The sequence below is a fragment of the Thermobia domestica genome, chromosome 8 (genome assembly GCF_964235325.1).
Source record: "Thermobia domestica chromosome 8, izTheDome1.hap1.1, whole genome shotgun sequence".
In the NCBI taxonomy this organism is placed as follows: Eukaryota; Metazoa; Arthropoda; class Insecta; order Zygentoma; family Lepismatidae; genus Thermobia; species Thermobia domestica.
Window position 1 is genome coordinate 142,766,730 of NC_137461.1, and position 72,089 is coordinate 142,838,818.

Sequence of the window (72,089 nt, forward strand, 5' to 3'; positions counted from 1 at the left end):
GAGCATTTTTACTATTTCCCACAAATGAAAAACTCAGATACACTTTTATCAGTAACTCGTTTTAACTGTCCCTTCTCAGAGACCATATAATTAAAATATGACATGAATGCCGCATCACACAATCGTTCTTACGGAAGAAACCTTGGTGAAAGAGATCTATAATGTCCGCTGTTGAGCGCACATTATTCAATATGATATGTCGATTATTCTTAAAATATAAGTACAATAGCGATAGTAGATCACTTACAATATCGAGAGACTCAATGTACCCTGCCGATTGCAGATCAACCACATGCTGCCAAGTATGTAAGACACAATCAGCACTATCTAAGCCTCCTAGTCTTCCCTGGAAAATTACTTCATTAACAAAGTTAACGTCTTCCAGGTAAAACTCCATTTCTGTAAAATACAAGACGAAAAGTGCAATCAATATATGTATATAGAATACAATGAATTAAAAACTGAAAACGAACGAAATTTTGAATAATAATAATAATAATAATAATAATAATAATAATAATAATAATAATAACAATACCTACCGAATATTAGTTTATCTCTTGTTTAATTAATGATCCAATTCAAATCCACGTCTTTTGTCGCTCTCTGCTTTCTTCTCGCTTCTATCAGATTCTATTTGCTTCAGCAAGTAAATAAAAAATGCAATTAGTTACCGTATTACGACTTTTCAAATTACAAAAATATAAAATTTAATATTCAAAGTAGCACTAAGGTTCCCTACCATATTGGCTTTGCATGTGAGAAACAAAAATTCGATTCCAGGCACGGATTCTGCTGAGTTCCTGTCCAATGTAAGTTCGTTCTTATACAGTAAAGGTTATACCATTTATAATTACATATAACTAAAAAGTCTACAGTGCAAGCATAAAAGTGATTAGTTTACAGTTTCCACATAAAACATCCCTGCTTCGATTCATGGTAATATCATGTCTCCCTGTTCAATATATCTACTTCTTAACATATACTTTATAAATACCTGTTATACGTCTTACACAATTTATAGTTACATATAAGTAACAGTCTGCTAAAGAAAATGTTTAGTGCACAAAATTTCCATGTCAGTCTCCCGTTCGATTCCTGGTGACTTCCTGTTCAATATAAGGTTGTTCGTACACAGTAAAGTTTATACCATTTATAGTTACATATAAGTAAGAATTTCGCATTGCAAGCAAAAAGTTTACCATACGGTTTTCCAAGTAGGAGAATCCTCGTTCGGGTCCCGGTGCAATTAATAGTCTACATTCCCTATAGCCTCCATATTACATTACACTGTACCATAGTTAATTTATAATTGTACATAAGAACTCCGAATAATATGGCTTTTAATGTCAAAAATCTGCAATCAACTCCCGGTAATAACAAACACTTCCTTTCCCTTATACTCCCGACAATTACGAGTGTTTTACAAGTATTTCGTTTACAATGTGACTTCCCATATAAAAAGGAAAAAGAAAAACAAATATAAAACAAAATAGAAATACTACAAAGTTAGTACCTACCAATAATTTTCCCTTCAAATGCCTTCTACATGTTGATTTTTCTTCTTGTAACACTGTACCTGCGCTTCTTATCTTTTATACGTTTTACGGATGATGCAAATGAGTCGGTATTTATATAACTCTAATAACCTTGAGAGCAATCTCTGAAAATTCTAGAATGTTCTTTCCCCCTTCCAACGACCAACATCCGCAGTCATGCTGAGAAAGCGATGCGAGATGTCATGCATATAAATGAAACAAAAATATATATTAACCTGTTATACGTGTGTGTGTTATTTTATTTCTAAAGGGAATTTATACTCTGTTTATCAAATTAGCATTTCTTAAACATTCTAACAGCGGAAATAATTCATTCTACGTCACATTCTTTTTCCATGTAAAACGTCCGTACGCTTCGTAATTCATAGCTGCATGTATTATCATATTTTTTCTGTCATTTACATATCACATTTATTTAAATGAACAAGATGCTTCATTACTTAAGCGCAAGAAGAAAGCACTATAAAAGGACCGCCCGTGAATATAACTACAACATATTAGAAAATATATAATTAAGAACTGACAAATGGACAGAATCTCCACGGAATATGTAATTCAAAGCTATTAATCACTGTGGAGAAGTTCTATACTCAGGAATATTCATGATTGTGGTGAACTGTCCCAGAATCTACTTAGCTTGCATTGAAGCGTTTGAACGACAATGAAATGCTCAAAACATCAGTTCTGAACTGGCTGCACTCTCAGGCCGCAGATTTTTATACAGAGGGAATATATTAGCTTGTACCAGGCTATCAGAAATGTCTAGGTGTTCGTGTTGATTAGGTAGAAAAATAGACAAAATATGTACTTGTTATTTAATCACAATGAATTTCTTCTATCTTCTTTTTTTAAATATCGGCACTTATTTTACATGCACCTCGTATTTGCAGTGATCGACGTTCTAACGAGCAAGGAGAATAATAACCTGTCAATGTTGTTTGGGAAGGATTAAAATCTACATCGTCAACAAAATAAAAAAGTAGAAAGAAAGATGGAAAAATAAGAACCGTAAAGTGGGAAAGTACAAACGAATGTAATGGAAATGCATAAAAATCACAAAATAATGAAACTAATAAACGCCAAATTGCGAAAAATTTTCCTTTTGCTATCCCTAGAACAAAGAAGATACTTACGTACACACATTTTTTGCTGATGCATTTTCCAGTCACCTGAAAGGAAGTTTTTCTAGGATATTCTTCCCAATGCAGCAAGAAGTTATTATAAATTATAAAATAATAAAGAGTATGAAATGAAGCACTTTTTAGCGTACATATTTCCTAAACAAAATTGTAACTCTCTCTCATCTATATCTTGACCAGAAGGCAGTACACTAAAGACAAACTGAATATCTATTCTTTGCACGAGAGGAATAGTTGTATGCTAAATATTTGAGATGTGTAATGTAACCTCTTTTTCTTCCCCTTAGAATGTGTATTTGAATTGAAATAAAATTATAAAAAGTCAGCCTATATGCTAACTACATTTTAAAGTTCATCTGATACTGTTGAAATGTTTTTCCATAATGGTGAGAGAGACGACGTCGATATCATTTTTACACACTGAGAAAAATATAGAACTTACCCATCCACCTTAGAAGCGAAATTCTCAGAAACGCTAGATAGGCCTATAATTAGAGTGGCATGATCCATTGAAGAAAACAGACATTGGATCAATATACGCAAGTCAAGGAGGTACAGAAGGATATTGGAGTCGGAAGTTGTATGCGTAGCTCAAGTAGGGCTACTCCGATAAGTAAAAAAAAATCATACAATTTTGTTCGTACCTATCAATATGCGGCTATCCACTGTAATTAATCAATTTCAATATATTCTACGTTTTAAGTAAATTATATTGCCTTTTCTCCTTTATTGGCAGATACTTTGGCCTAAACCATGCACCACATATGTTACCATGCCTACGTGGACCCTCACATTTGCTCTTGGGCAAATGCGACGAAGACACATACTTCTACTAAAAGATATTCCAGCATTACTTTTGAAAACTTCTGCAATTCTACCAAGATCGAAAATTATGATATCTTTTATTTCAGAAAACTGCAAATTACAGTGAACTCTTCACCATCGAGCAATACTAAAAACTAACTTTATGGCCTATGGAACCCGGAGGTTCAATGCCGCGTTCACAAAAGCTCTCAACTGACTTCTATCCTTAGCCAATTGAATCCAGTTTCTACTTTGTATTCCTATTTCTGCGAAATCCATCTTAATATTGTCCTCCCACCTGCGCCTGGGCCTTCCTAATGGTCGTTTTCCGGTTGGTCTTCCAGTTAAGATTTTGAAAGCGTTCCTACTTTCTTCCACCCTGGCTACATGACCTGCCCATCTAAGCCTCCTAGACTTGATGACCCTAAGTATGTTGGGTAAACCGTATAAATTATACAGTTCCTCGTTATGAAGTTTTCGTCATTCCCCATTCCCGTTTCTCTTGGGTCCGAATATTGGCCTCAGGATCTTGTTTTAAAATACTTTCAATCTTTGTTCTTCCTTCCGAGTAAGCGACCATGTTTCGCAACCATACAGAACAAAAGACATGATTATCGTTTTGTATATTTTAAGCTTCAAATTCCTCGACAGAATTCGCGACAAGAGATTTTGAACTGAATAATAGCACGAATTCCCTGCTTTTAATCGACATTTAATTTCTTCGTGAATATGGTCTTCGTATGTTAATATTGATCCTAGATATTTGAAAGTATCCACTTTATCAAAAGTATTATTTGATATTTTAACGCATCCATAATTTGCCGTATTTCGATCATCATGGACTTCCACGTATTTAGTTTTCTCTGCTTCATTTACTTCTAAACGCATGTCCCTGCAAGCATTTAATAAAACCTCTGCATTTCTTTCTATTGTTCTTCTATCATCCTCTATTAAATTAACATCATCAGCATATGCCATAACCTGGTGAATACCATTCAACTCTAGACCCTGGTTGTTATCTTTGGTTTTCCTTATAGCGTATTCCAGAACAAAGTTAAATAATAGTGGCGACAACGCATCTCCTAGTTTCAGGCCATTCTCGACGTGAAAGCTCGTGGACAAAATTTTTTCTACCCAGACTTTACTTTGGAATTCATTTAAACATATCTTAATTAATCTAACTAGCTTTCTCGGCATTCCAAATTCTGAAAGAATATTGTACAATGCTTCTCTCCTAACCGGTCGTAAGCCTTTCTAAAATCAACAAATAGTTGATGTACCGGGGTATTATATTCGCACTTCTTTTCGAGTATTTGTCGAATGGTAAATATTTGGTCGACAATTGATCGATTTTGTCGAAATCCGCACTGATAATCTCCAATAGTTTCATCTGCATATGGTGTCAATGTTGCTAATAGAATATTTGAGAGGATTTTATAGGGCGTTGACAGAAGAGAAACGCCTCGATAATTATTACAGTCAGTTTTGTCGCCTTTCTTGTGAATTGAAACAATGATTGATCCTTTCCACTCTTCTGGTAATTCTTTGTTCCAGTTAGGAGAATGAGTTTTTTGTATCTTGTTTCACAGGTTTTCGCCTCCAGCTAAAATTAACTCAGCCGGAATTTCGTCTACACCTGAAGATTTGTGTTTCTGTAATTTCTCTATAGTTATTTCTACTTCCCTTTAGGTTATGTTCTGGGATATACGGTTCTGTGGTGTGTATTTCCTTTTGTCAATGCACATTAATTTTTGGCTGCGTGTTAAACAATTTGCCAAAGAAATCTTTCCATCTATTTAAGATGTTATCTGTGTCAGTGAGAACTATTCCGTCAGCTTTCTTTAATATATAGGCACGAGCTTGATAGCCATTCTTAAATTCGCTGATCCCCTTATACATGCCCCGGATGCTTTTATTTTTACTATTATCTTCAAGTTCCTTAATTTCAGCTTTCAAAAAAAATCGCCTTTCTTTGTTCTAAAAGTTTTGGAAATTTCCCGCTTGATGTCTACGAAATTTTGTGTAGTTATTTCATTCGGGTTTTGTAGCCAACGTAATTTTGCATGTTTTCTCTCTTCCCCTAGTTGAATGCATTCCTGGTTGAACCATGGTTTGTTCCTACGTATTTCCGCGTGTCCTACTTTTTCTTTTGCTGAAATTGTAATGCTATCTCTAATTTCAATCCAAGTATCCTCGACACTAGTGCACTCTTAATCTTCTAAAACCGAGAATTTATTCGAAACTTCAATTTGGTATTCCTCTCTTACCTGGCTCTCTTCTAATTTCTTTAAATTAAATTTTCCATTTTCATACATTGAATATTTCCTTTATTCAACAATAATCTCTCTCTTATTATCGCTGCTACCAGGCAGTGATCAGTGTCACAATCAGCTCCTCTAAACGACCGGACATCAATTATGCTAGATTGTCTTCTTCTATCGAGCAATACAGATAATAATATTGAAGATTTCCCAGAAATTATCAAGACCCTTGGAATTATGTCCGAATATGCAGCAAATGTGAGAGTATCAACTGAAGAAGGTAGATCACTAAAGAATATTACAAGTTTCGAATTCTTATTTTCTGTGCAATTTTTGTACAGGGTTCTCAGTGTTACAGATTCACTTTCCAAAGAACTTCAAAGCAAAATATTATATATATTCTCTTTGTTTCCAAATCTAGAAAGTTTATTTGAGTCTATTCACAAAAAATAAAAACATTTCAAACAAATGAGGTAGGAAACCGAGTAATTATGCAAAGTGATTTAGCACCAAAGGATACAAAGTTGATATTCCATCTCAAAGCAAAACACAACTTTCTCTCTTCTTCTGAAGAGCATTATAAAATGAATATTTATATACTAAGGTGTGGATGTAATTCTTTCTCAAGATTTTCAGGACGTGGCTATTTCAAGATAAAAAAAAGGCGTGTGAATTTCTGCAGAAATATAGTCATCCGTTCAATAAAACTAGTATTAGCTGTTCAAAAGTTTTACAAACTTACCCCCAAGTCTAAGCTTTTAGCTTAGAGTTTGTCGAAACTATGAACAAGTTAATTTTACGTTGAATGGGACAAACCAATCGTCATTGGTGGAACTTGTAGTTCATTTGCTGAGAATCACTTAGATACAGGGTGTCCGAGAAGTCCTTCCCTGATTACAGAAATTGATAACTCTGGCTAGAAATAAGATAGAAATATGAAACTGGTATTGAATTGTTTACAAACTATAAAAGTTTTGGTCACATCAGTACACTTCGACATGAGCACCCTTGGTAGCACGTAGCACATTTAGGCGATATTCAATTTCCATCCACACATTAGCCAACATCACTGGAGAGATCGATGCAACGACTGTGGTTATTCGTTGCTGCAGGGTTTTAAGATCTGGTACACGTGTTCCGTAGACCTAACACAGACAAAAACTTTTATAGTTTGTAAACAATTCAACACTAGTTTGATATTTCTATCTTATTTCTAGCCAGAGTTATCAATTTGTGTAATCAGGGAAGGACTTCTCGGACACCCTGTATTTTTGCTCCGAATGTATTAGTGTTAGTATTAGTGTATGTATTAGTGTTTTAAAGTTGCTTTGTCTTGTCCATTTACCGTCGCAGGCGTTGAACTATACTTCTCGGTCCTTTGACGCTTTAAAACTTACTTGCGAAGTATTATGAGGGAAGGAAGACTTATTGGACTTTCTTGTATGGGCATTGAACAGTAATCAGCTGCCGATTTGATGAACCTGGCGGATTTAGAACGGTGTCGGAAAGATTTGCTCATGTGCTGGAAGAAGAATTCTGCTCCATTGTCTGGAAGAAGACAGAATTCTAACTTGTAACATTATTTTGTAATATATTTTCCTATTTCATGAAGTGTAAATTTTACATTTTGTTTTACTCTGCCTGCTGATACTTAATATATAATTATTTTTTCTTAATATACAATTTCCAGATTTGCATTACATTCTAAGAAAATTTTTCTGTACTCTCCAAATACTAGTTAAAGTTACTATTTTGTCATGAGTCTTCTTTAGAAATAGTGCCTCTGCTCCCGAAATTATCACCCTACACTTATGTTAGTTCTGAATAATATTCACGTTTACTATGTAAGGTGTTCATGCGATATATTTTAGAAAATTTACTTAGAATATTCATACTTTCTTGTGTACTTACACATCTTTACTTAACAAAATATAAAATTGTTCCTACTAATTGAAAGTGATTTGTCTGGGTTTTGGTTTTCTTATACGATTATTGACTGGTGGTGGATAGGGCTTGTAAGGTGCGAAGCGTCCGTAGGCCTCTGGGAGAACTAGAATCATTCGTCCCTGGATATTTGGAATGTAGAAATTGGGTCTGGGTGTTGGCTTCTTTTCCTTTTCAACTTGTTCAGTGACTTTCAGTGTTTCACTTCGTTGAAGCGTTTCCCATTCTTTTAACATTGATTCTGTTGGTGGTTCTCCACGTTTTAATCTTTCCTGAGCCTCTTGATTCAGTTTTCTCTGTTCTTCCACTTGCCTTCTGTACGTTTCCGCTGTGACCTTCATAAATGCTACTTCACTTAATAATGCTTTTACCTTTCTGGTTGTGTCGTTAAATTTTGATTTGTTGATCATGGATTCCAGAGAATCTTTCCGTTCCGTCTTTCTCACTTCGTTGGCTCTTTCCTCAATGGTTTTGGTTATCCGGATGACATTTTCGTGAACGAGTTTCTTTTCTAACAATTCCGTTTCTTTGATACAAAGACGTCTTTCAAGCTGATAAAGTCGTCTTTTTAACGTCTCGTTGTCCTCTTCACGTGCTAATACACCTACCTCTTGATGACGATCCATTGGCTCATCAAATCTTGTCTCTAATTTTTCTTCATTCTCAAGAGTTGTACGAAGTTCTACTGTTAATTCACAGATCTTTCCCTGTAACTTTGGCTTCTCAATGCTACGAGATTGCAGCAGCCTTATTTCTCGTTCTTCATTAGCTTTAACGGTCTTCAGTCTGTCAATTTCTGTCAATCGATTTCTCATTTCCTCTTCTGCTTTTGATAGCATATCATTAAGTTCTTTAAGTTTCTCGGTGAAAATGCAAGTTTCTTCTATTCTGTCTCGCACTTCAAGACCTCGTTCGTTACAAGCTACAACCGTAGCCTCAAATTGACGGATCAGATCCTCTCCACGCTTTTTGATCATATCAATGTCAATGTTTGCCTTAGCTACATGAGATGTCTTTTTGATCAATTCCCTCTGCAATTCGCGTAATGTTTGCTTCTTGGAAATATTTTCCGTTTTCACTATATCTCGTGATGCCTTTGCAGCTGCTACTATCACTTTAATTTTCTCCAGTTGTCTGAAAAAAAAAAGCAAATAAGTGATCAATGAAATTGCTCTCAAATATGTTTTCATGAACAGGTCATACATTATGTGGTATATAAAACAGTTATACAGTTAAAGCTCTTGATTAATTTAAAGAAGTTCTTATAAACCAATATATATATATTTCCTACAGCGTTGGAAGAAGATGAAGTTTTTACACTATTAATGTGAAATTTGTCATTCTTCTTGAAATATGTGTGAATTTTCCAAATTTCAAAAGTAAATAAGACAAAATTACTGTCTAGTCTAGCCCCTCTTTGGGGAGCGTAAACACAAAAGTTCATTTTCCAATGGGAGATTCAATGTTAACTTTTGGAAGCAGTTTTCTCCGATAATTATTGCTAAGGATTTGGGGCCAAATGAGTATTATTTGTTACAAAATACAATAACACTCATCCGCAATGCTCAACTCAAACATAATTTTGGGTAAGGCTCCCTCTTTGGGGACCAAGGGGCGTAAAACAGGTGGTGGGTGGATTATTACCAAAACCCCAAATTTATTTTGAGAACGCAAGTAAGCATCAGATTAATCACAAATGTCACAGAATGAATATTCCGATGCTCTTTGCATGTGTCAGTGACTGATATGGGGCTACAGCCCCCTTGCAAAAATCACATTAAAAATTCACCATAAATACCCTAGTAGGGATAGGTGGGAAGAAACTAGTTTTTATCAATTAATGTGAAATTTGTTGTTATTGTAGTAAAAAGGTATGTGTCTTTGAAACCTAGGATGTTATTTTAGTAACACACTGTCTTAGGAGGGCGCAGGGGGCGTAGCATACGCATTTGAATCTTTATAAAAATACCAAATTTATTCACTGGAAATATCAGTGAGCATAAGATTAATCACAAATTATCACAGAATTAATATTCCGATGTTCCTTGCATGTGCCAGTGTCTTATATGGGGCTATAGCTAGAGGTCTGCGCGGATGCGGATATCCGCGGATATCCGCAGCAAAATGAGTATCTGCGGATATATATTTCTTTTCTGTGCGGATAGCGGATAAAGTTGCGGATATGGTATCCTACATCTTTTCTCTACCTAAAAAAAATCACTATAAAATTTTTGATGATGGAAAGAGCACTAAGAAACGTTTGTTTTGAATTAAACGTTTTAAAACAGGTTGAAAAATAGCTAAAATCAAAATAAGTATGTTTGAAGCTTGTGACTCAGTGACAGCAAAAGGACAAGAAATGACATGAGAGTTGGCCTTTTATTGCTCTTTTCAATATTTTTAGCAGCCGTTTTGTAGGTGAATGACATCTCTGACCTAAAAAGAACGATACGACAGGCCCCTTCGCTACTCCTCGAGTATCGCTATTTACTGTAAAAATGAAAAATAATTGCCGCCAAAGACCCTATGATAAAGCTGAAAATTTTCAGACCATTGGCCTTGAAGATGAAGAAATGTGTTCAAATAAAGTTTCCCCAGCCTGAGAGGTCAGGAACCAAAACCATAATTTAACACACCACATCCCCTTCCGTAAACTGGAAACTGGTGGCAAACTGGAGAAGCGCGTAGGTCACCGAAATAGTAAACAAATCACATCATTCTTCAGCAGCTAAAATCTAGAAAAATACGCTCATCTCTCTCTCTCTTTACTGTTACTTGACTGTTCTTCTTTACTGTTTTCTTTTAAGTATAGCAGATACCGAATGCACATTTGCAATCCCGCAGATTTCTCTTTCGGAGAGGTACCAATGACCTCAATGAAGATCCCGACGGATTGGAGTTTTATATCAGCAATTTCTGTCTCTCTCCTTCTCTTCGTGTGTGTATATATATTCTGGGCCTCTGGTAACTAAAGAAAGAACAACCAATGCGTTGTTTCTCTGACCCTAAGTGTGTCCAACAATAAGTGGAGGCTGCAAAAAAAAAAAAAAAAAAAAAAAAAAAAAAGTAAATTCTAAACTTCCTCTATTGCCTCGTCCCGAAATTAAAGGCATAGACCTCCTATTTGTATTCGAAGTTATTTTTACTTCTAGTTTCAGTAAAAGCGTGGTCGTGAAAGCATGCAGATTGTATTGCGTTGTTAGTTTCGGGACTTTTTTTTATTTAGTGTAATTGCTGGTGCTAGTGTCAGTTTGGGATGGAGGCTACCTCAGCCACTACAATTACTTCCAAATTAAAGCAGGGAGTATATACTATTGTGCAAGAAAATAAACTGAAATCAATAATATGGAAAAGTTTTGGTCATGTGTACGATGGTGATACTAAAGTCAAAGATGTTGTGGCATGTTTCCAATGCAAGAAAGTTTACACTTACAAGGGACATCAGTCAGGTACATCAAATATAGCAAAACACAAATGTGATCTAAAGCAGGCGTCGATGATTAGTTTTTTGAATGTGAAACCACAGAACAAGTGTGTTCCAGTTCCACCGAACTTAAAGCAAAGTGCAACAAAAAGACTTGTGACCTTTGTTTCAAAAGATATTGTTCCTTTCTCTGTTGTTTCTGGGAACGGTTTTGTAGAATTTTCGCAATTTTTGCTTGAAACGGGTGCGAAATATGGACCAATAAACGCGAAAGATCTACTTCCACATCCAACCACGATTTCTAGGGCGTTTACAGAAGAAGCTGCGTCTCTTCGAGATACGGTATCTAGTGAGGTGAAGGAGGTGCTTGATGATATTGGTGGTGCAGTGACTGTTGACTTGTGGAGTGATCGGTATAGAAAAATAAACTATTTAGGGGTCACTTTTCATTACATTCACAAAGGAGCACTGCAAGAACGCGTCTTCTGTACTAGGGGATTGGACTGTGAGATGAAAAAGACTGGTGATAATATAAGAATTGAGATTGTTCGCGTATTTAGAAGTTTTAATATCAAAGAATTTATTGACCAAGTAGTGTTTGTGACTGACAGAGGTCCAAATATCGTTTCTGCTTTGCGGCAATACACAAGGATATCGTGTTCTGCTCACATTTTAAACACAATTGTAGAGAACACTACAACAAATTCAAACACAGAAGTGGATGATATTTCGTATTTGATTGGTTCTTGCCGTGGTCTTACGACATTCTTTAAAAGATCCGGACTGCAAAATCGTCTCGATAAAACCCTGAAGGGCGATATTGACACTCGCTGGAATAGTAAATTAATTATGTTTGAAAGCATCGAAACACAGTGGGAGAACATTTTATCCATTCTGAAGGAAGCGAACAAAGAAGACTTATTGGATGATTTAAACAGGGATTTGTTAAGAAAATTGATACTTTTCTTATCACCCTTTAAAGCAGCTTCCGATGAGCTTGAAGCTTCAAAAAGGCCTACGTTATTTCTTGCTGTATTATGGAAAGAGAAACTTCAAAGTATGTTGAGAACACAAACAACACAAGACTGTTTGTTTCTTCAGAACTTGAAGAAAAAGGCGCTTGCACTTATCAGTGAAAAGTGGGACATAACAATGATCCATAAATTGGCAGTTTTTCTTCATCCTAAATACAAAAGTATGAAGTTTCTCTCAGAGGGTGAGCGAGAAGAAGTTAAAAACAATGCTAGAGAGATGGTAGCGAAGAGGATGAAAAGCTCTATCCGAGAAGAACGACTATCTCCACCAATAAAGAAGCAAAAGGTCAGTGTTGGCACCTTTCATGAATTTGAAGATTCTTCTGATGATGAAGCCACAGGAAGTCCATCAAGCCGGAAAGATGAAGTTACAAGCTATGTACATGGGAAGTTTCACTTCGAGGAGGATTTTGACCTCATTGCCTGGTGGTTTCAACAAAAAGAAGAGTATCCCTTTCTGAGCAAACTAGCATTGTTTGTCCACTCTGTGCCCGCTACAAGTGCTCCATCCGAAAGAAGTTTTTCAACTGCAGGTCATACTTTGCAGGATCGACGCACTAGTCTGAATCCAAGTTAAGTCGATGATATAATTTTTCTCAACAGCAACTTACCTTAACTCCAAAATTTGCAACATGTATAAAAAAAAGTGTGCTGTCTCTGTAGCAAATAATAACTAGAACATTATGTTTCGTTTGATTTTTTCTTCTTTTGCGTTAAAACCTCTACCATAAATATGAAGTGTTTTTAATGTGAATTGTGATGTGTGATTGTATGTGAATTTGTTTGCGGTGCTGCGATTAATTTTTAATTCTTAATAACGATTATTTCTATTTCACCTTTGTGTTTTGAGCAAATGTTCCTTTTTTATGAGTAATGATGTTTAAAAACTTAGTGACGTGGTCCAAAATTACTCGATAGAGGGGATATCACCTACGTGGCATTATTTTGGTCCGATACCTGCATTTGAAGATCTTGGGTAAGTACATAGATCGTTCATTAATTTCTAATTTGTATCTGCACAGTTTATATTACATTTTATTTAGCGTAGTTGATATTTGATCACGAGAAAACTGATATAATATATTGTTTCGTTTGATTAAGAAAACTACAAGGGATAGCTATTTAAAATGTGTTTAAAAATATTTTCGAAATCATGACTATTATAGAATATGTAAGTTGTATATATTTGCTACCTCATTATCTGCGGATGTGGATGCGGGTGCGGATAGAGATGTTGCGGATGCGGTTGCGGATGCGGATAGAGATGCTGCGGATGCGGTACGGATGCGGATGCCATATTTTATATCCGCGCAGACCTCTAACTATAGCCCCCTTCTAAAATTCACATTAAAAATTCACCATAAATATCCTTAGCAAGGACATATGGGAAGAAACTATTTTTTTTTTATCAATTCTACATTAATTGATTGGCGATATTGTAGTGAAGAGGTATGTGTTTTTAATATGTAGTGTTCTTTTGGTAACGCGCCGCTTTATGCGGACACAGGAGTCGAAGTTTAAGATGGTGGATCTTTATAAAAATTCCAAATTTTATTCTGAAAGTGCCAGTGAGAATCAGATTAATCACAGATGTCTCAGAATCAATATTTCGGTGCTCCTTGGGCACATGCACGGAGCATCGGAATATTAATTCTGTGGCATTTGTGATTAATCTGATGCTTACTTGCGTTCTCAAAATAAGATTTGGGATTTTGGTAATTAGTGACGAGCGCAAGAGTCTTGATCTTGCAGTTTTTGAAAGAGTCTTGCATGCAAGACCAAGACCAAGATCGAGAATTCCGATGCAAGACCAAGACCAAGACCATACCTGCAAGACCAAGACCAAGACGAGGACTCTTGCGCAAGAGTCTTGCACAAGTACCGGCACTATTTGATTTTTTTTATAGAATGTAAAAAAAAAAATGAATTTCTTGGCTTCAGTAAAAATGCTGCTGGAGTGGATATGTTCCCAGTAGTTTATGCAATCCATGTGAGTCGATCTGTCCCTGTAACATATAGCTACAGTATGTCGTTTTCTGAATTGGTTGTTCGCGTTTTCTGTAGATATTGCTCGTTTTCATGCCACACAGGTGTTACCTTGCGCCATGTGAGCTATTTTGTTGGACAAACACTGTGTGTGTGAATTTTCTCGACGTTTTTCTATTTCCTCCTACTTTCTTCATTCCACCATTTCAGTCATTTCAAATCATTACGGTCTCCCTTAGCCTTGGTTAATAACATGGGACGTTAAACTAGATACTTCATTTCATTTCAAAGCACATTATAGTCCAGAAGATATAAGGTCGTTGGCTCCCCACGCTTGGACCTGCTAGTCACTGGGGATGTGGTAAGAGGGTAGCGAATCACCACCAACCGTCTACTGCGCTCTGCGAACCACGAATAACTAAGCTGGCCAGTCCTCATAAACGTCACTACAACTTTTCGCGGGAAGCTAACGAAGTTATACCTTCCGTACTATAGTGTTGTTCTTCTTCCAAAATTGAAGAGAAATGTAGTATTGAACATCGGTAATACCGTACACCATAGGTGTCGACTACATGGGTATGGCCTTGGCTCCGAGACTCAAGCATCCGTTGGAAATTTTTAATGTGTGCTCATAAAATTAATATCAAAATAACATTTTCATGACATTGACAAAAACTTAGTGCATGTGAACTTAGTTTGATTTCATGGGAGGATGAATAATGGTTTATTAATATAACTTTTAGCCTCCTTAGATATACGGCACATCCAGGATTGAACGATATAACCAGACCCGCAACCAAAGGGGGCTAGGGGTATCTGTCCCCCGAAACTTTTCTTGACCCCTCCAGACATCAATACAAAAATCACAATTAAGATATTTTTAAGGAAATTTTTAATGACTTTTCCCCCCTAACATATTCCTGCCCCCCAAACCTCTGTGACTGGTTTCGGGCATGGATATAACATTATACTATTTATATTATAAAATTGAAAGTGACTATTTTTGTGACTCCTAATCTCTTGAACCACCCGCTCAATCTCGATCAAATTTTCAACATAGATGAGGTTTGGGCCTGGAAGTGTTTTCATCATTTCACTTTACGGTAAAACTTAGGGGAATAGATAAGGGGGAGTTATAAAATAATAAATAAAACTTAATAACTCTTGAACCAAATGACCAATCTTGATCAAATTTTTAACATAGATAAGGTTCAAGCCTGAAATGTCATCTATCAGTTCACTTTGACGCAGCAACGTAAGGATAGAGGAGGAGGGGGAGGTATGTATAAAATAAATAAAACTTAATAACTTTTGAAACACCTGACCGATCTTGATCAAATTTTCAAGATAGATGAAATTCAGGCCTGCAGCGATTTTTATAATTTTACTTTGACGGCGCAACGTAGGGGAGGGGGGAGATATATGTAAAAAAAATTTAAAAAATATAAATGACTGTCTTTGTGATTTCATCACTCTTAAAACCAGCCGATCGATCTCAATCAAATTCTCAACATAGATGAGGTTCGGACTTGGGGTGGTTTTTATCAAATCACTTTCACGGTAGAACTTAGGGAGGGGGAGGGATGGAAAATGAACAAGAATAAATAAAATTTAATAACTCTTGAACCACCCGACCGAACTCGATCTCATTTTCAACATAGATGAGGATCGGACCTGAGATGGTTTCTGTCATATCACTTTGACGGTCCAGTTTAGGGGAGGGGAAATATATTTTAAAATGATCGAAAATGACCGATATCAAAATGGAATCTATAGTTTTTGTGGTCGCTGAGATAAACAGTGACACTTCCGATGCTGTTTAAATCCAAATTCAGCCCCGGAGCTTGGCGGAGGGAAGGGAAGAGATAAAAAATGATCGAAAATGACATAATAATGATCAAAAATGACCAAATATGAGTGTCGAATCCATAGTTTTCGGCGTCGCTAAGGTGAGCAGTGATACTTCCGATCCCGTTTAAATGCAAGTTCAGCACCGCAACTTGGGGAAGGAACGAGATATATAAAAATTATCAATAATGACCATTGTCAATGTCGAACTCGTGGTTTTCGATGTCATTGAGGTGAAAAATGATACTTCCAATGCCGTGCCTCGCAACATGGAGGAGGAGGAGATATATAAGTTTATTGAAAATGACCTATATGAGCGTTGAATCCATAGTTTTCGGGGTCTCTGTGACGAGGAGTGACACTTCTGATCCCGTTTAAATCGAAATTCAGTCCTGCAACTTGGGGAGGAGGAGAGGAGAGAAATATAAAAATAATCGAAAATGACCGATATCAGAGAGCGCTTTACTAATAGTAAAAAGTGACTGAGTAACGAAATATATTATTATTATTATTATTATTATTATTATTATTATTATTATTATTATTATTATTATTATTATTATTATTATTATTATTATTATTATTATTTTAACCCAACGAAGTCGGTAATTGATGCTAGTAATCCATATTCATAAGTAAGACTTCAAATAACTTGGAGTATGACGTTATTTTGTATTTCTAATGCAGATCAAAAGTATTTATATAAATTGAATTTACAAAAGACATAGCCAGTTGAGTCGTTTTCAGTTTTCACTCAAATTATTCTAAAATATTAAGAGGTTTAATAATAATAATTATTTTTATTTTCTCTCTTTCTCTCTCTCTATTTTTGGTCAATATTGCTAAACATAACATCATCATTAGAATAGCTATTCTGCCATTATTGACATGTTACTTGCTGCAACTGAGAAGGTTTGGCGGTCCTCAGCTAGTCTCTTCATCTTGACTTAGCAATTTTGTTTTAATATCTTCCTTCAAGTAGTCTCCTTTGCTCCCTCCCTCTCTTTCCTTTCACAATATTCTCTAGCACCCTTCATAATACAGCTCCTCCTCAGCCAATATCCTAATAAGTTCCTCTTCCTCCTCAGCCAATATCCTAACCAGTTCCCCTTCTTCCTCTTAACAATATCTAAAATTATTCTTTTTTTCCCCTACTGCTAAATTTCTAACACCTTCTCATTCGTTTTCCGTTCAACACAGCTAATTCTATCCTTTTTCTCCATGCCCATGTTTCGAAAGCCTGTAACTTTTTCATCGCTTTTCCGTAATGTCAATGTTTCTGACCTATAGAGTACATATTGGAATCAGTAGAACGAAATCTCAATATTTAATTGGAAGTTTGTTTAATACATGGATTAGCTAATCGTGGTTGAAAAAAAAGATCTGACGCCTTTAGAGTGTAAAAATAATTTTGCAATTCATGGTATTTAAGTAATCTGTGCCGTCTTGATTTTTTTCATGCGTCTTAGGGGTCGCCTCCTCAATCTGGGAACCACTGGTGTGTTGGCTCTGTTAAAAAATATAGAAAGATTACGAAAGGTCGTGATTTATCTTATAATTAGTCAAGCGTGGGCACCCATTAAAAAAATAAAGGTCATCACCTATGTTGTACACTATCATCACACTTACACGAAGTTGAACTATACATTGTATTAGAAACATAAATTGTATTTCCACTACTATTGGCGCATTTTAGAGTTTATTATCCCATATATCCATAGTAAAATTCACCTATGAAAAGCTTGAGATTTCTTAAATGCAAGACTTGCAAGACCCTTGCATGCAAGACCAAGACCAAGGGTACCTGTGCAAGACCAAGGTCGGTCTTGGTCTTGGTCTTGAATTTGCTCATCACTATTGGTATACCCTAATAATCCACCCACCACCTTTTTCACCCCCCTTGCCTCCCAAAGGGGGAGCCTTACCCAAAATTATGTTTGAGATGACAGTACTAGCATTGCGGATCAATGTTATTGCATTTTGTAACAAATAATACTCATTTGGTCCAAAATTCTTAGCAATAATTATTGGAGTAAACTGCTTCCAAAATTTAACATTGAATCTCCCATAAAGAAAATGGACTTTTGTGTTTACGCCCCTGAAAGAGGGGTTAAACATTTATTTTGGATTATTTACTTTTGAAATTTCGAAAATTTAGACATTTTTAAATAAGAATGCCAAATTTCACATTAATAGTGTGAAAACTTGATCTTCTTTCAGCGCTGTAGAAAATTACAGGAATTATGGAGCAGTCTGTATTTGAACAAAAACACCAGAAGTGCAAAAAGTGCAGCCAAGTTCGTCAGCATCAAAAAGTGTTGAGATGAGGGTGGATGAGCCAAATTCCTTGGCCACTGCATGCTAGCCACTAGACCAGCGAAGAGTATTTCTTCTATTAAATATCTGTCAGAGAGTTATTACAAACGAGATTCTAATTCATTTACCCGAGCTACAAAATCATGATCACTAATGTCTTTATTATTATTATTATTATTATTATTATTATTATTATTATTATTATTATTATTATTATTATTATTATTATTATTATTATTATTATTATTATTATTATTTAAATCTACATACGAAGAGTATCAATAGAGCCCCAAAACCCTTCATGTTGATACTCTTTGCTACATCAGGTGGTGTTTCAATATATTTAGTTGTTCTCTACCTTCCCACACTACGAAATTACGGAGTTCATTACATGACGCGCACGTTGCGCAGTTTCATACTGCCTTGGGTTTTCCTTTCAAATAGCTTGTAAACTTAATTGTATTTGCCACCAACATATCCTAACTATATATAAAACTACATGAACTGACATAAATTAAAGAGGTACTTCCGGTTGACGTGGAAAGTTGAAATTATGAAGGGTGGATGAAGAATTTCCCCATGTTATTTAACCTTTTTAAGATCTTATGGTATATACAATTTGTACTATACGGGTGTTTTATGGTACTTTGCGTAATAACTCTCCTACCTTGTATTTGAGCTTTTTCGTCCCGGATTTTTGTTTTTTCAAGTCTAGAGGCATTGTAGAACACGTTTCGTATGGCTTCATGCCTTCCTGCGTCGAGACATAGGAGGTGATGACGTCATAACTTTAAAAATATTTTTCCGTGTGTTAGGCCTATTTTCATTATTTTTTGGCGGGCTTACTTTTGGCGGACTTACCTAGAAGATGAAATTTTGCGCAAACATTCAGTCCGTCGAGTAGTATTTATCAGATTTTTCAGATCTTTGCGTTAGTACAGGGAGACCCAGAGGGGAAAAGGTTAAAAAAATCTCTTCGTTAAAACAGGGGGTCCAGAGGGACAGAAAGTTTTAAAAAGGGATATTTTAACCAAATAAATTCCTTTCTTCGCGATATTCCCGCCTCAGATACACGATGGAGACACGTGAATGGTACCATTTGAAAGTCAGTTCTATTCTGAAGAGAATAATGGGCGAATCATGATTTTAGGATGAATATGGATGTCTCAGGATTTTTTTTTTACCTGAGATCAGGGTCTTTTGCGGTAATCTGGGGCATTGTGGGGATTATTGATAAATATTTTCCCGCCCTTACTATTCAAGATAGAAGCTTGAAATTTAGTACACACATTTAGTCTATCGAGTAGTATTTTTGAGATTTTTTTTTTAGAGATCTCTATGTTCACACAAGTCGGTTCCAGAGGGGCCCAAACTGTAACAAAAAATTTTCCCGAAAATATCCCCTTTCCCCTCAATTTTTCCCTCTCCTGGCATATGGTATGGACATGTAAGTGGAACCATTTGAAAGCCTGCTCTATTCTGAAGAGAATGAGATGTGAACTTTAATTTTTTTTTTTTACCTATAATCTCATGTGATTGGAATAAAAACTTGAAATTCGATGTGCTTGTATGTTTTCGTTAGCATTACCTAAGTAAATCAGTAAAAATAAAAATTTCCAACTTTAGAGTGGTTTTATGGGGAACCGAAAAACCTTTCCCTTATATGAGACGTCTTCTACACCCCAAAATGTTTAGGCACTTCCGGCAGGATTAGAATTATGAAATGTGGCATGATTGTAGTCTTCCGGGACTAACCTACACGAAAATTGCCGAAAGTGAATATTTTTAATTTTTAAGGAGTCTAAAGGGGGAGGAAGAAATCTTCATGTTATTTAAATAGCGTTTTCCTGGGATACAAAATCTTACCTTTTAGATAGTTGAAATAGGAAAAGAATCTTGAAATTCGGTAGAATTGTGGGCTTACAAGGTGAGTGGCCGAAACCCCCAGCTGGGCAAATTCAGGAAATATGAAGAGCGAATGCACGAAATTCACTGTTGATGAAAAGGTAGATACGTAAGAGATTCGCACACTGTTCACAGATATAGACACGAAGCATCAAGAACATTTTTACATAACGACTGTGGTGATCATAATATAACTCGTGGTACCAATATATTTACGAAATCGGTTAAATTTTGTAGCCTCACATAAATTCGAACAATTGGATTTCTCATTTCTTCGAAAACTTCATTAATTCTAAATATCCTCACCTCTACATTCTCTTATCAAATTAATTTCAATATTTATTTAATACCAATAACTGCAATAAAGGAAAAATATTCACCGAAAAAAGAAAAAAAGTATTGGCTTTCCTTGTCTGGTTTCCAATCAGGAAATTTAGGGCAGTATGCAGAGGTACGTGTCTTAGCCCACGTTTTTTAAAAGTTAACTGATTCACCGAACGTGTCTCATTAACTTGCTTAACTACTTGTTTTACTCACACACTGAGAAAAAATGTATGTGTCGTACGTAAAAACGTAGGTTGCATGTGCAAATCCTGTAGTTTTTGGACTTTACGTATACTAAACGTATAACTGAAAAAGTATATTTTATACATACTTTCCGCATAAGTGTTCCGAATAAACGTTCTTTCCGCACGAACAAAATAACTCTATATAGGCGGTCAGGATCTCATATACAAATGGACGTATGTAACTTATAGCTGAATTACGAAACGTACGTATAGGGGTCTACGTATGTAATGTACGAAAGCCTGTTAGATATCAGACATTCTGCAACGACATGGTGTAACATCTAAGCGGGAAAAAGGAGAGTACGTATGTAGCATATGAATAACGTACGAGTATCCTAAATATTGATTTCTGTAGTAAACATAAGGATCCCGTATATTTGTACAATATACCGCTGTCCGGATAACGGATTTTTCTCAGTGAGCTTAGCTGTTTTTTTTTTCATTAACCTAGAACGATAGGGACACGAACACAGAAACATCAAGGAGAGTTAAGATTCCCAAGGCTCTTTCACCGGAAATCGAACTCGGGACCCCGTACCCAAAGCCGCACGTGATAGCCAATAGACCAGCTAGAAGAGCACCCACTTGACCACTCGGACCATTTACAACGTTATCACTATGCACATGTGTTGAATAACGGAATCGTTCCCGATTTCAGATTGTAAGGGCAGTTTTGTGCCAATGAAAAATTTTCCATAGCAAATTCCTCAAATTTCATACTCAAGCCGTTGTAGGGTACCTTCATGGAGAGTTTCACATCTTTATCTAATTAAGAAGTACCTAATGACTATGGACAGTTTTTCGCCCATAAAAATTCCCATAGTACATTCCTTAAATTTGGAACCTTTTGCATACTCAAGTTATTATGTAAGGTAGGTACCATTATGCAGAGTTTCAAATCTCTATCTCATTAGAAAACACCTAATCAATGATGAGTGAGTGAATTAACCGATCTCTGTTTGGGTAAGGACAATTTTTCGCCCATAAAAAATTCCATAGCACATTCCTTAAATTTCGGACATTTTTTTATATTCAAGCCATTATAAGGTACCTTTATGTATACATTCACATCTTTATCTCATTGGGAAGTACCGAATCAATGTGATGAGTGAATGAATGAACCGATTTCTGCTTGGCTAAGGACAGTTTTCACCCATAAAATATTTCCCTTAGCACATTCCTCAAATTTTGGACCTCTTCCATACTCAAGTCATTATAAGCATGGGCGGCGATTAGGGGGGCAAAGGGGGGCAGTTGCCCCCCCACTTTTTTGAAGCAACAAATTAGTGTATATACCCTATAGTTTCATTTAGAAATGTAAAGTTTTTGTATGTATTATTGGTTCATAGAAAAAAGTGGTGTCATATAATGTGTGTGTCGTTGCGTTAGTATGTATTGGTTGTCTTCCTATCGAGTTAAGAAAGCTACAAGAATTGCTACAGGAAACTAACTCAGAGAACATTTCGCAAAAAAAAAAAAAAAAAAAAAAAGTCTTTCACAAGTAATTCTTCAATTGCATAAAAATTGACAGTTCAAACTGATCAAACGCCCCTACAGCGGGCGGAAGATATACCAGGCCTTTGGTGAGGGTGTCGCGACTACGCGGACCTGCAGCGGTGATTTAACAAGTTTAATGACAGACACGAATCACTAGAAGATACACCATGTGCCAGAATACCAACACATGTACAAAATGAAGATCTTCAGGCAGCAATTGAGACGAACAGTGGCCAGACATGTGATGAACTGGGACTACAATTCAGTGAGAGTAGAGAAACCGTTCGGTAGCTCCTCCATGAACTTGGGGAGCACTACAAGTTGGGTCGATGGGTCCCACATGATTCCGGGCCAGAAGGCAACGCGAGCAGACACTTGTGTTTTTTCCCTGTCTCGTCTGAGGAAGGAGCCATTTCTGGACAGTGTTGACATGTGATGAGAAGAGGGTCCTGAATGAAGCTCCGCGGTGCCGTCATCATTGGTAAGCATCGAATGAGCCGGTTGCAAAATAGCCGAAATTATCATTGCACCTGAAGAAGGTCCTCCTGTATGTTTGGTGGACTGCTCGCGGCATCGTGCATCCGGAATTGCTGCCAGCTGGTCAGAACATCAATGCAACAGTGTACTGTCAACACTTGAGCCGTGTTCAAGAAAAACTCAAAACTCTGAAGCCAGCACTTCTGAATCGCAAAGTTGTCCTGTTATAGGACAACGCTAAGTCCCGGATGAGCCGAGACACTATTCTATACCTTGGATGGGAATCACTATTGCTTCCACCATACTCTCCGGACATTGCACCGTCCGATTATCAGCTGTTCCATTCCTTGGACAATCACCTTATAGGACGCCAGTTCAAATCCCTATTAGAGGTGTAAAATGCACCTTCTTCGCTTCACGGCCCACCAAATTCTACCGCGACGGAATCCATGGCCTTCAAGAACTTTGGCAGAATGTCGTCGATGCTGATAGGGACTATTTTTTATTTTCCAGGTACGTCTTAGGTTACATATCAATGTTCGAATGTGTGGGGTGAAAAAGTGACAGAACTTTCTTTGTTACTTTTATAACATTAAGGAATATCAATAAAAAGAGAGTAATAAGGAACAACTTCTCCTTTTCCATTGTGTTGCAGTGTAATATACGAGTGATGTGGTATGTTTAATCGTGTACGAGTGTATATACAATTAAATTTAGCGAATTCAACATAATTCTAGGCTTTAGGATTATATTGTATAACCGGAGTGTCTAGTGAGTGTAAGTGTTGTGTTTTGATGTGTTCCAAGAAAGTGAAAACCACCCAATGGCAACGAACATGTTGCAGAAAGCTGCAAAAGCAAGTATTTCTTTAAATGTCGTAGCATATGTTTGTATTTACTGTCTTTTATTTTCTAAGAGAAATAATATATATTTAATAGCATATGTAGGATTAAAAATTAAGTTCTTCATCAATCCCCAGTTTCAATATAACTTCTATAACACAAACCTCATTATTCATTGCCATAATTATTACTCTTTCTATTTATTTGTTTTGCTATTAAATTGTCTGATTACACAGTTTTCTGAGACAGATTTTTAAGATGTTCATGTGCAATGAATCAAATCTCTTCTTACAGCTTAGTTGTTTAAGAGTACAAAAGGCTATCGTATCTACATCTAATACAAAGGGCTAGAGCTTACTTTCTTTGTTCTTGTCAATTTACTTAGTAAAATATGAAGTACGATACGGTATTTTAACCGAAAAAGATAGTATCCTATTAGTGATACAACCTTTCATCAAACAAAGTGTTAGAAACAACCAGGGAAACTAAGATTGATATACAAATATCCAGATCATGTCTTGCCCCCCACTTTCAACGTCCAATCGCCGCCACTGATTATAAGGTACCAATTTACAGAGTTTCACGTCTCTATCTCATTAAGAATGCTTAATCAATGTGACGAGTGAGTGAATAAACCTATTTCTGCTTAGCTTAAAACAGTTTTTCGACCATAAAAAATTCCCCGCATTTCCTCATTCCTCGCATTTCGGAATTTGTTCACATTCAAGCCATTATAAGGTACCTTTATGCAGAGTTTCACGTCTTATCTCATTGCAAACTAGCAAATCAATGTGATAACTGAGTGAATGCATCGATTTCTGTTTTGCTAAGGACAGTTTTTCACCCATGAAAAATTTCCCATAGCACATTCCTCACATTTCGGAATTTGTTCGCACTTAAGTCATTATAAGGTACATTTATGCAACGTTTCACGGCTCTACCTCATTGGAAAGTACAGGTACCTATTCAATGTTGATGAGTGAGAGAATAAACCGATTTCTGTTTGGCTAAGAACAGTTTTCCGCCCAAACAAAATTTCCCGTAGCACATTCTTCACATTTCGGACTTTTTCCATGCTCAAGCCGTTATAAGGTACCTTATGCAGAGTTTCACGACTCTATCTCATTGGGAAGTACCTAATCAATTTGATGAGTGAATCAGTGAGTCAGTGAGCCTGAAAACTGCATATTTAAGGGGTCCAGTACTCGAATATAATTGAAGGTAGGAATATGAGATTTGGTATATGAGCACATCTCTCTGATGTCTTCATAATTCTAAATCTTATGTTTCTACCCTTAATAATATCGTTTTTACAGAACCTCGAAATCGGCGATTTTACCCAAAACTCTTGTTCGTGTATAACATGCTGACGGCAGTGCAGGCCAGTTTTCATTTTCTTCGAGGAACTTGCCTTCCATGAATAGTGGCCCAAAAGTACGTATACAGTGATCAGCTCATTGTATTTTATATCATTTGTTATTGTTATTCATCCGGTAGAGTTAGTTTCTTTATTATGTGTTCTTAATGTGTTTCTACTTATATCTTAAGCTCGGAAGAGCTGAATCAAATAAACCCATAAACTAGAATGCTATACTTAATCAATGCAGGAATGCATACCTACTTTTGGGCCTCCCTGTATATATATATATATATATATATATATATATATATATATATATATATATATATATATATATATATATATATATATATATATATATATATATATATATATATAATGAAACCTGTCCTTAATGCGAAACCTGTCCTCCTGGTAGAAAGAATATCTTTTCCGCACGAATAGGTAAATATTTCAAGAAACAAAAGTGTGTGTTTCTACAACTACAAAAAGTTGAGAAGCGAAATGTTTCATAAGCTATTAGCATTTTAGCTAATATAAAAATGCTTTTTTCAGTTTGACAATACAAAATAAAAATTATTTTTCCCATTTTCTGTCTTCATACCATTCGAAAAAATCTAGAGGGGAGAAAAGTATTTCTGACAGGGTTGAAACTGTTGTTTTCCAGTGGAAGATAAATTTTTGTCCGGAAGGAAGTCTCTAGCTTCGCCCCCTCATTTCCCTCATTGGATTCATAGTCAACCTCGGAACGTTATGAGTACTTATGTGTAATGGATCAAAAAATCTTAATCTTAATTTATTGACATTATAGCTACGCCAATTTCTTGTTGCCACTCGGACAAATACTTTCCCTCTATCTATTCCCCTAAGAAATGAAATTGTTTTCTAAATACGAAAAGTTTTACCTTGCTTTCTGTTCTTTCATTGCTTCGTGGTTCTTTTTCTCATTGGCTACAACGTGAACTTTCTCTCCCCACTCTAAAGCCTTCTGCTTCGTTAACAGCACCTGTCGCAATACTCTACTTCTATCTTCGCGCATTAATTCATATTCTCTCTCCCAGTGTTGCAGGAGTCGTTCTGCGTTTATATACTTCCGTGTAGTTTCCTCCATTCTATTATTAATAATATTTATCTCAGTTTCGAGTTGACTAAGCTGCTTTGTATATGTCATTACTTGTTCTTTTAAGTTCTGCCGCTCTTTCATTCGATTTGCAGCCAACATGATCATATCTTCAAGTTCGTTATGTATTTCTCTCTCAAAGTCTAATGCATCCTTGTATTCCGCCAACAGTTTATCAGTTAAGTTTCTGCTAATGGCCGTTACAGCCCTTTCACGAAGCAATTTTCTCTGTAACTGAGTTACTTCATTGGATAATTCATCTCGACGAGCAACCATCCTCTGCTCATTACGTGGAAATTCTCTTAAAACTAACATCAGCTTTTGGTATTGCATTGTCAACTGTTTTTTCTTCTCGTTGAGAGAGGAAATTTGTTCGTGTACTAATTTAATTCTGTTGAGACACCTATCGATCTCCTTTTCCATACTAACAGACATATCTTGTACTTGGTTTCTATTGGCTTCAGCTTCAAGTATTTTATTGCCAACTTCTGAAATGCTAGCCAGGATAGATGTAATCTTCTCTTCATGCTCGGTAAGTGTTCTTTCTGCAGTCTGGATTTCTAGGTTTTTACTGACAATTTTGTTCTCTTCTCGTAATATATTGACTTTACCTTGAGCTTCCATTGCTTGACCTTTCTCAATTTGAGCTTCAGACTGTGCTTTTCGGCGTTCTAAAACTGAAATTTCCTTTTCTTGTTGAAGTATTTTCTCGTTTACTTCCTCAATGTTGTTCCTCAATAATTCTCCTCTTTTTACAGCTTGAAGTAGTTCTGTTTCTTTTTCTCCAACACTGGTCTGAAAGAAAAAAATAAATAAAATGGAAGCGGTTTTATCTAGTTTGTTATATATACACTATATGATCAAAATAGTGCGTACACCACTAACAAAGAGAGTTCTTAGGAGTTCTTACGCATAGTTATATACAACCTACGAGACTATGGTAGATAGCAGAATTGGCTATCCTGTGAGGCTCATGAACTTTTAAAATTGTCAGATGATAGAATGTCACAGTTGTATCATCGGTGAGAAAGATTTCAGCCCTCCTAAGCATTTCGAGGTCAACTGTTTGGTGGAAACGTGAGGGATACGGAACATTCACAATCAAAAACAACCGGGCCGATCACATATTCTCACCTCGAGAGACTGCTGAACATTTAAGAGTATCATTCGGAGAAACTGGCAATCATCTGTCACCACCGTCACCGAGGAATTCTATATGCCACCGTCACCGAGGCATCAGGACCAACTCCTAGCACTACGGGTGTTTGGCGCATGGTGCGGAAACTTCGCTGCACATCACAGCAACAAATTGTACGCGCTATCTCACACCATCCAGTATGAAGCTACGCCACTAGGATAGGAATAGGCGGAAGACGTTGTTTGGATCATGGTATAGCATGTGTTTGATAGAATAGTGTGGGTTTGCAGAATGCCTGGTAAAAGGTATACATATATCAACCTGTATTATGCTAACAGTAGAAATTGGAGTTGGGGACTAAAGAGCAAGATCCTGTTTCTTGTGGAGAGGTTTTGAATCTTGTGTTGTTTTATATGGAAATGCCCAACCAGAAGGTTACGAGAATATTCTAACACTTCACTTGCTGCTTATCATTAGGAGGAGTATTGTATATCAAAACAACAGAGTACTCGTCCATATTAGACGGTCTCTAGGGATGTAGTTTCACAGCATCAACGTACGAATAATAGACTGGCTTATTCAGTGCTCTCACTTGAGCCCCATAGAACATTTGAAGAGTCCAGGGGAAAGGGGGGATGTCCATTTTTACTAATTTTTCAGGAAACGATTTTTAAAGTGCAAAACCTTTTTTTTCCTAAACGAATCGTGGAAAATGCTTCAAATTTGGTTTACAAGTTCGTTATTATATTGAAAACTAGCCTGCAAAATATTATGCTCAACGTGCATGATTGTAAGGAAAAGAATGGAAAAATTCCGACATGAGTTGGTTTGTACTGCGGAAAAAGGGGTCTATTGCAGGCAAAACACTGAAAAAAGAGGCGATTTTTTAAAATTATAAACAATGTTATTAAAAATAACTTGTTTTCTTCATTTGTTGTTTTTGTTCTCCTTTACTCCGCTAATTCCGTTTTTATTCTCGGGTAGTTCCATATACGTAGAAGGTTTGAGCATCTGGGCTGCATAAGACCTTCAAAGTTTGCAGATCCTGCCATTTTTTTTTTCCGAGACAGGCCACTTTCCTTTAAAATAAGGGAAAAGTTCTTGTAAATCACATCAATAATGATCGTGTTGATCATAGCATCCTATTCAAACTGTTCTCACCCGTTTCTAGTACTTGATTGTACAACGAAACTTTTGGAAATGTGCCTTTACCCTCGAATCAGTATCAAGTATGGGAGAGTGGGGGCAAGGAGAACAAGTGGGGTACTAAATTTCATTGACTTTGTTGACCTGATAGTCAACGTCGTATAAACGACTATCTGACTTTACTTACGGAAAGGTGCAGTTGCTGAAGCAAGTTTGGCGCTATTAGAATGTTTAAAATTTGGTTTTCATATCACTTGTATCGTGGCGGACATAAGTCTTTGACCAGGTAATGGCTACTGCTTTGAAACAAATGCAGAGTATGAGAATTAAATCTGTTATATCTGTAGTTTCGTGTGGAGAAGAAACAAATTTGTGAACCAAAGGTTTAAAAACAACTCAAATTATTAATATAAACTTTGCCGAAGATTATTCACTTATATCATGACAAAAGAAATAAGAAAAGACGTTTTGAATCGAAGCAATATAACATAAAAATTTGCAAGCAGAGGCAAAGAAACCTAAGGGTGGGGACATGCCGAAGATACCTTGCGTTCGAGGTCGAGGTTTAAGTCACGGTCGCTACCTCGATAGATGAAGGGCGCACATAGCAAGGAGGTCGCACCCTCGCTGTTAAGTTCTCACTTTAAGGAGAAACATTGGTGTGACGCATGTAAAATTATTCCGTCAGTGCATAAAAGTCACTGCGAAAACACATTTTGAAATTGAAAGGACCGAACAATTTATAAATAGGGATGGACGCGAGACGAGATATGAGAAATACCAAAGTCTCGTCTCTCGTTTCGCAAAAATATTTGAGTCTCATCTTTTGTTCATCTCTATCAATATTGTAAATCAAAGATTTTTACCTTTAATTTGATTTGCTGTGAAGAAATGCCCTCTTTCAGCACTTAGGCGAGACAGTGTTTTCCAGTAAAATTTAATAAATAAATAAATCAGGTATGTCTTCAGGTATCGAGGTGGAGGGGGTATTAACTGCAGCAAATGAAATTTCGTTATTGCAATTCTCTTATTCGACGTTTCCTCCCTATGGATACGTGCCTGTCTTTACAGGTATTTCTTTACCTTATATCAAAAACTAATTTAGAAGAAACCCATTTTATTAGTCTCGGAATGGGGGGGGGCGGAGACTTTAAGCATAGATACGATTAACAGTGACTTCTTTTCATCTTTAAAAATTCTACAATTTACGGACTTCAGCCCGAAAGCCCCCTCCCTGTAACCGCCACTGCCTTATATAATAAACTACAGTATAATTCTCAAATAAATAACATATCTGACGTTCCCATTTCAGCTGCTATTATCTTCCATTCTCTGTTTAAAACGTGCCTATTATAATGTTATTTGAGTTTTTTTTTTTACTCCATATTGCTGGAACATTCCTCATTACTTCTATTAATATGTCTTTCTTAATCAAATATAATAGTGCAACAAAACCTCTCAGGAATAGAAACCTCTGCAGACGAAATTCTAAACAAATGACTTTATTCAGTGCAGCGCTTCAGGAAGAGCCAATGAGAACACGAGCCACAGCGATGCTTTCGCTGAACATCGATGTGAAAACAAACTCGGTTGTTTATCATCGCGACTACTAATTCACCCTCGCGGTCGACCCTTAGGTCGCGATGTAGCGTGCATCTTCAGCATGCGCTTACTCATTTGAATGCATGGGTTTGTGCCAGTATCGAGGGTGCGACCACGACTTAAACCTCGACCTCGATCGCGAGGTCTCTTAGGCATGTTCGTACCATACTGTAACCAGACTAAAGACGAATCGTTTATAGCGTAGTGTTCGCGGCTCAGTGGTCAAGGCGCTTGATCAGTAATCTGCGGGTTCTTGGTTCGAATCCAAGTCGGGCAATTCTTCTGTCTTTTTTAACTTTATGATTTTTGATGGCGATTGATCGGCGATGACATACGTTTTATTAAATTCAGATATTCGAATATTCGGATGTTTCAATACTTGAACTATCAAATCTTCAGGAATAATAATAGTAATAATAATAAACTAATAATAATTATTATTATCTCGTAGAAGATTAAAAGCTAGGAGCTAATTATCGCCTAGGTCATACCATTACAAGCAGAAACGTAACATTTGGAAAGAATATTTCGGTTTTGTTTAATGTTGCCCACGAGAAGAGAAATTTCTCATCTCGATTCTAAAACAAACCAAACAAAATCGGGATGAGACTTAACATTTTACATTCGAGACGGCACAAGCCTAACTCAAATTATCGTCTCGCTTTGGAGATGAGAATCGAGACGAGACAAAAAAGACCGTAAACATTTCTCGTCTTGTCTCGATTCTCGAAATAGTGTATGTCCATTCTTTAAGTAACAATTGCTCTGTGAACTGAATCTTAATACATTATTTTGTTACTTTGTATTTCAGAGCTCATTGAATTATGTTCTGTGTAGGTATTTTTGTAGCTAACCTTTTTTTACTTACCTCTGCATATCCTAAAAATTAGTTTATTATATGCCTTACTGTTGCGTGATATTCAGTTATTTTTATTACACTTATTTTCCTTAAAACATACAGTAGAATATTTTCTACATGAACCTTTAGTGAAATGCTTTAGTTTAAAATTTGGGTAGTTGCAGAGGTGTGTCTTGAAGGTACGGAACCCCTTCCCCGAAATCTCTATTTTTAAGTAAGTTTAGCCAAATTTTATGTCAACTTTAAAACTTTTAATATCACTATTATTATTATTATTATTATTATTATTATTATTATTATTATTATTATTATTATTATTATTATTATTATTATTATTATTATTATTATTATTATTATTATTATTATTGAAGTTTTGTCAATTAAATTGTTCACCCTGTTCCACCCAGCTTCTGCCTAGGTGGCATTTTCCTCACAGTTTCTTTATTCCAATTTTTTTTTTCATTCCCATCATCGATGTCTTCTGTAGCTTAGCCTGCATAACCATCACTTAAAAACAAATTTTCTTAGAGCTCTTGTGAGTTTAGTAGCTCTACTTTCTACATGAAATTTTTCCTGGAAATATTCTGTTTAACATTTAGCTAATTGTAGGGACGTATGCAGCGGGTATGTCCTGATGCTCAAGACACTTCTCTCCAATCCCGACAATTTTGTAACTTTTGCCTAATGCTAAGGGCGATTTTACAGATTTTAATACAATCTGTCCTCATACGGAATTTACCCTCTATATTAATAATAATAATAATAATAATAATAATAATAATAATAATAATAATAATAATAATAATAATAATAATAATAATAATAAATATTTGAGAACTCAATATTACGTCCTAGTAAGATGGAAATAAACATATTGCAGTTAAGGAAAACGAAAATAAATTTTTTGACCGCTATAAGGATGAATTGCCTTATAAGAGATACTTTAGAAGGAAAAGAAGGGGAAAAAGCTGTCAGCTCCTGGAGAATACGACAATGGAACCTTCGGATGCCTTAACAGAAACTAAGTAATATTTGTCTTTATCACGATATATATTAACGCATTTTCTTTGGGTAAAAGACTTTAGATTATCCTCCTGACTTCCAGAAGAAATCGTGTACATGAAGCAGGAGGAATCTTAACTGCTGCCCAATTGCACAACATAAAGCGCTTCTGATATTGTTTGCCTGTCGAAGCAAAATTTGAAGTGTAGAAATTACCCTACAAAAAGTTTCAACTCAGCAAAGCTCGAGATATCCGCAGAAACGAACGGGCAAATGTCGTTTGTTTTACATAGCCGGGTATCTAGAGGTTAAGTATGCGTTATATTGATATTTTAATAAAATATGCGTGTAAATATAAAAAAGATTAGTTCCTGTTTACAAATTTTGGTTGAACAGATATATGGAGCGTGTTGGAAGTGGCAAACAAAAATATTATTATTACTTCTACTAAGAGTGGAAGAACTTAGAAATAATTCCACAATGAAACAATAACGTTTCAGACACATTTATTACTCATACTTTATGTATTCATGAATTGTTTGCTAAATACGCTAACTTTCCGGAGAGTACGAATCGAGATTGTAGACTGTGACTATTTCCCATGTGAAAGGAGTCGTTTCAGCTCTATCTTGTAAGAACGAGAGAAAGTGACTATTTTTCATGTTAGTATACGTCAGAAATATCAACTGTATCAACTGTACTGTCAGAATTATCAATTGTAAATGATAATTTTTTCTTAATTTCCTCACAGGGAATCGATTCGTGGACCCCTAAGTTACGAATCGAATGCCCAAGAAACTGCCCTAAGACTGCTGTGTTAAGTAAGAGTCAAGAAACACTCGTCTATGTAGCAAATTGCACACGTTTAGGATTCCAGTATTTTATTAACGGGGAAACACTGATTCGGTCATGATAAAATACGATAGTTCAGAGAATTCAAATATAAATTTAAAAAAGATAGAAACATGCAAGAACATGAAGGAGAAAGTGGTCTTTAGAGTAATTCGAATCCTTAACCTGGAGCCTCAGACCACTCTTTTTTCTGATTCACCGAAAGTATCTCCGTAACTTATGTCTATTATATTCGATTATTCTCGTTTTGCAGTTATTTCTACTAGCCTTGAACGACAGGTACATGAACACAGATACATCGAGGACACTTAATATTTCAAAGGCTCTCCCACCGGGAATCGAAACTGCCTATTAAACTATCTGATGAGTGGGGTATCTGGTTCGTTCCCGAGGCAAGTAAGCTTGAGATGGACAACATCGTGCTCGTGGGTTTTCTCGGGAAACCCCCGTAAATTTGTATGAAACTTATGCCATAGTTTTGGAGCTATGGGCCTCTTAAAGTTCATTTTTTCTAGTTTTCGGCAGGCTATAACTCCGAAAGGAAGCATTTGTGCACCCAGATTGGTCTATACTTTTTGTGTTATATTGATGTCAGGAATCACCCCCAAACGTTCCTTGTTGTTTTGAAACACCCTATCTATATCTATATCTATCTATCTATCTATCTATCTATATATATATATATATATATATATATATATATATATATATATATATATATATATATATATATATATATATATAGGTTGTCAATGAACTATATCGACAAATTCTAAGAGGTGATTCCTCACATCAAAATGAGAGAAAAAAATCATATGGACCTATGGGAGAAAAGTACATAGTTTCAGAGCTAAAAAGCTAAATTTCAATAGGCCCTATTTCGAATTCCAAAAGCTGTTGATGGTGGTCCTTATCGGCGTAAAGGAAGTCACGCATACACAATCCAAAAATGGATATTACTTCAATTTTCAATTAGTGTAAAGAGTATTCCGTGTAGGGTATAATTCTCAAATATCCTCTCAGTAGTGTTTCCAGATATACCTTGATACCAAGGAGGGTCCAAAGAAGGCAGGAGGTAAGCCTTGACAACAATCGACATCCAGTGCTTCGGAGGAGAGTCGGAAGTGTTTGGAACCTGCAGCTCCATGTTTTTTGTGTTCCGAATAACGTGTGATGCGATGTATTTCGTCACGGTATATTTCACGTTTTCTCCACTTTTAAACATGAAAGAAAAAAATCGTAGCATGCTTCTTTCCGAGTACGAGAGACCGTGCTGTTGACGATTCATAACACTTCCGACTTGGCTGCAAAGAATTCCATGTTACGGCTGCCAAGGCATATCGTTTGCCTACTTTGGACCAATTATAAAATTAGAGCATATCTCAAAATTGGTTGATGGCATGTCTGGGAATTTCACCTTGCAGTGAATATTCATCACACCCATTGAACATTAATGAAACATACATTTTTGGATTTTGTAGGCATGACTTCCTTTACGCTGGTAAGGATCGCCACTCCACGATTTCTCGAATTCAAAATAGGGCCTCTTAAAATTTGTTTTTTCTCGATTTTGGATATCCTTAGCTCTGTAACTGAGCAATTTTTCCTACAGGTCAATAGGAACTTTTTGAATTATTTTGATGTGAGGAATCACCTCTTAAAATTTGTCGGTCTAGTTTATTAACACCCTATATATATATCGGACTATAGGGAAAGAGCGGACTATAGGGGTTTTATCTCCAAATTTGAACTACGTAATGGCAGTTGATTTCACAAGACAATAGTAACATCACCTACAATCTAGGTACTAGACGTGTTCCACCATAGTTGGAGTAGGTCGGTGGATCAAGTGGGTCGAGTTTTCTGATTGGGTCAGTGGGTCGTGGGTTAATAGCATGTGACCCACTATGCCCCACCACACACAGTTACCCACCTCGACCCACCACACACCATGACCCACTGCGACCCACCACCCACCGTGACCCACTGCGATCCACCACCCACCATGATCCACTCTGACCCACTCACCTGCTCTGCTCACTGTATTGTAGACAGCATCTTCTGAACAGCATATATTTCTTCACCCTCGACCCTAGTCATAGAAACTAAAACATGTTTCTGATTGGTTGCAGTTTTCGATTTCCAAACCTTCTGGTGTATATATTGTGTATTATAGTAGTAATAGAAGAAAATTGTTACTTTGTTGGAATTGAAGAAAAACATTGAAGAAGCAGTTGAGGTTAAATTTATATCATTGCAGTCAAGGTGGAACGAAACGATCCCCGCAGGGCTTCTAACCCATTCCTTCTACTACTCCTACTACTCATACTACTACTACTACTACTTATACAGTGGAATCGTATAGCAAAACTCCACACGTAAGGTAAGTATATCACTTTTTTGAATATTTTTTATAAAAATAAAAAAATCCTTGACCCGGGTTTGAACCCACAATTATTAGTACTCTCGGTTACTAAGACCAACAGGAACAGCCATTTAATTTTTGCCATATTTATAATGCGGGGCGAGAAACTGATAACTCCAACTAAAAAGAACTGCGTATTTAGCTCCTATGAGTAGGGTCAAGTATGATTTAAGAATATGCTTCTAAACACTGGTGAATTTCTCTAGGTTTTACTTTCAGGGCCTCTATTTCCCTTTTTCATTTGTTTCTGTTTACTTAAATTTGATCAGTATCTCAAAGTGCAAAAATTAAACTTGAGGCATTTTTGGATATTGATATTTGTAATTGTAATAAGAGCAATAGGACTTATACTAGTACTTGGCTTTCGAGACACAGCCTGAGAGTTTTTAGAGGCGCTAACTACCGGAAAAAATACATTTTTAAATCACTGCAATCTATAAATTATTATATTAAAAAGTGAATGTAACTATGTGTGTGCCTAATCATCACGTCCAAGTGGCAGCCAAATAAAATGAAGTTTGGTATATAGATAGGCCTTAATCCAAACTGGGATGTTCCATATTGCTTTCATTATAATAATTTCCTAATGGATAGTGGGGATACGAATTTTTACGAAAAAAATTAGTTTCTTACAAGCCGTTCAACTTACGGAGCTTAAATTCAGTATATTAACTCTTTATTGAAAATGAACAGAACGTCTTCCAGCATTTTGTAAATTTCTCCCTTATGGGAGGGGCGGCACTTTGTATATATGGTAAATTGATAGTGTGTTACTTTGTAAATATAATCGAAAACGATCGATATTATTTGTAGTTGAGAAACTAACAATACAGTGCTTTGTATCATATATCCATATATGCTTATCATGCGCATTCTACTATAATAATTGCTGAACCTTGTTTATTATATGGAGCGCTTAGAGTACAGGGAAATCAACCTATAAAGTTATGAGAAAAATAGACATAAAGTTTGTAATGTAAGCTTCTGAATGTTGATTTGGGACTTTAAAAATTTCATCTATTTTTGCACTGAAAAATATCGATAATTCAACAAAGAAATAATTAGATCATGATAGTTTAATTGAAATTCATCGAATTTTACCCATGACAAACATTTTACCATTTTATATTGTAAAGGTCAGATTCATCGTTATTGTACCAGAGCGGTGCTTGAGCGATTGACCGTAGAAATTCAAACTTCGATTAGTTAGAATTTCACAACCTGGTTTCACTATAAGTGTAAACTCTTGAGTCGGTAGAGAAGAGGCCGTGAATCTTCTGTCAGGGTTGATAACGATGTGTTTTGGTGGATCAGTGGTTCATGGTGGGTGGTGAGTCCGAGTGGTTCATGCTGGGTGGTGAGTCAGAGTGGATCACGGTGGGTGATTTAGTAGGCAGTTTCGATTTCCGGTGGGAGAGCCTTTGAAATATTAAATGTCCTTGATGTATCTGTGTTCCTGTCCCTGTCGTTCAACGTTACTGGAAATAACTGTAAAACGAGAATAACTGAATATAATAGACATAAGTTACGGAGATACTTTCGGTGAATTACAAAAAAGAGTGTGATCTGAGACTCCAGGTTAAGGATTCGAATTACTCTAAAGACCACTTTCTCCTTCATGTTCTTGCGTGTTTCTAAGTCTTTTTTAATTTATATTTGAATTCTCTGAACTATCGTATTTTATCATGACCGAATCAGTGTTTCCCCGTTAATAAAATTTTGGAATCCTAAACGTGTGCAATTTGCTACATAGACGAGTGTTTCTTGACTCTTACTTAACATAACAGTCTTACGGTAGGTTCTTGGGCATTCGTTTCGTAACTTTCATCGTCCACGGATCGATTCCCTGTGAGGAATTTAAGAAAAAAATATCATTTACAATGTTGATATTTCTGACGTATACTAACATGGAAAATAGTCACTTTCTCTCGTTCTTACAAGTTAGAGTTGAAACGACTCCTTTCACATGGGAAATAGTGGACATGATGTCACAGTCTACAATCTCGATTCGTACTCTCTGAAAACTTAGCGTGTTTAGCAAACAATTCTTGAATACATAAAGTATGAGTAATAAATGTGTCTGAAACGTTATTGTTTCATTGTGGAATTGTTTCTAAGTTCTTCCACTCTTACTAGAAATAATAATATTTTTTGCCATTTCCAACACGTTCCATATATCTGTTCAACCAAAGTTTGTAAATAGGAACTATCCTTTTTTATATTTGTAAGCATATTTTATTAAAATATCAAATCACGCATACATAACCCAAAGCCTTCTGCCCAAAGAAAAGGCGTTAGTATGTATCGTGATAAAGACAAATTTTACTTTGTTCTAAGACATCCGGAGGTTCCATTCCCGTATTGTCCAGCAGCTGACACCTTTTTCCCCTTCTTTTCTTTCCAAAGTATCTCTTATAAGGCAATTCATCCTTACAGAGGGTCAAAAAATTTATTTTCGTTTTTCTTAACTGCAGTATGCTTCTTTGCATTTTAATAGGACGTAATATTGAGGTCTCCAATATTAATTCTTATTATTATTATTATTATTATTATTATTATTATTATTATTATTATTATTATTATTATTATTATTATTATTAATATAGAGGGTAAATTCCGTATGAGGACAGATTGTATTAAAATCTGTAAAATCGCCCTTAGCATTAGGCAAAAGTTACAAAATTGTCGGGATTGGAGAGAAGTGTCTTGAGCATCAGGACATACCCGCTGCATACGTCCCTACAATTAGCTAAATGTTAAACAGAATATTTCCAGGAAAAAATTCACGTAGAATGTAGGGCTACTGAACTCACAAGAGCTCTAAGAAAATTTGTTTTTAAGTAATGGTTATGCCGGCTAAGCTACAGAAGACGTCGATGATGAGAATGAAAAATTTTGGAATAAAGAAACTGTGAGGAAAATGCCTCCTAGACAGAAGCTGGGTGGAACAGGGTGAACAATTTAATTGACAACACTTCAGTAATAATAATAATAATAATAATAATAATAATAATAATAATAATAATAATAATAATAATAATAATAATAATAATAATAATAATAATAATAGTGGTATTAAAAGTTTTAAAGTTGACATAAAATTTGGCTAAACTTACTTAAAAATAGAGATTTCGGGGAAGAGGTTCCGTACCTTCGAGAGACACCTCTGCAATTAACCAAATTTTAAACTAAAGCATTTCACTAAAGGTTCATGTAGAAAATATTCTACTGTATGTTTTAAGAAAAATAAGTGTAATAAAAATAACTGAATATCACGCAACAGTAAGGCATATAATAAACTAATTTTTAGGATATGCAGAGGTAACTAAAAAAGGTTAGTTACAAAAATAGCTACACAGAACATAATTCAATGAGCTCTTAAATACAAAGTAACAAAATAATGTATAAGATTCAGTTCACAGAGCAATTGTTACTTAAAGAATGGACATACACTATTTCGAGAATCGAGACAAGACGAGAAATGTTTACGGTACTTTTCGTCTCGTCTCGATTCTCATCTCCAAAGCGAGACGATAATTTGAGTTAGGCTTGTGCCGTCTCGAATGTAAAATGTTAAGTCTCATCCCGATTTTGTTTGATTTGTTTTAGAATCGAGATGAGAAATTCCTCTTCTCGTGGGCAACAATAAACAAAACCGAAATATTCTTTCCAAATGTTACGTTTCTGCTTGTAATTTTATGACCTAGGAGATAATTAGCTCCTAGCTTTTAATCTTCTACGAGATAATAATAATTATTATTAGTTTATTATTATTACTATTATTATTCCTGAAGAGTTGATTGTTCAAGTATTGAAACATCCGAGTATTCAAATATCGGAATATAATAAAACGTGTTTCATCGCCGATCAATCGCCATCAAAAATCATAAAGTTAAAAACAGAAAAAACTGTCCGACTTGGATTCGAACCAAGAACTTCCAGATTACTGATCAAGCGCCTTGACCAATGAACCGCGATCACTACGCCGTAAACGATTCATTCTTCTTTATTGTGGTTACGTTAGGTTTCTTTGCCTCCGCTTGCCAAGTTGTATGTTATATTTCTTTGGTTCAAAACGTCTTTCGTATTTCTTTTATCAAGATATAAGTGAATAATCTTCGGTAAAGTTTATATTAATTACTTCAGTTGTTCTTAAACTTTTGGTTCACAAGTTTGTTTCTTCTCCATACGAAACTACAGATATGACAGATTTAATTCTCATACTCTGCATTTGTTTCAAAGCAGTCGCCATTACCTGGTCAAAAAGTTATATCCGCCACGATACAAGTGATATGCGTGTATGTGTAAAAATCGATAATCTAATATAGAACATCCGCAAAGTGTTGCACGCCGACTTCAACGAAATTTTTCATGTGGACAATAGACATAAAATAAAGTGACTCGTATTTTTTCGTTTCTGCGGATAAACGGTTTGCCGGGCCTAAACCCTTCCCGAAGTATTTTCAAAAAGGTCGAAATCTCCAAAAGACACAAACAATTTGCAGGAAAAGTCTTATACACACACTAGATAGAAAATTAAGGAATATGCTCTTTTCTTTTATGTGAGACAACTGTTGCAGGAGGAGCAACGGTCCCTTTGAAATACATATCTCCAAATAATAAGACAAGGGCCAAAATCGACGAAAAGGCAGAAGCGATTGCGTGGAAACTATGCACGCAGACACTAGACGTAAAAGTAAGAAAAACGAATATTTTCATTTCTGCGAATATTTTCGAGAAAGCTCGAAATCTCTAGAAGAACACAAAATTGCAGAAAAATACGTATGGACATACTATATACACAAGTAAGGCATACGTATTTGTTATTTGCTGGGGAAAAACACTTGAAAGGAAGCAACATCCCCACCAAATGGCTCCAAATAGTTTAGAGAGGCAACCATCGACAAAAGATCACAAACAATTCGTATAAAAATATTAATACACTTGTTAGACGTGAAATGAAGAGAACATATTGCAAGTACTATCTACCACTTTATAACGCAGACCAACAGTTTCATAAGCACAATATCTTACACAAGAAATGTGTCACAATAATGATATTCTACAAGGAAACGTAAACAAAGTGATCTATTACACCAACCACAACGAATCACAGCAACTGTCCACAAGTGTCCATGTCCGAATGTGATTCTTGGCAAAAGAGAACTCTAGTGGAGTTTGAAATTTTGCCGGCTTGTCTGTTGTATAGAAAATGTGATAACACGAGTATTTGATGACATCTTTGTATCTTCAAAGAACTGATTATGTGTCAAAGAGTGTAATTTGATTATATTATCCCCAAGATGCAAATTAATTTCAGGCTGTTGCAAGATAAGTGTCCGAAAAGCGGCGCTCTAGCCAAGGACGGAAAAGTTCCTTTGTAAGTTTTTTTCTGATTTTGAGGTGGCAAGATATACGTTTCGGGGCCAAACCAGTGTCGTGTACACATAGGCCAAACTCACCTGTTGGCTTTTTTAGAACAATGAGTAATGGTGCCAGCAAGGCACCATCGGTGGAGATTATCGGTTGTATTTTATAACTGTGTCGGACTCACGGATTTGACAACTGTTTCCGCTTTCTTTATTCTTTGAGCAGCCAAAGTTCGACCGCCATGCATTTCTAGTTGGAAACCACTTTGATCGGAGTTAAACATTACTTGGGCCGAATTGGATAATATTGTGCTTTACATTATCAATAAAGGCATTTACGGTTTTCAATATGTCCTTTTTATCTTCAGACGCATGCGTCGTAGATATAAATTTCGTCGCCTTCCGCGATACGATTTTGTGTGTTGTTTTAAACTACCTCAGCCAGGTGTGCCATGTCTTAAATGATGGAGGGTCAAATCTATTGCTGGCCTGCAAAGCCCATCATCATAGATCAACATCGTATACTGGGAAGTGTGCTTCACGAACGTCGTGGAATTGTCGAAAATCGCATTGAGATACCTGCGATATTCTTATTCTTCCGTGTTGCTCCACCAGTGACTTGCTTTCTCCAGCGTTCTAGCTGCTGCCTTGAGGTTACCTTTCTGAACTTGGCTTGTACGGATAGCGGTCTCAATAGGTGACAACCTTTTGTTTGTACGCGAAGGTGATGTCTCTTTGACCATGTACAGTTGTGCCGTCACCGTACTTTCCTACGCCGTCATCCATAGAAGAATATTTGGCGGTGTCCTTTTTCCTGCTCTTATAGTCCTTCGTAAATGCTAATGTTAATGTTTCTTCTGTGTCCAACGTAACCATATCGTCCATCCAGTCTTCCAGCAAGCATTGCAACATGCGTGCTGTCTCTTTTCTGTGGTGTTATAGGCGACTCTGAATGATGTATCACTTCAAAAACAACAAACAGTGAGCGCACAATGTTGACGGGGTTCATGTCATCTTTGGTTCATGATGAGTGGAACTACGAATTTATGCCATACACATGTGAGTGTGTGTGTTGCAATGTACTTAACTTCACAATTATATATTGCGTACACATGATTATATATTGATATCTCATTTTGCACGTGCGACTCATTTCCTTTAAGTGTTCTTTTTGTGACATTTGTGTATCATTATCACAAATAAACAATGTGTTGCCCATGCCAAAGACCAGTTAATTATAATTGCACATTACCTTGTCAGTTATCGGTAATATGTTTTGCACACATAGGAATAGTTGCTATCGCTCGAACTTATCATATATACAGGCTCAAATACAGGTGAGCAAGACCACCTTGTAGGTAGTGTTACCACGAGACGAGACGAGACGAGACTTCAGGCTGTCTCGTCTCGTCTCGTGCAAAGCATGTCTTGTCTCGTGTCCCGTCTCGAAAAAATGTGCTCGTCCCGTCTCGTGTCTCGTCTCGAGAGGTTCTGTCCCGTCTCGTCTCGTTTCGTTTGTCTCATTTTGTCTCGTCTTGCCTCGTAAAAAATATAGCAGCATACCATGGGAACGAAAGTAAAATGTAGCAGGCTGCACCATGCTAATCAAGATACAACTAAGATACAAGTATTACCCAGAACACACGAGACAAGAAATGTCACGGTAGCTACACCGTGAAGCCTCCACCTCTAGTGTATGTGGTAGTCGGTTCGATCTCGGTTAGTGCCATGTGAGCTTTGTGATGGACAAACATTGAATGTGTGTGGGGACCGCGGTGGCTCAGTGGTAGAGCGTTCACCTCTGGTGCTTGGGGTCTCGGGTTCGATCCCAGCCCCGCCAAGTGAACTTTGTGGTGGACAAACACCGTGTACGTGGGTTTTCTCGGGGTTCTCCCGTTTCCTCTCACTTTCTTCATTCCACCATTTAATTCATTACTCATTACCGGCTTAACCGTGGGACGTAAAACTCAAAGATTTCATTTCATTTTTTGAATGTATGTGTTTTCTCGAAGTTGTCTAGTATCCTACCACTTTCTTCATACCACTAATTTTCCCATCATCATCCATTCGGCCAAAGTTACCTAAAGGTCTTAAAAATAAATTCAAATAAGCTCACAAGGCAAAGACAAATAATTTACAAGATAATGGGTGATATCAATAAAACGGAGAAGTTACTCATTACGCCCAATTTTGAAGTAGTTACTCGCATTGGTATCAATAAAAAGAGAACTGAGCACTAGTCGTCTCGGCTGACCTCGGAGAAGCCCCGCCCTTTTGAAGTAACCACACCTCTATTCTCGAGCCGAGTAACTACTACGCGTTTGATATCAATAAAAATCAAAGACTCCTCTGTGATGCTAGTAACTTCTCCAAATTTGTGGAGCAAGCTAAATAGGTGACTCCGTGCGAAATATGGCAGAGTATATGATTGTTTTACTACGTAGAAAAATTTATAAACTGCATAGAAATGTTGGAAATGGAGATTACAAAAAAACATAGGTTCATGAAAGAAAATGTAAAGTAGTTAGCACAACATTTTTTAGGAGAATCAACGGAAATTTGGGATGGTGCACTACGTAATGGCAAAAAGATGCGGGTTTTTTTGCTTTACGTGAGTGATCCGGGATTCCAGGTCTGAATTGAATGTCAGGGGATTCTGTTGTGGCTCAAAGTATTGTGTCTATGACTACTACAAGTGTAATGGATGCGATTATTGCGAAATCTGAAAATTGATTGTTTCCGGAGGTGTGTGTAATTTTCAAACAGCAAAGGCAGAGTGGCAAGAACAATATACATTTCCGGGTGCTATCGGAGCACTTGACTATAAACACGTGGCAATAAAGAAACCTAGTATTTTGGAGACGAATACGCTAATAGGAAGAGCTCCTTCGTGGCTAAGCGGATAGCGTACATGCCTTTGGCATGAGAGACCCGCGTTCGATTCCCGGCGGGAGTTCATATGGTTCGGATTCCAAGTTACTCAGTGGGTCCCGTCTCATATAGCCTCGCTACTGAAAAGGACATTAAACTCAAAATCAACTCAACTCAACGCTGATAGGAAGGTTGTATACATGAGAATGTATATTTTTTTATATCAAGGTGAAAGGGGACGCGTATGGTGTGGAAAACGCAATCAGATGATTGTGCTTTATGACGTGACTGGCTGGACTATTTAAAAAAGGAAACAAAGGGACCAAGTGTCTGATTTCGTTCTTAAAGCCAAACAATCTACAAAGACCTTGGACAACACGTGATATGCACTTGTCGTGCTAATCTTGATATTGCTGGATTCCAATCAACATCCATCAGTTCCAAGAAGTTCGTTCCCGTGGTTTCAGTATTACTTTCTTGTTTCCCGTTTTCTTTTTCAAATTAGTTTTTTTTTTCTTAATGCTCGCTCGGATATTAAAGATTCTGTTTTGGATTTGTCTCTCATTTGTATATGTATTTGATATTTCGTTGCATTTCACTATAATTGCCTTTTCAAAGCTTCGGCTTTCCTTCGTTTACTTTCTGGTAACTGTGACTTTGAAAGTACCACTGGAATTTTTATAATATCCACAAATGCACTTTAATTGAAACTGTCGTTGCTACTTGTCCCTTCCATGGCGTTTAGGATATTACGCCATAAGTTAAAAACAACGAAATGACCGCGCGACGGATGGGAGAAATGAGTAACTACTTCTTTTATTGATACGACTGAGTGCTACGTGCAGAGGAAGCGCGAGTAAACGTTCATAAATCTGGAGCAGACTAGACCTGAGTAGTGGCTTGTTTTATTGATACGAAATTGAGGAAGGAGATTACTCCAGGTGTAGTTACTCCGATTCCCGAGCAGGACTTCTCAGGAGTAGTTACTTATTTTTATTGATATCACCCAATATATCTCTGCTGTTAGTTGTCTGAGGCTTCTCGCCCCTGGCTTCTTCTTCTTCTTTTTTTTTACATTCTGAAACAACACGAATATACAGCAAATTGCTCATAGGTACGTCGATGAAGACACTAATGTGAAATAATGTTTACACGACAAGCAAAGTTCGATGTAAAGGTGTCACCATTCCTGACACTACCGTATACTATCAGCCCACTTGCTTTATAGTGTCTGTATATATATATATATATATATATATATATATATATATATATATATATATATATATATATATATATATATAGAGAGAGAGAGAGAGAGAGAGAGAGAGAGAGAGAGAGTGAGAGAGAGAGAGAGAGAGAGAGATGGAAAGATATATAGATAAATAGAGAGATAGATGTGTTTGATTTCATATATTTCAGCCTTTAGGTTTCACAGTGTTAACCCATAACAATCCAAAAACTACTTTCCAATTTAGCATGTTTAGATTTGTTGCAATTATTTTTTTTAAAAAAAGCTCGGAACCAAATAATTTTATTGAGTAATGGAAAGTATTTGATTGAAATTTTATATGTTACTGCACAGTAAGCTCTACTTAAAGTGCCATAGTAATGGGAGCTGAACGACACATCGGACGAAAGAATGCTTGGGGCCAGTCTTCACCTCCATGGTTCAAATCTGTTCCCATAACCGCGGGGTGTATGCTACTATGTGGTGGTTGCCCCGTTTGTGTAACAAACTCATGACAGTACACCCAGATTAGCTAGTGGCTAAAAAAATAGTTGATTTTTGGTTGGCCATTTTGGATTAAAGTTTCTTATATTGTCGTGATCTATTCGCAATCATACAACGTACATATTCATACCAAGCCGAGCGGTCTGCGGCAATAGACCATGGCTTGAAGGCCCCGGGTTGAGTGCTGAAAGGGTCAGTGTATGGATTTTAACAGCATTTGTTTTTTCGTATTGTGTCAGCGGGCGAAATCGTACGGGATAAAAGGATTTCAGTCTGAAAAAATTGGAGAGAATATCCTCCCCAGGATACTTTCATGGGAGTAAGGAATTAGTAAAAAATATAGGATATACATTTTATAGCAGGTTTATAAATATGGTTTGGGTATCCTATTTCTTTTCTGTTAATTATGTTCTCCAATGTTCGAATTTTGATCATTCTCATGATATTTTCTGCTTTCAACGGAGTTCCATGAATATTATACCAAATGTTCTTTAAACTTATCAAGTTCGAGAGGTTTTATATGCCTGTAAGAAACAATTTCTGAAGATAATTCAGGTCCTAATGAATATTATTCACTAGGAAAGGGAAGTATTCCCCTCCTCTTAACATGGAAGCAGAGGGCAATTTCGCACTCTGGTCAGATCAAACATTTCTGCGTAACAAAACGAAGGTCCCCCTGTAAAACCTCTTCAACTAAAGTGTTATTGTTAGTATCATAAATTTGCTGAAAGCAAAGAATTTGAAGGGTTCGTCGATAATATATTTGCTTTCTTTGTCCTTCGCCCGCCTTCCAAACGAAGAGATGAATTTTACAACATGACTGCTGTATAATAAGCGAGCGATTGGTAAAATGGTAAAAGTATGTTTTTATGTGTATGTGTGTGTGTGTGTGAGAGAGAGAGAGAGAGAGAGAGAGAGAAGACAAAATTTTAGTTGCAAGATGACATAATTCAATTGCCGTTTTCGGTTCATATAGCAAAAAGAATGTCGCCACCAGAGAATAAAGACAAGCATAGTCTGTTCTGTTCTCTTCCGCCATCTCAGTCAGAACTTTCAACTACAGCCTGTAATGAGTGTAGACCTTACCCAGTTTTTAAATTGAATAGATGGTGGTGGTAGTTCGGTTTCTTGACCTTGTAAAAATCTTCCCTGTCTTTGATTTTGTTTGTCATCATTCCAGCCAGAAATAAAAAAAAATGAGAATTCCTCAGTTTACCGCAAGGGGAATTGGGGACAAGACATTAAGGATGATATTCCTGGAAGCTCATGCATCACGATTGTTACATTCAATAGACAGAGGACACGTTTCTATGAAGGCTTTTCAACATGTTTTCTCACAAAGGGGATTTTTCTTTTGCAATTTATATGACCACTGGCAATTTCAATCTTGGCCATTCCCGCCAGTGTTTTCATTTTCGAGACACGAGACGAGACGAGACATTTCACGAGACGTCCCGTCTCGTCTCGAGTCTCGTCTCGTTTTCGAGATGGGACAAGTAGTCTGTCTCGTCTCGTGTCTCGTCTAAAAGGGTTCTATCCCGTCTCGTGTCTCGTCTCGTTTACGAGACGAGACGAGACGAGACACGAGAAATGTCTCGTCTCGTGGCAACACTACTTGTGGGCTTGCTATTGCAAGATAACATTACACACATTTCATGATACAGTTTGATATCTTCTGCTGCCGGCCACGGGGCAATTACTTTGCAATTATATGCCTTCAACCTTTGGAACGGTTCTTCAAAATACACATCTCTCGCATTGTTTGCTCAGTAAATGAAACTTTAACAGCTTCCTGTGCGTCAGACGCAAGATACTCCTATGTCGTGTCAGAGGTTGCTTCTTTTACGTGTAGTTTCTCTATGACTATTGAACATATACATTGGCCCGTAATATGTAGATAAACCCGTTCCCAGAATGTATGTTAGATATTCCAAGTCCATTCGGGGTACACAATAGCATGTGATTAAGAAGTGTCTATAACGTACATTTAGTTTACCCCTACATTTATTCGCAATAGGAACCTTCTTCCATGCGTACTCCCTCTTTGCCAACATTCCCAAATATGTCGCACATTTTCGTAAACCTTAGGCCCCTTCCACATGCTTTTCCGCAAACTAGAATACATAAATATTTCTTACTTTTACGTCTAGTATCTGTGTGCATAGTTTCCACGGAATCGTTTGTGCTCTTTTGTCTATTTTGACCTTTGTCGTATTCTTTGGATATATTTGAATGGGGGCCGATGCTCCCCCTAAACCTGTGTTCCTTAATTTTACATCTAGTATGTGTATACGTCTTTTCCTGCAATTTGTGTGTGTCCTTTAGGAGATCGAGCTTTTTTGAAAGTACTTCGGAAGGGGCTTAGGCTCTTTGAAACCGTTTTTCCGCAGAAACAAAAAATACGGGTCACTTTATTTTATGTCTATTATCTACCTGCAAAATTTCGTTGAAATCGTCGTGCAACACTGTTGCGGCTGTTCCATGTATGATTACACTTAAACAACACGTAACAATGTAAAGAACATAGACTGTGTATTCCATGTAGACAATACGTAATCAATCTGATTTACCTACCTTTGGTTTTTTAATAGTATAGAATTCTTAATTGGAAAAGAGAAAAAACAGCTTTAATGGTAGAAATTAACATTGGATGCTGTCTGTTTCTAGAGGTGAGATGGAAGAGATTCGTTGTAGCGTGTTAATACGCATATATCTCCGAATAAGTTGGCGTAATATGAAGATAATATAGTGTTGTTTATAGTGTCATGCCGGCTATGTGTCTGTACCATACAATATGATACTGTACAGACACGTACGCAGGAATTTGTTTGCAAAGCTTTTCGGGTGTCCAAATTATAAATTAGTAAAATTATACTCCCATTGGGAATTAAACTCGGACCACGTGTACCGAAGTCTTCACGTTAACCACTAGCTAGATCAAGCGGGGGATTTGTATATGCATCTTAATGAATATTTGGTACTTTTGAGGTTTGGTTACTTCTTTTCATAACTGATACGAATGTCCGACGTGAGAGAAATTTATTTATTTTTTCTTGCTTTAGTTCTATGTGACGAAATTTTTCTTCAAGGTTAGTGTTCTCACCTGCTCGGAAGGCAGGGAGTCTTTTCGGAAGGCAGTAGCAACAGTAGCAAGAGTCTCTTGGTGGAGACAAAAGGAAATCGTTTAACTAAATGATAAGAGTTGAGGAAACGGGAGAACACCTGTGATTTTTTCCAACCCTTCAACTTTAATTCCAAAATAGGTTCTTATGATTCCGGGACCCGCGCCACTTTGATCTTTCTTTCTCGGTAATTAAATCGTATTTTACAGTATATATAGTTGCAAGTAAGAAGATACATAATATGAATTTTGTAATTTTAAATTTTAAAATGCAGTATGATAATTAATTATAAAGTACTAATTTTATTTCATCACTTTCAGCCCAACAAATGAAATCCAAACAATTCGCACCCTGGGTCTTGCTCGTCAATACTGCGTCTTATTCTTTGTCTTGCAATCAAGTCTTGGTCCTGCATTTCGTAGTCTTGGTGGTCTTTCATGCTATACAAGAGCCAAGAATGCTTGCCTCATCGGTACAAATGAAGACCAAGTGTGATTTTGATTATGGTCTTTCATACTATACGGAAAGCAAGAAAATATGTTCATCACTACTTGGTGATCACCAAAAGAAGGCCAAGAGCAAGATTACTATGCACTTCGTCTTGCATATCCAATCATTATCTTGTTCTTGGGCTTTGTGAAATAAAATGAAATATTCAGTTTAAGGTCCCTCGATTCTGCACCGAGGCTAAGGGATATGGTGACCATGAGAAATGAATGAAATGGTGGAATGAAGAAAGTGGGAGGAAACAGGAGAACCCCGAGAAAACCCACTACACGGACTTTCTTCACCACAAAGCCCACTTAGCACAAGCTAGGATCGAACCAGGGACATCATGCACCAGAGATGAATTCTCTACCACTGAGCCACCGCGGCCCTGCTTGAGCTTGGTCGTCCATATCCAATCTTTCTGTTGGCCTTGCTTAAATAACTTCTATTTTTGTTCTAAATCCAGACTCCATATTGGCGTAGATATTAATATTACAGTCGGTTGGTAAAATCAATCTTACACAAGTACAAAAATAAGGATTTACCATAAAAACACTAGCTGCAAGTGTTCAAAATAGATTTATGGTTTCTATAAAATCAATTGAAAATTGCTATTTTTAATTAGGCAGCTGGTGAAAAACAGCAGCTTTCGACTCCAGCCGAGTTTAAGCTCAACCTAAACTCAGTTGACTAAAGTGAACTGACCCGACTGACCCCACCCGACAACCCGACCCGACCCAACCTGGCTGACCCGACCCGAGCTGACCCGATTGACCCGACCCGAATAATCCGACCCGAGCTGACCCGATAACCCAACCCGAGTAGCCTGACCCGACAACCCGATTCGAGCTGACCCGACTGACCCGACTCGACAATCCGACCTGAGTTGACCCGACACCAACTCGTTTGAGAGCACTACCCACGAGACGACCAAGTATTTTGTCTCGAAGATGAGACGAGAATTGTCATTTTTGTAGGCTCGTCTCTAATTTGAACATACACTTCTCATCTCGTTTCCAAGAAACTTCTGTATCGTGGATAACATTACTTTTGAGTTTCTCCAAGTACTGAATTTCTTAGTCACCTTTCATGTCACTTGTTAAATTCAGCTTATTTTTTTTTTAAATATAATTTCTTCCTAATCAGATTTTGTTTTAGTTTTGTCTCGCAAGCGCGAGGACTGTATCTTGTAATACCCCGAAAACATTTTCTTAAATTCAAATAGCTAATAATAACAAGCAGAAGTGGTAAACGCGTTTGATCACCGTACGTCCTGGGTGACTTGGAAAGCGGGTAATAATAATAATAATAATAATAATAATAATAATAATAATAATAATAATAATAATAATAATAATAATAATAATAATAATAATAATAATAATAATAATAATAATAATAATAATAGAGGAATATGAATTTGTCGGAGTACTAGTGATTAACTATATGTTAATCGCCTTTTATTTCCTTGGTATAACAACATTAATTTGAAAAAGGTTCGTCGTGCCTCAGTGGTAGAGCACTCAAGTCTGATTCGATCCCAGCTCTCTCGAAGTGAACTTTGTAGTGTATAAAATCACACCTAAAAAGTGAAAGAAAGCAACATCTGCATGCACGCTAGTAATACATTTAAATGTATTTCTAACTGCCAAATATGCTCTCGAAAGATTTTCGTGCTTCGAGTTTGTTTCTCCTGTAGTTTTAAATGTTTCTAACCTATTATTCTGTTGAAATTTCTATGTCACAAATATAATATTTAAGAATAATATGTTTCTTATTACCATTATCCTTCCGATAATAACAATAAATTCTAGTTCAAGTAAAATTTTAATGGACCCATGTTTTCGTAGTTCAGCATTTTTCACGAAAAAAAAAAGTGTTACAGAGTTGCGTGACACACACAACCAAAGATATATATATATATATATATATATATATATATATATATATATATATATATATATATATATATATATATATATATATATATATATATATATATATATATATCAGGAACATGAATAATTTACATTTTTGAAGTCTGTGTTAACGTTTTCATACATATATTCTGGAAATGGCGGGCTATTAAATGTAACAGAGATTTGAAAACTGACAGTTCGTCTGATTGTTTTTCCAAGCACTTCAAAGTAGAAATTTATATTTATAACAATGTTCCCACATATTTTTTTTTTAAAAAAAGGAAGAAATAAAAACGAATTCTCCACACGAAGGCTCGAACCGTCGCCCTTCGCTTCAGGAATTTCAATCAGCATTACTAAACCTGCTTGGCTACGAAAGCACTTAGAAGGAAATGCGTTATAATATTGATAATTGTATCGCTCCAAGCGCAGGTTGACACTTGAAGTTTTAAATAATCATTTTCGGTCTTTTCCCGTAATTTCTACTTAAGATATTGATTGTTTTTTGATATTGGAACTGTACATGAAGTATGCAATCAATATTAATCTCAGAAATAAATAGTTTGATTTTGTTTTTACATTTTCACATCGCTCGGATGACAGTACGGTTTGCAGATAGTGTCTATATAAAGAACGGAGGGAATATGCAATTCCCTGTGTATAGATCTGCAGGAATTGTGACGGATCTAGGCTCACTTTTTCGGATTTAGTTTCTGAACGAGTTTCCAGCTTTTTGTGAACAGGTGTGTACAATGACTAAGAAGGAACTGTGTCATGAGAGACTTGTAAGAAGGTATGGCGGCAGAAAAGAGAGGGGCGAAGGAGGCTACAATTGATGATGATGTTGAAACAAAATAATCATACGTGAAGACGAAGAGAATAGTTGAAAACCGTGAAGCATGGAAACTTCTCAGTTACGGTAAGTGACCTGCCAATAATGACAGAAAACGAATCCCGCGAATATATGCGAAAATAGGGTCACCAGAAAGAGAATAATCTCCCACAATTTCACTACTATTATTTTTCGTCCTACTCCGTCTCTGTGATCTGAGTATTCCGAACATTCTACAAGAATATACTGAATACTCAATGAGACGATACATTTCCCATTTCTCACAATGCGAGAGTTATGTCATGCACGATAAGTCATAAGTTCACGTTTCACATTGCCTCGGTGCAGAAAAGAATGCTTAACTCTAATTCAAGTAATAAGTTGTATGTGAGATGAGAATGTTCGCTACGTAAATGAACGAGGATCACTTCATCTCGACGACTGGTACACGACAACGTCTGCCAATTCCCTTAAACAATATTATAGAATGAGCTTATTTCTTTGTTGGAAAGTATTTATAAAATTATTTTAATTGAATTTATGTATTGATGTTAATACTTATTTATCCTATTGGCCACTCTCTGAAGGACTTCATTTTTGCCATTTACTCAGAGTCTGCGCTGGCATTAGGCTACTCACTGTTATCTAATGAAAATATGACAGCGAACATTTCTCCAATTGGTAAATTCTATCGATATTGATAGGTTTAGCGTCGTTAAATGGAATCAATCTTTTTAAAAATGGTAGTGAAAACTTAAATCATTATATAAAATTGTTTTAAAATGGAAATTTTATTCTTACTTTCAATTCACCTTCTTCTTCCGACTTCTGTTTGAAATGCTGCATTTGTATCTTGTACTCAGTATTTCTTCCTTCTAGGCTAGTGGCTAGTGAAGCTACTGTTTTCTTCAACGTATTTACTTGATTTTGTATTTGTGAAATTTCTTCCTCCTCTTGCATTTGCCTAGTTTTAAATTCTTCCATGTAACCAAGTCTATTCACTTCTGTCTGTAATACCTCTAGTTGTTCCGTGAGTGCATTGCGTACTGTATTTAGTTTCCGAACTTTGATTTCAGAACAATCTATATCGTTTCTAAACCTAAGAAGTTTTCGACGTTCTGCAAAACCATCTTTACCTTTAGGTTTTACTTCTTTTGGAGGCGGTTCTTTTTCAGCATCTTGAAGATTCATAACTGCTTCTGGTTCCTCTTTTAAACCAAGTGAATCTAAGCTATTTTCTAATTTCTTTTGATCTAATAATATAGATTGCATTTCATGCATCTTCACTGTAAGTTCCTCTGTATTCTTTTTCATAGACTGATAAGCCTGGTTCAGTAACAAGAAGGACGTTTGACAGCGATCTTTTTGATCTTCTGTTAAAATACCTTTGCTTAAAGCATTATCTAGGAATAGAATTACTTTCGGAACATCAACTGTATAATCTTCTGTATGAAGTGAAATATCACTAAAATCAGTCTCTAGATTTAAAACGGCATCTGGATCATCTTTTGGCCGTGATTTAGTTTTAGTCTTTTTGCGAACCATTGCCATTTTTCTAGTTCTGAAAATAAATCATTAACACCTTCTCAGTAATTTATTAATTTTATTTTAGATTTTCTCCACTCTTCCTAATTCATAGACTTATTTCCTACTATTGCATTAATTTAAATCCATTAGGTCCAGTCTTAAATTACAGAACGCAAATTATTTCTTAATCTTACGTATTTGATGTAGGTATTTACTTGAAATACGAAAAACATAAAAGTCACAGTCAGAAATCCAACAAGAAAACCAAACATCATACAAATATTAATAATCTTTATGTTTCTTTATTTTTAGAAATTCCTCTTCTTCTTTACCTTCTTCTTCATGAATCACATATGGGACAGTTTAATGTTCTGGGCACTCTTCTCTGAGTACCACCACTCATCTTTTAATGTCAAAGTAATTAAGTTGGTTAAAATAAACTGTATTTATGGATGTCATTTAAGTTTTTTTAAAATCAAATGTGACATTTTTTTTTTATCTTTAAACACATATATACGAAAAGTGTAGTGTTCCTCTTCACCAGCAACAAACCTACAGATCAAGTTTGATAATAAAGTAAGATTGCGAACGGTAGTGCTTGAGTCACGGTCTCGATTTACCCCTGGCAAGAATCTATTATCCCTGGGCCGGGGCAAAGGGCTGATTCAGGGGCAAAGGGCTGTAGATATTTGCCCAGGCTAGGAATTATAGGTGTTGGTTCATCCTCCTCTAAAATGTGATAGGACTGGTGTACGTACCTTGTTTCCTTCGTGTCTAAGCGGTTAGCGTAAGCACCTTTAACGTTGGAGTCTCGGGTTTGATTCCAGGCGGAGCTCATATGGTTCGGATTCCACTTTAATCAGTAGGTCCCGTCTCATAAAGCTTCGCCGCTGAAAGGGACGTTAAATTCAAAATCAACGCAACGAGTTCACCTCTCTGGTACTGTACTTACAGAACACATATGGAACACTTGATAGTCTGCACTGCGTAGGGTTGCCATATCTCAAAAATGAAAATCCGGGACGCTACTAAATTACGAGAATCTTTTAAATGCTTAAAATGAAAAGAAGTGTTATATATAAATTAACTTTCTTCCATTAGATAGTTGTTCAAGTATTACGTAATCACATTTTTAGTCATTTTAGTAGACTTTCTCCTCACTAGTTAAGCAAACGTAAGCAGATTATTTACTCCCTTTCCCCTGGTAAGCAATTTTTTTGTTTGTTTTTGAACGGTTAATTCATTGGCAATATGTTCTGGCGGCATTTATTATCTTCAAAGAACATTGAATTTTTACTTTATTTATGTTATTTTTAACAAACTACTAACTTAATAACTCGCATGTATGCTTACGTCAGCATGACCCCCTCCCCGACTATCAGCAAACGTAAGAAAAACTTGAATTCAATTCCCTCTTAGGCTGCTTACGTAATACTTGAACTGGCCCTAAGTGTATTACACATAAAATAACATACAATTTAGAAAAACAAAATAATCTACTTATTCTACACTGTTTTAAGTCTATTACTCTATTATCATAAATAAAAAAACTTACCTTATTGAGAAGTTCCTACCAAAAATATCGGTCAGGGTTTATTCGTTAAAATATTTCAGAAGGAAGCTGCAGATTGAAAGAGAGTACTAAAGATAACACTATGATTGAGCAGTAAAACCTTCTGTCTCTGGCCCAATGAAACGAATGCTTCGTTCAATGTAAAAGTAGTTAAATCGTGAACTTAAATCCATGTTTTATATATTCAAGTTTTTTTCAACTTTTGAATTGCCATACTCAGAAGTTGGAGAGAATAATTATATACCTAATTCTCTAAATAATAATAATAATAATAATAATAATAATAATAATAATAATAATAATAATAATAATAATAATAATAATAATAATAATAATAATAATAATAATAATAATAATTCATTCCTTTCTTCTTCTCTGAAATCCGGGACATTTAAAGGTCCCGAGAAATATTTTCGGGACACCGGGACGCAGATCTCGATTCCCGGCTTTTCCGGGACGAATGGCAATCCTAAGGTTGCAGAGTTCTCAAACAAGCTCGCAATCTCCCTGCAAGTCCAGGATGTTGGCTACTGTATTCTCAACAAAACAATAAGTGTTCACTGTTTTTGTTGTGAGATATTTAGTACTGCACGTTCCAATAAAACTTTATCAGATCAAAGCGGAAACTGTGACTGGAGGCACATTGGAACTATACTGAAACGTCATGATTTCACTTCCCATAATCACTTAAATTGTTATGAAAGGTGGGTGGAGGCGGAAAAGGAGACTGAGCACTGGTAAAACAATTGACGAAAACCAGAAAATAATTGCCCAAGAAAAAGAACTATGGCAAAATGTTTTTAAACGACTTTTTGCCATAATACAATTTCATGTCCAACACTAAATGGCTTTCCGAGGAACAAATGAAACCCTGTACAAAAAGAGCAATGGAAATTAGTAATGAAAGAATATATATATATATATATATATATATATATATATATATATATATATATATATATATATATACAGGGTGTTAATGAAATATACCGACAAACCTTAAGAGGTGATTCCTCGCATCAAAATAAGAGAAAAAGTTCATATGGACCTATGGCCAGAAGTACATAGTTTCAGAGCTAGGGCCAGAGTGCGAATACCGGGGGGATGAGGGGGATTTTCCCCCTCAATCACATTTTGTTCCCCCCAAAGAAGTCAACTGAAGTATCCCCACCGGGGATGCTCGCTTTCCCCCTCAAACTATGCTTAGTGTAACTCCAAATTTCACTGATTTTTGTTATTTCTCGTAAATTTAATCTTCTAGCTGTATTTCGAAATGATCGATGTAAACTGTTCAGTTTTGGTCATTTCTACTTACCACCTAATTACCCACTATTTTCAACGTTGTTTAGTAGAACTATATTATTATGACTACGGTTGTTACTTGCAACTGTACCTTCGTACCCTTCAGTTCGTTATCGTTTGTGAATTTGAATGTACTAATTGCGTATAACAAAGCCACATATAAATTTATAAATGTTCTTAGCGGTTGGCCAAGAAGAAGTAAACAAATAGCTTCTTCTACCATACTTGGCGAAGTTCGGATATGTCTTATTCAGGTGTCTTCCCGTTGTGCCTACTTCCCGTTATGCCTACAGGCCCTCCAGCACTTTGTAGAAAATATTTTTAATGATCTTATCTGTAGGCAGAACGGTAATTCCCGTTGTGCCTACTTCCCGTTCTGCCTACTCTTTCGAGACGGGGAATTCTGTGCAGGGAGGGATCTTTTCTAGGGATTTTTTCTTTAGTAATTCTAATAGATTCTGTAAGAAGAATAACTATTCCTTTAAATTTCATCATATATTTTAAATGTTATCTTACTTGCTCTTCTCAGAAAAAATGACTAGGTACAGTTTTGTTATTAGCAGCGTTATTCACGTCTACTTTAGTAGAGATGTGTTTTTTTAATACTTACAGAGAAATGGAAAATTAATTGATTCAGTTACAAGAAAATAAACTTATTTCGGTCTAATATCAAGTCATTTCACAACAAAAATTTATTCGGTTTTCCAGTATTTCATCTCCAACGTGCTACGACTCATAGTACGTAAAATGTGCCACAGTTCACATCCTTAAGACATGTTTGATGGCCATATATTAAACAAATAGGGCTAATGCAACAGGATGCATAAGGGGGCCCTTAAGAAAGGGTCTTAGTCTCCTACATTAAAATTACTTTTTCGGCATCACCTTATCAGCTGATTTGTCTTCTATACGTGATTCTATACTATATGCCATAATATCATACATACTTCTATTTTCATATTTATATTGTCAATGTAAATAGCAGGAATACAAAATACAAATATCATAATTGAATGTTTTTGTAGAGTTTCAACTCAAATCAAAAGGTCAGATAATCGGGGAGGGAAAGGGATTTATAAGATTTTGTTTCAGTTTGGTACTCTTGAAGGTGATTGGCTACTGTGTTCACCGGTAGCCAATCAGCGTTCAGAACACCTGACGGCTTCGAAAAGTGAAAGTTCTGAGATCGAGACAGTAATCTGTATAAAATTCAATTCAAATTTTTAATCTGTCACTTTATAAGTATCAATAGGAATAGTAAGCAGCACAGAATGGCAGAATTTGTCAGTTCGAAATACGGGGGGAAAGTGCTCGCGTACGAAGGGTTCTTATACCGGATTAATAGACGTAGTAAAGAAAAGACATATTGGAAATGTACACGTGGGTGCAAAGCGACAGTTGTTGTTTTGGGTGACGATGTTTTATCAAAGAGTGGAGTACACTCTCATGAAACAGAAAGGAGCAAAATTGAAGCAAGATGCTTAATAGACAGGATGAAGTGTAAAGTGTCCGAGAATCCTGTAGATGCAGTTCCAAAAGTTTACAGGTAAGACTAAATTTTCTTTTTAAATGAGTAGTTATTTTATTGGTTAGTTCTATCTTCTAGTTAAAAATTAACTACTTTTTTCTTTCGTTTTTTAACATTACGTTAAGAGACACCAAATAGTTGATCTGGGTAAACTGAAGTCAGTTTCTTGAAGGTAGTGGCCTAGTATCTCGCTAGTCGTGTGATACAAGTTCAAGTTAGCAGTACAAATAATCTCAGTTTACAAGTTTTGACTTCAAGCTTATTGCACTAGTCAGATGAATGTATTTTGCAGGTAAATTTTAACGAAACTATTCATGTATTTTTTTTATTTATTTCATTTGTTTCTATCTTCAGAGAAGTGATTGCAAAGGAAGGGATACAGGAAGAGGTTGCAGCCGCTTTGCCAACATTTGAGGGAATTAAACATACCCTGTATAACTGTAGAAGCGCAGAAAGGCCTGAACTTCCCACAACAAGAAATTGTATTAGGTTAGAGGGCAGGTGGAGACAGACATTAACAGGAGAGGAATTTCTCTTAATTGATGATGGTGTTGATTCTGATCGATTATTGGTAACTGAATTTATTATTATTCAATTTTAATTACAATAACTTTCGTAAAGTACTTAATGTTAGCAGTGTTAAGTTTACAGACATTAATTAATATCATCTAGTTTGAATTTACTTAATAGGATCCTCAAAGTTTAGTTTTGGAGCCAGAGGTGTACTAATACAATTAACTGATTCAAATAAGGGATTTCAATTGTATTATATTCTGGGCACGAGCTTTAGATAACTTTAACATTCAAGTATGCATCCTTAAATTTTTAGCTAGAATTAAGTATGCTGGTCATCACACTTCAAGCTTGCAGCATGTCTGAAAATTCAATATTAAATATATATTTTGTTTGAATTTAATAAGTTTGTTAATATGTTAATTAGCTAATACACTAATAATTATCAATATATTAGGGGAGCTAAATATTAATATTATATTCTGCAGGTCTTTGGGACAACCGGAAATTTACGGAAGCTTTCAACCACAAAGACAGTTTGGATGGATGGTACTTTTAAAGCAGCTCCCCGTATATATCAGCAGCTGTACACCATACATGGGACATATTTGGGGCAGACTTTTCCGTTTCTATTTTGTTTATTGCCTTCTAAGAAAGAGGAAGACTATCGTAGGATGCTGCTTCTCATTAAAGATGCGGCTTCTGCAAATGGTCTTTCCTTTAATCCTACTACAGTGATTATAGACTTTGAAAGAGCGGTAATCAATGCCGTTACTGGTGTTTTTCCGGATGCAGCCATTCGTGGGTGTTTCTTCCATTACACCCAATGTTTATGGAGGAAAGTTCAGTCATTGGGGTTGTCCACTTTTTATGAAGAAGACAAAGAGGTCAGGAAGTGGATAAGACGTGCTGCTGCACTACCACTTGTGCCAGTGGAGCAAGTGGGTGACATGTTCCTGCATCTCCAGGAAAATGCCCCGGAAGTGCAAAACGCAGAGAAGTTTCATGACTATTTAGTCGAAACATGGCTGGACGATGCAGACGCCATTTTCACAAAGTAAGTACGATATAGTAGTTACCTTATTTTCTACGCTATTTCACTATATGTTTTTCGTTTGATTTTTTTTTTCAAATATATGTGGTTTACTGGTTTTCGTTTGGGAAACGAAATCTACGTTAGCAGTGATTAGTATTTCATATATAGGCCTACTCATTCGGTCATTTTAGTCCTTTATGTTTTTCCATTAGTTTCGTTTGTCATTGTTGTATTGCCTATGTGTTCTACAATTGTGAGCTCAGAAGTGTCTGGATATGAAATGGTGCATAGTGTCTTTAATGGAGTGTGGTAAGCGTAATTATTATTCTCATTCCATAAAAAATCATTTCTGAGATCTGCATGCCAATACGAAATTTTAATCTGCTCATACCAGAGATCTGAAATTAACTCTACTAGTGTAATGATTACAAAACTGAATACTTATAAATTTACCGTGTTACTAACAACAAACAACAGACGTTATCCTTAACGTTATCTACGACAGACGTTAACATGCAACTTCCAATCGTTGTTGAATGTCTATTGTCAAGCTTTGATTTGTTTTATGTAATTAATGTTTCTCTCTTTTCCAGAGATATATGGAACCAATATGATAATGTTGAGGGAAGAACAAATAATGTTGTAGAGGGCTGGCACTCTAAATTAAACAGAAAACTGACAAGAGAACATCCAAATATTTTTACATTTGTACAGCTGTTGCAGCAAGAACAGAGTGAGAATGAAGCTTGTATGCTGATGTTGGAGGTAGGAAAAAAGCCGAAGGAACCAAAGCTGAAATATAAGCGAATTGAACAAAAAATAAAATCATTGAAGGCACGTCTGGAATCACATGTAATAGACTTGGTGGCTTACACAGATGCAGTTGCATACTGTTTGCATTTAGAACAGTGATGGTGAGATGTTTTAAATATATTGGCTATATTAACGATATATGGTATTAACATTGACGATATGTAGTATTTACATTGACAATATAAGTATATGTAACATTGCATGTAGTATAGAATCGTGTTAGAAGACAAATTACCTGTTAAGGTAATGCCAAAGAAGGAGCAGTGATGTAAAAGACAAAGGCTCTTTTTTTTCAAAAGGGCCGCCTTATGCATCCTCTTGCATTGTTTGTTTAATGTATGGCCGAACATGTCTTGAGGATGTGAATTGTGGCACTTTTTAGTACTGCAAGCCTTAGTATGCTGGAGATAAACTACTGGAAAACCGATTAAAATTCGGTTGTGAAATGAATTGATATTAGCCCGAAGTAAGTCTGTTTCGTGTTCGTTTCAGATACAATGTCAAACGGGTTACTGGCAACTGAATCAATCAATTCGAGGAAAGAGATATGATGGAGACAAACACTCTTTTTAAAGGCCGCCTTATGCATCCTCTTGCGTTGTTTGTTTAATAGTTGGCCAGACATGTCTTGGGGATGTGAACTGTGGCATTTTTTAGTACTGCAAGTCTTAGCATGCTGGAGGTAAACTACTGGAAACCCAAATAAAATTTTGTTCTGAAATTGCTTGATATTAGATCTTTTTTTTTTTTTTTTTTTTTTTTTTTTTAATGTTTGTTTCACATACAATGTCTAATATTCTTGCAACTGAGTCAACCAATTTTCCATGTATGATGAAACTTGTAGAGGTGGTGGTTGTTTTTACAGAAGCTTTTAGAAATACTAAAGAAATATTCCCTACAAAAATTCCTCCCTGCACATAATTCCCCGTCTCGAAAGAGTAGGCACAACGGGAAGTAGGCACAACGGGAATTACCGTTCTGCCTAGAGATAAGATAATTAAAAATATTTTCTTTAAAGTGCTGGAGGGTCTGTAGGCAGAACGGGAAGTAGGCACAACGGGAATGAACCCTTATTCATCCTCTATATTTGTATCGATTATCATCTTATTTTAATTTTTGTTATAACATGTTATTTCATTTTCCAGTGTACTCTTTGTTAGCACATGGTCTTCATTCCCTAGTAGGTTGTGTGTATGCAACTCAAAAGTTGCATTTAATTTGTGATAATTAGCATAGTAATCACTGCTTTTACAGTTTACGGAAATGAACTTTTTAAACTGTACTCAAAATCTGAGATATAGGTATTCTCTCGTAAGTATATGTTAACGTACACGCTGGGGGATACGCTCCTAGTGAGCAGACATGTTAATGAAGGTGATTTTTAGGTGAATAAGCGAATAATTCAAGATTTCTTTCAGCATTTGTTAATACGACTGGTTCTCCGTGTCATTGTCCGTGTCTGTATAAGCATTTCAACTGGAACGGGTTTTTTTAAAGTTAACCCTTCATTTTTCCATCTTTTCGCTGTACCGTTTGCTGTCCACGCAATTAATGTTGTCTGAAAAACTTCAGTGTAATGTTTTACTTTATTTGAATAACGTAGCCCATAGTGAATCAACTCATCTTCAACCTAACAGTAAAGTAATTTTTAAGTGTTGACTTTCCGTGCCCATCACGGAATCGATATTTGGAGAAAAAAAGTCGTGATGAGCACAGCTTTAGCGGCAAGTAGAAGAACAAGCTCGAAATTTGAATTGAGAGATTTTAAATATTTGGTCTTCGATTTGACCTTGATGTGAGAAATCGGGACCAGCAACAATCCATTTCTTATTTGATAGGCTAATATCTAGATTTTCTTTTTAAAAAAAAATGTCCGGTTTAACTGATAATTTTAGTGGTTTTCACAAGACTGAAGTAGGTTTCTTTTCACAACCTGTATGTATTAATGCAAAGTGGAAGCTTTCAATATGAGTGGAAAAATTAACATATGCTTGTGATCATGGCTATCGCTCGAGTCAAATTATTAACTAAATAAACCTTAGAGAGCTACGGGGACAAGAGTGAGTACAACATTAAAACACGTTCAGAAAGGTTTAGTGGGGTGTGTGTATGTCAGACAATATATATGTGCATAGTTATTGTCGGTAGATTTATTAAATTAATAAATCTCTCATTTATTACAGGTCATACACACACACACACATATATTATATATATATATATATATATATATATATATATATATATATATATATATATATATATATATATATATATATATATATATATATATATATATATATATATATATATATATGGGGTAAGGCATTTATTGTCTCATTTTGAAATTTGAACCTTCAGACTATGTCCTTTGGCCTAATTTTATCCCCCCCAATACAGATTATCTAATTCGCACACTGGCTAGGGCTGTTCAAAATTTCGAAGAAACCAAATTTCAAGAGGCCCTATTTCGAATTCGAGAGACTGAGAATGGTGGTCCTTATCAGCATAAAGGAAGCCACGCACACTCAATCCAAAAGTGCATATTTCATTAACTTTCAATGGGTATACAAATTATACCCTACAGGGTAAAATTCCCACACATGCCATGAACCGAATTTTCAGATACGCTCCGATTTTATGATTGGTCCAAAGTAGGCAAACGATAAGCCTTGATGGCAGTGAACACGGAATCCTTTGGCGAGATGTCGGAAGTGTTAAGGATCATCAGCAGCACGGTTTCTCGTACTCGGGAAAATGCATGGTGCGATGTTTTCTTTCACGCTTATAAGCGAAGAAATCGTGAAATATACCCTGACGAAATACATATTATTACACGTTATTCCGAACACAAAGAAACATAGAGTTGCCGGTTCCTAACACTTCCGACTTCCCTCCGAAGCGTTGGATGTGCATTGTTGTCAAAGTTTACCTCCTACCTCATTTGAACCCTTCATGATATCAGGGTATATCTGAAAACTCTATTGAAAACATATCTGAGAATTATACCCTATAGGGAATACCCTCTACACCTCGACAATTGATGAAATATGCACATATGGATTATCCATGCGTGGCTTCCATTACGCTGATAAGAACCACCATCTACAGTCTGTCGAATTAGAAATAGGGCCTTTTGAAATTTTCGCTTTTTCGCAATTTTGGACAGCCCTAGCTCTGAAAATATGCAATTTTCGCTATAGGTCCATATGAACTTTTTCTCTTATTTTGATGTGAGGAATTACCTCTTACAGTTTGTCGGTATAGTTCATTAACACCCCTGCATATATCGGGCGTTGCAAGTGTTACAACTCCTGCGAGGTGACTCCTGCCACTGAGACAAGAAAAAAGTTACCTTGAACTTTCGGCTATCGGACGTAGTTTCGGATCTAAAAGGTGCCGAAAGCGTGGGAAAATGACATTCGGACGCCAATAGTTCGGAAACTATCCAACGTAAAGAGGGCGGGTAAAAAATTCACTGAAGAAGTCATACCTGTTCTATTGAATTTTGCATGTTTCACAATCCTACCATGTACGCGCAAGGGATTCCCCAAAGGAATGTAGGAAGTCCCGGATAATCTGTCAAATGAAAATTGGTCTAAATGGATATGAATTGATAGGGTTTCTACTAGGTAATAATAATTCGTTTGTATTAAGTCGATATCTGGAACAAATACAAAATGGTGGACATCTTCATGCCCATTGTGTATGGTTGCATAATCGCCAGGTACGGATGCTGACCAACAGTGACGTTCTGAGTTTTAAGTGTAGCGAATTTTCACTCAAATGCTCTAGAAATACATCTGGAGTGTCGGTAGATAACAAGAGATGAAGCAGAGTGATTAACATGTGTGTAAACACCTAACGAAAAATGCCCAGAAATGCACTCATACTAAGTAAACGTGAGTTCAAAGCGTCAGAAATTTAAGGAATACCATCAAGAACATGAAAGCCATTGCCGATTCACCAATACTATTCCATCAATCCGATGCAATATAATGTGCACGGTTTCATACCAATAAGGATGCAACAACTGAGGCCAAGTTGAAATTGTGCAAGGGGACTCACAAAGAAACTGGGTAAACTAAATGAATGTCACTAGTGGGATCGCATGATCGACATTGAAATGTGGCCAATGTGTGTGTTCATATCAACATGTAGCTAATGGACAAGTGTCAACATGTCCCACTACTGCTGGGACACCTTCCCAAGTGCGAAAACTAGGAAAATAACGTTGTACATTCTGCTATTACATCTGGTGTACTTTCTGGTAGATCGTAACTAGAACACAATTGTATCAATGTCCTTCTTTGTTTCGGACATTGTCCCACAGTCGACACATATGAAAAGAAATCTCTTAATCCATGGTTCAAATTCTGATAGAGCGTGAAAATAACAAACTTGTATCATGTCCCACGTCTTCTGGGACATATGACGTACTCGAAATATAGGAAAATACCTCCAGGAATTCGTCTCTTACACACAGTGCACATGCCAAGACAAAGACGAAAATGAACCAATTTGGCACATGTACACTACTTCTGGAACACCATACATATGGAAAATAAAAGGACATGAGAAATAGGAAGAAACGTTTTAAAGCTCTGATTGTTTACAACTGTGCAGTAGGAGTAACAAAATGAAACGCACAAGCATGTCGGGGGCTGTACAAGAGCGTTTGCCAAACAAAGTGGGTACTCCTCAAAGAAATAAATACAGAGAAAGTAAGGCTCCCTCGAAGCCTCAGGGCTAGAGCGCTCGCTTTCGCTCGCATGGTCGAAGTTTCCAATCCTACTGGGAGCCCAAGGCCTCAGATTCAAGACCCGAGTAGTTATTTTCCTATTTTTCGTACGTGGGACGATGTCCCAGCAGTAGTGGGACATGTTGACATTTGTCCATTAGCTACATGTTGATATGAACACACACATTGGCCACATTTCAAAGTCGATCATGCGATACCACTAGTGACATTCATTTAGTTTAACCAGTTTCTTTGTGAGTCTCTTGCACAATTTCAACTTGACCTCAATTGTTGCATCCTTATTGGTGAATCATATTGGTATTGGTATCATATTGCATCGGATTGAGGGAATATTTATTATTGGTGAATTGGCAATGGCTTTCATGTTCTTGACGCTAATCCTTACATTTCCGAGCTTTGAAATCACGTTTACTTAGTATGAGTGCATTTCTGGGCATTTTTCGTTAAGTGTTTCCACACGTTAATCACCCTGCTTCATCTGTTGCTATCTACCGACACTCCAGATGTATTTCTAGAGCATTTGAGTAAAAATTCGCTACACTTAATACTCAGAACGTCACTGTTGGCCAGCATCCGTACCTGGCGATTATGCAACCATACACAATGGGCATGAAGATGTCCACCATTTTGTATTTGTTCCAGATATCGACTTAATACAAACGAATTATTGTTACCTGGTAGAAACCCTATCAATTCATATCCATTTAGACCAATTTTCATTTGGCAGATTATCCGGGACTTCCTACGTTCCTTTGGGGAATCCTTTGCGCGTGCATGGTAGGATTGTGAAACATGCAAAATTCAATAGAACAGGTATGACTTCTTCAGTGATATTTTTACCCGCTCTCTTTACGTTGGATAGTTTCCGAACTATTGGCGTCCGAAGGTCATTTGCCCACGCTTTCGGCACCTTTTAGATCCGAAACTACGTCCGATAGCCGAAAGTTCAAGATAGCTTTTTCCTTGTCTCAGTGGGAGGAGTTACCTTGCAAGAGTTCTAACACTTATTTTGCAACACCCGATATATATATATTAGGATGGTCCATTTTTTTTTTTTTTTTTGCGAATTTAATTGCGCATAGTTGCTAATATTATTCCTTTCCTACAAGTACATTTCACTGCAAAAAATCAACTCAATTGGATAATATTTAGGTGTCGCTCAAGCGACACGAAGTTGTGCCATAGGATGCATATAATTATGTCGTATACGAGACATATTGGAGGTTTAAAAATTTAATCCTTATGAAGTAAATTGTACTTTTTGCCCTACTAAATGAATTATTTATTATTATTACTAAACTTGCAAATAGCTATTACCAAAATTACCATTTCTTGATTTCAAAATAAGTGATATAATTCTAAATATGCAGTTGCTGTTCATTTTAAACAGAAAATATAAGGTTATTAACGAAGTTGGTAATTTTTCAAAGTAGACTTTTTCTTTTACTGTAATGGGCCCACTACTCATTTTTGTTTTATTTACCTTTTGTATGCTGTTTTGTTTATGTAATGTAGTGAACCTGTTTGATGCTTTATTTATAATTTCATGTTCGTATCGTATTTGGAGTGAGAAAATTTTGTCTTAAAGTGGACCCCAAACGAACGACGGGGAACTTCCCTGGGGGCAGTTGCTCCCCTGTCCCCCACAAGTTCCGTCCCTGGATAATGGGGCAAATGTGAAAAGAAAACACTGCGGACTACAAAAAACAAATTTTAGAAAAAAAAAACAAAAGACTTTTTTGTACCATGTGGCTGTCACAGCCTAAACTTGGTACTAAGTGTTGGGAAATAAGTGCTGCAATAAGTACATACATGTCAAAGTGAAAAGTTTTAAAGAAGATAAAAACGAGACTGTATTACGTGGATTGTTCAGATTCAGATTATTTAGTTTTTGCTATAATGTATTGACTGTTTGTTCATGGTTATATATTTTATAAATGTTTTTGTTCAGATCAGCTTTTAGTTGGGATTATAGATTATATTAAAGTAAACATTCATATTTCCTTTTTGGCAATGATTCGTTTAGTGGAATGTCATAAAAAATATATACCTATGTAGTAAATTTATATGTAGTTAAGCCTAACTATTACAGGTAAGCCTAACGTTATAAGTGAGCGATACGACTAAATTTTATAATGCAGCACTCAACACAAACAATTTTTGAAGTGTAACAAATGGCGATCCTACCGACTGCGCCATTTGTTACACTTTAAAAATTGTGTGTTGAGTGCTGCATTATATACTTTAGTCGTATCGTTCACTTATAACATTAGGCTTAATAGTTAGGCCTAACTACATATAAATTTTCCCACATATATAACATTTCACTAAATCAATCATTGCCAAAATGTAAATATGAATGTTTACTTTAATATAATCTATAATTCCAATTAAAAGCTGATCTAAACAAAAACATATTTATAAAATACTAGCAGCGTTCACCCCGCTTCGCTGCGGTCACCCCGGAACGCAATAAACTTTGTTACTTAGATAATTTTTACTTTTTCGCTTTCAAGTGATATGATAAAAACCATAGAAGATTGCAGTAAATGTTAACATTATATCGCCTGTCATTTATGTTAACCCGCCCCGCTTCGCTGCGGTCACCCCCGAACGCAATAAACTTTGTTACTTAGATAATTTTTACTTTTTCGCTTTCAAGTGATATGATAAAAACCATTATAACGCCTGTCATTTATGTTAACCCGCCGAGTGACACGGTCATGCGGGTTGCATATAAATACGTTTATTTTTATACCTATGATGAACTAACAAAGGATTTGTACGTAATGGACACCTGAATGGTCAATTATCTCAAGACACTGGTAATTGAAAATTAAAGTGATATGATAAAAACCATCTAGGGTCCAAATCCTAATAACCCCCCAAAAATAAAAGAAATTGGTTCAGCCGTATTAGCGTGATGAGCGGACAAAGGATTTGTGCGTTCTCTTTTATATATATAGAAGATAAAACCATGAACAAACACTCAATACATGATAGCAAAAACTAAATAATCTGAATTTAAACAATCTACATAATACAGTCTCATTTTTATCTTCTTTAAAACTTTTTCACTTTGACATGTGTGTACTTATCGCAGCACTTATTTCCAGCGGTGCTATTCTAATAACCGGTTTTAGATATAGACCCTACACACAATAATTCTCTTAGGGCCAATCCTACCATCTTCTGATATCTGTCTGATATAAATATCTTCCTGACATCTTTCCGATAAGTGTTCTACAATGTCCTGATAACAATCAGGTGGCTGATAAACCCTATCAGCTGGTTGGTACTTTGACAGGAAGTTCAATTGCCTGTTAACAGCTATCAGCTACTTGTTAGTTGTCGTGTAGTGAATCATGGACGAAATCGAAGAATTGTTGATGTTGTCAGAGGACGATTAGGAGATTGTTCAATATATAGCGAGGCCTAGAAGACCAAACATTATCAGACAACGAATCGATCACTTTGATAAATGGGCTGAAGAAGAGTCTTTTGATCGATTTCGATTGACAAAAGACAGTTGTCGTCAGCTGCATGAGGAAATTGCTCACAAGATAAGAACTCAAACTGATAGATAAGTTTTAGTTCGAATATATGCCAATTTATAACGATAAATAGTACCCGTTGGCTACAAGTGCCCGCATATAAGCGCCATGTAATTTGTGTAGTTAGGAGATGAATAAATATATTCTATATAAAATATAGAGTTTAATTATTGAAATTGAATGATATGTAAAAACATATCTAAATTATTAATCTAATTTACATATGTTTAGAGGTGGAATATCAAATAAATGAATTAATTAAAAGCTCAGATTGTTATCACGTGTAGTATTATAAAATGGAGTGTAATATATAACGAAATTAACGTTATAAATTTTAGTATTGCTTCTTAGGTTGTAAGGACGAACAGCAATATTTCTATGTATATGGTACCAATGCATATGTAAGTGTAGCCTAAAAAAGTGTTTATTACTTAAGTTTGTGTTTGCCTTTACGATAGTGTACCCCTGGACTATAACGTGCATAACAAAAAATACCGGTTCTCATTTCTGTTTTCCATGTTTTCAATAGGATAATTTAAACAAGCACACTGAAAACGCACTTGACGTTTCAATTGTTTTCAGTATGAGCAACAGAAAACCAACCAATCAAATGGTCCGTTAGAACTTGCTTCGGGTTAACTATCTGACAGAATATATATCAGGCACAGTACATTATAGAACGAACCACCGGTTAAAGTAACTGACAACTTCCTGATATCTAATTCTGACTGATGGTAATCAGAAAGAATATCAGGATATTGTAGGACTGACCCTTAGGAAAAAAATACAAGATAGACAAAATCACTTTTTTTTTTTTGTACTGGATACCACGAGTGGCAAATAGCGAATACAGCTCCCTAATACAAGGTGGTGCGACGAAATTACGTACCACTGCAAATATCTTGGAAACGAATTGTCCAAGATATATGGTTGCCGAAAAGTATTAGAAAGACGCATCTAGCCACAGACTAGAATATACAGAGCGCAAACTCAGCCAAAAACTGGAAACTTGGCAACAATAGCACCTCTAACACACGACGACGGAACTAACTAGTCGATCTGGTCACCTACGTGGAAATTTCGAAAGTAACCACAGACTAGATTATTTTTCTTCTTATCTTTCTTCCATTTCGTTACACAAACGTAATATTGGATAGTAGTGTTCAGTTTATTTTAAGGATAAACGGTTTAATTTTACTGCTATATCTGATAACTGGAGGGAATAATCCATTTATATCACATTAAATATACGTGTTGCAGGATGAAATCAGTTATTTCCTCCATTTAGCATGTAAATCTATCACTGTTGTTCTATGGTGTAAACACTACTTTCAAAGGGAACTCTTTTAAAAGGAAGAAGATTCTATTAATACAAAAATAGCTGGAAAGGAACGTCCAGTCCAGAGACAGTACAAGAAAAAGTGAACACTAGCTTGTCTGATCTTTCTGCACTACATCTAACACTGAGATGCGAAGTAGACGAAAACAATCCGCCGGTTACTATGATAACCCATGACGTCGCGTTCGAAGACCGATTGCATCGCCATCCACACACGACGACACAGATCCGGCCCACTGAGAGCGTTGATTGGTTCTTTCCTTGTGCAGACAATCCAAACTGATTTCAGTAGCGCATATAGGAAGTTGCTCGTCTATATGTATTCTAATCTGTGCAACCAGCAATGGATCGACAATTGTTGATAATAATATATATGTACCAGGAAGCAAGCACGTCTCCAGTAAGTCTGAGTTTGCCCTTAATTTTCCTTGATAGACTTAACAAGTGTAAATTTGGAGTCGTATATTAACAGGTGTGTCAATTTAAAGGAATTTTAAAGCTAGCCTTGTATTATGTATTATTGTCAAGTCTGAAACAACTTGCAATTGAGGAACTAGTAAAGTTTGCTATAGCCTTGGTTAAGTCTGCATTTATGTAAATACGAACTTGTGCAAGCACGCAGACTTAGCATTGAAGGCTTGAGTAAGCCTTACACTTCTTAACTAAGATGACCCCAGTTTTCATTCTTGATATCTGATCATTTGAGATTAAGGAATAAACGCTTGTAACATCTTCTGAAAGATCACATGTTTAACCCTGTATGTATAAGAATTCCTGAAAACAAAGGCACTTAAAATAAAATTTACCGTGCACCTACCCTGCCAATAATATTTTGGCATGTACAGAGCATAGCAAGGCTCTTTAAATAGGTCAATTGTTTTTGGGTATGAAAAATGTATATTCAATAAGATCTCCCTTCCAGCTGCGTGTGTGTTGAGTTTATGACTGGGTATAACAAATGGTTCTGTTGGGAGACTCGAATTCGATTCCCGGCTGGAGCTCATGTGGTTCGGATTCCACTTTAATCAGTAGGTCCCGTCTCATATAACCTCGCTGTAGAAAGGGATGTTAAACTCAAAATCAACTCAACAAACGGTTCTGCAAACTCGAAACATTTTAACAACCAGTGCGAACCGGCTGAATAGCACCACTGCTTATTTCCCAACACTAAATGATGTCACAAAAATCTTAGTACCAACAGTTACCCTTTTTGGAACAATTCACGCACGATTGTTTTTTTTTTAAGCTCATCAACAAAACATTGGAGCAAATTAATCCAATGTTCTCGAGATTGCTGCCAGAGTGAGTGTTGCTGTGCTGAGCTTTCGTTACCATACAGCGGCAACATCTTCAGAATAGCCGAACATTGCATACAATACAATCATACGGCCATGTGGGACCAAATTGAAGTTCTAAAGAAAAGCAAACAGTTCTGAGACAGGAAAATACATGAATCTCTGTTCATGCGTACATACAAGCCATCCATCAACAGAGACGAAGGTCATCATCTACCTGACATCTGGATCCAGCTTCTCAGTACGAAAAGAACCATCAACCAATCAGAGAGCAGTTTCCACCAGCAAAATCAGAGCACGCCATTGGCCAACAAAAACAACCAATAGAAACACAGCAATTCCTAAAGACTACAATATAAATTGTACGACCAGCACACTCCAACACATAGCTCTGAAGATGTTGCCGGTGTATGGTAACGAAAGCTCAGCACAGCAACACTCACTCTGGCAGCAATCCCGAGAACATTGGTTTAATAGTAGACACCAGCAAAGCTTCAAGATCATATTGGAGCAAATTGTTAGAGAGTTTGTCACAATCATATCAGACGTCATCACTATTTGAGCCTTCTCTCACGTTGAAAGAACTTTGTGGAACTCGGTGGGAAGCACATGTTGAACCATTCAAAGCAGTAAGATGTCAGATTGTGCAAATCCAACAAGTACTTTGGGTCCTGCACGAGGATGCATCACTTGAAGACATGGTTAGAAGTGAGGCAAATTCTATGTCCGATTTTGGTTTATTAGGTCATTGACTGCATTGTATGATGTCTTACTTTAAATAAACATTGCTCGTAAGATATTCCAATCAAAGTCAACTTATCTTAAGTTGTAACTATTTTGAAGTCCGTTGGTGACTTTTGGATGGACTTTTGCCAAAATGGATTTGTTAGTTGTTTAATGAAAGCCAAAGAGTTGGCTGAAGATTTCCAAATCGAAGGAAAATTCAAAACATCCCGGGTTAGAAGGAAGAAGAAGCAATTTGATTACGACGTTACTGGTGAAACACCGATTGGCCTCCAAGAGCGTTTTAGAGTTGTTTTTTTATAACATTTGTTGAAACTGCCCAAATGGCTGTGCAAGAGAGGTGCGAACAGCTTAAGGCCAAAATGCCAAAACTTGAGTTTCTTTTTAAACTTGATGAATTGTCCACCAGAGAGAACTTGTTTGTTAAGTGTAAAGACTTCCTTTCAAGGCAAAGAAAGACTTCCTTTCAGATGTGGATGGCAGTGACATCAAAGAAACTGATTTATGAGAGGAGCTTATCTCTATCAAGGACCTTTTGCCAAATGTAAGTTTTACTTTTACATTTTAGCAATTCAAATTTTATCATCTTGATTAATTGGTTGTTTTATAATTATACTTGCTATAATTAAAAGGTTTACCTCAAGAGTGCTTTAATGT

General features: G+C 36.3%; 1 protein-coding gene across 1 annotated transcript; it reads right to left on the reverse strand.

Moving 5' to 3' along the window:
• Window positions 1–7,073: 7,073 nt before the first annotated feature.
• LOC145693257 (coiled-coil domain-containing protein 146-like) lies at window positions 7,074–53,254 on the reverse strand. The gene is made up of 3 exons (XM_081769092.1): window positions 52,248–53,254; window positions 25,871–26,880; window positions 7,074–8,841 (listed from the first exon to the last, which is right to left on the reverse strand). Exons 1-3 carry the CDS (start codon window positions 52,995–52,997, stop codon window positions 7,710–7,712), a joined length of 2,892 nt encoding a protein of 963 aa, XP_081625218.1. The 5' UTR covers window positions 52,998–53,254; the 3' UTR covers window positions 7,074–7,709.
• Window positions 53,255–72,089: the final 18,835 nt, after the last annotated feature.

Bases quoted from the DNA above. Each gene is read 5' to 3' on its own strand.
- LOC145693257 (XM_081769092.1), bottom strand. From the start codon at position 52,997: ATGGCAATGGTTCGCAAAAAGACTAAAACTAAATCACGGCCAAAAGAT. The intron at 26,881-52,247 runs GTAAGAATAAAA...TTTTTCTTTCAG, and splicing joins AAGAAGAAGGTGAATTGAAA to ACCAGTGTTGGAGAAAAAGA. The intron at 8,842-25,870 runs GTAAAACTTTTC...TTTTTTTTTCAG, and splicing joins ATGAAAGAACAGAAAGCAAG to ACAACTGGAGAAAATTAAAG.